The sequence below is a fragment of the Aythya ferina genome (assembly GCF_964211825.1).
Source record: "Aythya ferina genome assembly, chromosome: 1".
In the NCBI taxonomy this organism is placed as follows: Eukaryota; Metazoa; Chordata; class Aves; order Anseriformes; family Anatidae; genus Aythya; species Aythya ferina.
Window position 1 is genome coordinate 61,526,014 of NC_140296.1, and position 51,435 is coordinate 61,577,448.

General features: G+C 38.7%; 1 protein-coding gene and 1 long non-coding RNA gene across 3 annotated transcripts; both read left to right on the plus strand.

The window, feature by feature from the left end:
• Positions 1-12,486: 12,486 nt before the first annotated feature.
• On the plus strand, positions 12,487-48,995 carry ANKRD10 (ankyrin repeat domain 10). Of its 2 annotated transcripts, none has more exons than XM_084515138.1 (6): positions 12,487-12,795; positions 18,501-18,653; positions 25,844-25,935; positions 40,714-40,949; positions 44,367-44,462; positions 47,317-48,995. In XM_084515138.1, the coding sequence occupies exons 1-6, from the start codon at positions 12,595-12,597 to the stop codon at positions 47,799-47,801; spliced, it is 1,263 nt and encodes a 420-aa protein (XP_084371264.1). In that variant the 5' UTR covers positions 12,487-12,594; the 3' UTR covers positions 47,802-48,995. The 2 variants fall into 2 exon arrangements, with proteins under 2 accessions (XP_084371264.1, XP_084371265.1); XM_084515139.1 differs by having other exon boundaries at positions 12,489-12,795; positions 47,335-48,995.
• Positions 27,228-34,300, plus strand: LOC311434763. The gene is made up of 3 exons (XR_014691720.1): positions 27,228-27,242; positions 28,537-28,662; positions 34,169-34,300. It is a non-coding gene; the product is annotated as an uncharacterized lncRNA (long non-coding RNA).
• Positions 48,996-51,435: the final 2,440 nt, after the last annotated feature.

Here is a 51,435-nt window from a genome sequence, read left to right on the forward strand (position 1 = left end):
TTTCAATCCAGAATCTTTAAAAGCATTGACAGTGGTGCACATCCACTTCTTTTCTAGCATTGTTAATGAAAATGGAAGGTTGAACAGACATCAAAAATGAGCCATGAAGATTTTAATCTTTGGTCAAGGCTGAGACAGACCAGCAGGGCAGTGACTCTGAACACCGTATTCCTCCTGCTGTCTTTGCCAGGTCTGTCGTTACACAAAGGACTTCATTCTTCATTCTGGCACTATCAAAACCTTTATACACTAGTTCTACATACTGATTTAGATGTTGTGATGGGGAGCACTGCTACATCCATCCCTGGATGTTTTTAAACCCAGAAAGGTGCCTTGCCTCTGATACAGTGCAGCTGGGGTCAGGGGGAATTCCAGGTCAGCGTGAGCATTTTGAAATAGCAGATTTTCTCCTTGCCTGCCCCCGAGGGTGGATATGGAGCCACTTGATCCATGGTAGTGGCAGCCAGACAAGAGCAAGCTGAATGCAGAACAGAGGTGAGCCCTCAGAGCAAATCTGATCAGATGGGAATTCAAAACAGCCAGTATGCTCAGTCTGGGCTCCCTGGACTATCCAGTAGGGGTGCTGAGGGAAAGAGCATCATTCACATCTTACACCACATGCACCTGCAAAATTGATGGGCTTTAACCTGAGGTTCAGTGAGGTGAATGCCTGTAATTACTTACCTACATTACTCCCTTCAAAATGCAGCAGAAACGCCTTTTAGATGAGGAAGAAAGTGACAGTGCTGCTATTTGTTTCGGAGAATAGTTACAGCAGTCACCTGGTGAGACAGCAGAAATCCACAAGCTCAAGGTCACACGTACTAAGAAGTCAGAAACATTGATTTTTAAAGGTGACAAATGTTCCAGCTTGATTCTGACATACAGGTGAACATGTAAGCATTTAGCTTTCAATCTATGAAACTCTAGTACAACTCATAAATTGCATTAAGCTAAGAAAACAGGTTAATAAATATTACCTTATTCTGCCAAAACTTCATGTAATATTACACTCCTGGAAAGCAAGGAACTCTTGTTTCATATAACTCTCAGTATCACAACTGCCTGGAATTCTTTCAGTATCAATTTTCTTTTAGCACCAATATTTGGAGTTATTTGAGCCAAATGTCTCTCCTGCCTAAACAGGACTTCATTTCTATAGCATTTTGTTGTGGAGAAAAAAAAAAAAAAAAAAAAAAAAAAAAAAAGGCATTTTCCAAACATACAACAGACTTATTGCTTGTACTTGTTTTGTGTTTTATTTCTTCATTTTTACAGCGATAATATGCTTTATTATATGAATATAATCCACTTTTAATATTAAAAATTTTCCATTGTTCATCTGTTAGAGAATGCGTAAGCTTTTCATAGAATAACAAAATGGTTTGGGTTCGAAGGGACCACAAAGATCATCTAGTTCCAACCCCCCTGCCACAGGCAGGGATGCCACCCACTAGATCAGGTTGCCCAAAGCCCCATCCAACCTGGTTTTGAACACCTCCAGGGATGGAGCATCCACAACCTCTCTGGGCAACCTGTTTCAGTGCCTCACCACCTCTGAGTGAAGAATTTCCTCCTAACCTCTAATCTAAATCCCACATCTTTTAGTTTAAAACTGGTCTGGGCCTGTAAGTCTTATCCAGGACAACATACAAAACCTGTAACAGTTTGCTATAATGCTATGCTATGCAGGCTATGCTGTATGGTATAATGCAGGCTGGTATCCTAATGATTTGGATATTCATCAGCTTCTTCAAGACCTGGAAGTTAAGGTTGTTTTGCAAGTTTGGTCATCCATCTGCATACTGTGATAGGCAGACAATTATTCCCTATGCAGGGAAAAAATTGTGTGTGTTTCAAAAAAGATAAAACATTTTAGACACTGAGCAGTACCATTCATCATTTTTAAACCTGGCATGGCTTAAGATTTCAGCATTAATCTTCTTGCCAACATGTGATACCAGACAGTCTCTTATGCCCTGTCTGATTGCTTAAAATAACACATTGCCATTCCTTTGGGGTTACACAGTTACTTAATGTTGGTATAAATAATGGCTGTGGTTTAGGCTTCCACGTAAGATGCTCCATAAAGCTCCCTAGACCTAATTTCATAAACATCTTCAGAACAGCAGCACCAAAACTGAATAAGACGCATCTTCTTCTCCCCCTAAAATGTCAGTGTATTTGTCAGAGGAAGTGTGGTCAATGGAAAGCATATCTGCATGTTAGGAGGCTGAATTTCAATATAAGGATGTCACTACTACAGCTGAAGAGAGAGCATCTACTGGACTAAATAGCATTACATGGAGATACTTACGGATTAACCTCCTGTTTCACACTGCCTAAAGCTTTTGCTCTCAGGCCAGCTTTTAGTCCTGGTAGTTTCTGCTTAGAACTGCATTATTTCAGAGTGTATTCTAATTCACCTAGCAGATACAGGAAAAAATGTACTGCACATTAGGCAAGGTTTTCACCGTAACAGACCACATAGCTGAATATGGGCAGTAAATATTTCTTCAGTCCAGAAAAGCAGTTTTCACTGGTACAGATTTGTCCAGCACATTTCCCAATCTAATCAGCAAACTCAGTATTTTAGTTTGTAAGTGTTCTATTCTGTTTTGGCGAGGTCAGAAAATTCAGCCCATTCGAATTAGATCAGAGTCAGGACTCCGCTACTGCAGAAGAGATGACACTGCTGAAGGACAAGCTGGTGTCTGCAAGAGCCGAGGTTGCTCAGTAGGCTTCCAGCAGAGTTCAGCTGTTTCCAATGAAGTCTAGCATCTACAGGACACGGTAAATAATATGCTATGCTACTCAATATTAAAGTTTTATAAAAAGAAGGAACAACTGAATACCAAAATGAATGACAAAAAAAAAAAAAAAAAAAAAAAAAAAAAAGAACCAACAGGCATCTGGAGGTGAATTCACAGGAAATATCACCAATTAACATCCATCAGACTCTCACACTGTATATTCAGTTCTACACATATGATGTCTGACAGCTTTTCAGGGTACAAACAGAGCTCATATTTCTGCACAGATGTATGAAATGTCCCTCTGTACTGAAAGGATTTTATTTTTAGCAAACCAGTAGTTTACTATTGAAGCAAAAGGTTTCAATCAAGCAAATTAGACATTCATTCAAGATGCCAAATTGGAAAAAGAAGCAGAGAGACAAAAAGTTTCTTGTTTGGATGAATTTCCAGATGATGCTATTACAATGTTCTCCTCCAGATTTTGTTACTTAACTACTTCACTATTCAGTTCAAAAATTATTTCCTCACCATTTTGCACAAACAATTTCTGGTCCTAGAGTCAATGTAATCCCAACTAACAGAAACAATGACAACAACAACAACAACAACAACAACAAAACAGTAATGCAAAGGTACCTTTAAAGCTGCTATAAGCTTCCTTAAACAGTGGACAGCAGTGGAGAATTTTACCTTACATCTTGTTTATTGATATGGAAGTGCTGACCTCTGTAAAATAATGTATCTATGACTACAAATTCCCCTGGTGACAAGAAACTCCTGGAAGGTGAATCCAGGTAATTCTATTAGACTATATTCAGTTCTGTTGTTAAGTGGGGACACACTAATAATTTGTCAACAGTTCTCTATTCATAAAGAAGAAAGTAAAGATGCATGATTATGCCTCAAGCAAATGAGAGTTATTATTTCTTATAGAGGTTCAAATGTAATTGTACAGAAATTTATGTCTCATGTGGTCTTTTAGCTTTGATTTCAGTGCTTATGTTCTCTACAAGCATGTTGTTTCATTCATCCAAGCAATTTTCTCAAATAGTGAGAAGCCTCCCAACTTTAATTTTATTTAAGCAACATTGGAAATAATTTTTCCATGTCAAAAAAACTGTCATTTTTAAAGTCTTCCTATTAGTTGGGGAAAAAAAGGAAAAATCTCTTTAAAGAGACAAATACTTTTAAAAAGCTGAAAAAATGAAAATCAACTTAAGCATCTTATTTAATAACTGAAAAACATTTCATATTAAACTTGACTTTTTATTTTACTAATTTGAAGCAAAACAGTTTCAAAGAAACCAGATTTTCATCTAAGAAAGTTCTACTTCCAGTTTTAAAGCAAAGGAAGCATATTTTGAATGGAAAAAAAAAAAAAAAAAAAAAAAAAAAGTTCAAATATTTTCTGTCACGAAGCTGGATTTTTCCCCTAGTTAATGTTTATTTTCTGACTGAAAGACCTATAACATTTCATTCTAATCCTATGGCTCAAATAACTTTCCAAAATAAATGTTTATATTGTCTTCCAAAATCAGCTGTAGGAAAAATTAGTACCAATCCTGTCTCTCGTCTTCTCAAACTATACCTGCCATTCCAGCAGGAACAAGTAGTCAGTCTCATCTTAAAATCCCTTTTCCAGATTTGCATTTTCCTAGAAAAGTCTTTTCTTCTAGACCAAAGAACAGAATAAACCTCAAATGATTCCACATTTTGAAGTAAGACATTGCTTACCTGCTAGTTGAAATAAATGAATAAATTTACCTGAAAATATAGATTTCATACATCTTTGCCTTCAGTCCATAGAGAGAGGGCAGTCAAATGACATTTGTAACATTTTTCTGTACTTTCAGCACCCTTAGGTGTGAAGTTACAATTAGTTGTTAACAACTGTACTAGATAAATTGCTATCCAAGTTGGATCATACAGAACCTTACTCAGTATTATTAAAGATATAGAACTTCAGGGACTATGGCAGGGGCTTGTGTTTAGACATAACTTTTGAGTTAACTAAGTGATTTTTTAAAAATATATTTAATTAAACTAATACAAACATCAGATAGCTAATCTATGTAAAACAAACTTGCTTGTACGTGCTCAGGACTGTAAGGATTAATCAGACTCTAAAACTGATAAGTGTCGTTGTACAGAGGCAAAGAGAGCAAGAAATCACACTGATTTACTGCCAAAACCTTGTCTCTCCAAGCCAAGGCTGAAGTCCAGGAGCAAAGGATACTTTGCTTTTTCACGCCTGGAATGCATGTAGTTCCCAAGGATTACACTTTAACAGAGTTTATTAAATAAATACATACATACATACATACATACAATCACTTAGCATTTATTTAGAAAGTAGTTTTACCACAATAGTCCTATTTCAGAGGGTATGATGCTGACTGCAGTTTAAACCAGAATTTAGAGTACAGGTTAAAGGATGCGAGAGGTCTGAGGACTGCCAAATATTGGGGTGGATTGACTAGTAGGGGACGTAGATTGAATGTATCAAGTTTGATTCTGTATGAGTAGTTACGTGTGTTACTTTAATTCAGAATATTTGGTAGAATGAAATATCTGATAGAAGGAAAAAGATTCTTCTTGAAATTACTCAAAATGTAACATTTCTGAACAAGTAGAAGAAAAAGTATCACAGAAGTATGGATGCAACTTTAACTTCAGCTTTTCAGGGCAATATTGTTGCAAGATTTTATTTGCAGAAGAGACAACCACAAGATGGCTCCTTTCATATTAGGCTAGCTAGAACAGAAACCTATCCTGATAACGTAGGCTGCTTCATCTTTTCACTCTTTTTCACGAAGAATTTAAACGCCAGGCACTATCCTCTCTTACAAAAAGCCAGTGCTACTATTGCGTGATTAAATCACGGTTTAGAGAGGAGCACGCTCTTTCTTGAATGAGTAAGGACCAAAACCCTCAAATGCAGCACCTAATCTCACTGAGCAGGTTTCAAGAACACTTGCCAGGCTCAGAAACAGACATTTCACACACTTCACCTTTCTCAAGATTTTTGTTTGTTCTCTTTGTAAGAGCAAATGACATTTTTTCCCTTTGTTTATTTATTTATTTATTTATTTATTTATTTATTTATTTATTTATTTATTTCCATGGAAAGATTTCCAGATTATTGAATTGTAAAATTATAAATTGGTTTATTACCTCCACATCTGGGTAAAAGCAGTCAGTTCACGGGTTTGTTTGTTTCATTTAACATTTAAATAAAAATCAGGTAAACGCTTCAAGCTTCCATCCAAGTACAAATCAAAACAGTACGTAGAGTAATTACGAAAATGTTGTTCTTGACGTAGGAAAGTTTGTTTGGTGTGAGAGGTTTATTATGCCTAATTGCACAGACTCCATGCCAGCAACGATGAATTCCAGGAGTGTAATGTGCAATGCTCCATGGTATCCTTCCTCTGGACGCAAGAGATGAAATTTTCGTGCAGTCCTTAGCATTCTTAAATCTCAAAATGCTGCAGAGCACAACTCAGGTAACGTGTACAGGTTGCTTCCCCCATCTCTGAACCACAGGAAGCTACTCACCATTGCAAGGGAGGAAGACAGCATTTCTAATGAAATACCAGGAGGAATTCAGGGAGTCATCATGTGAATTACTTAAAGAGCAACTTGAGCAACACTCCTCCACACAGACATGCATTTTTTTTCAGATGAAAGATCATTCCTGCATGTAAGTACTCAGGAATTCACTTTTATATTCATCCTAAATGTAAAGATAAATAGAGACATCCTGATCTTTTTATTACTATTATTATTATTATTTATTTATTTTTAAGACAAGGACATTGAAGGACCTTTCTATTTCTGTCGTTTATGCTCATTATAAATGGAAATGGTTTGATACTGATTTCTTACAGAATTATGTTTTGTTTTGTTTTGTTTTACTACAGTGCTGGTATCTGGTCTCTCAGGAAACGTTAACTTTCGGTTAAATCTCATAAGGAATGTGGAAAAATGAAGGACAGTTTGTCAACAAGCCAAAAAACATAATTAAATCCTTTACTTGTTAGGCACTAGACCTCTGTTAAGCATGGCCCAGATGAGTCACACGTATCAGGAAGAGAATAGTTGCGTGGAGGCAGAATTGACAAAGCCTTATGATGAATAAGGTCACTCTTCCCAGGCTCATAAAAGATGGCAACTTTACAACTGTAGCATAACAAATCTGTTTTTATTTATTACCCACAAAATCACATCGTTTCCTAAGTAGTGAACTTTTTTTTTAAAAAAGGCTTCTTTATGCATGAGTAAATGTTTTTCTAATGAAATCTTGATATGTCTTGCAACCCAACCCTAGTTTGTTTAATAGTGAGATAGCTTTTCTCCAGGGAAAGCAGTAAGAAATGGGGGATGGGAAAGGGAGAAATTGGCTCTGGCTACAACAAGCAGCTGCTCTTGCTACTTGCCTGCAATGGAGTAATACATCAGTAATTATTTGAAAGTCAGACAGATTCCCTGCTTTCCTTGCCAGACAAAACTCTGAGAACTGAAGACTGGAAAGGAGGATAAAGGACTTTCAGTTTACTGTTTTTCCACTCATGGCTTTTTTTTCCATGTTAGCAGCTACTGCTGCTATTAATTTTCTGGTCTTTGTGCCCTGAGAGGCCTCACATACTATGCAAACTTAGTTTTAGCACTTGAGCACTAATGCTTTTATGTTTATTAAATTAACTTTTACAAAACATTCCAGCTGTTTCTACCATTAACTTCCATCTGAAAGAATAATGTTTATTTCCTATTCTATTTTAGGAATGATCCCAACAAAACAGTTGGTCTTCATGGAAGAAAGGTGAAAATAGCAAAAAAAATCCACATAAGAAAACATTTCAAGTGGTACACCACTCAGCTGTGGTTTTCCGTGCAGGCAGAAACAGGAAGTAAAGCTAATCTTTGAACTAGTCCCTGAAGATGATGAATCAGACTCTATTTACACTAGGAAAATGATGGAAAGCTTCTCACCGTTGCTAAAACAAATTCATGGCATCTAAAGAAATGTCACATTTTCATCATGGTTCACAGAGATCCAAAATAGAATGAATAATGAGTAATGTCTGAATTAGTTTGTCCTTTTGAAAAATCCCCCTCTTAGATTCCCGTTAGGTGAACAGAAGGAAACACAATTAGCTAGTGTTATGCCCCACTGACCCAAAACTGGACTTGGGCAGCAAGGAATTCATTGCCCAACAACCTCCTGCAAAGACAGGCTATTTTAAGGGGTTTGGGACCAGATAAAACGTGAGGAACTCCTTGTGCAACTAGGACGATTAAAGCAAATTACATTTATGGAGGATCTGCTTGTCAGAAAATACGTGCCTAATGTAGCCTAAGAAGCCTGTGGACTTCCAGGATAGATTAGGTCTGTACAGGCATAGCAGGGGACCTGTGTAAACTGATCACTTTTTGCTGCAGCAGCAGCTGAACACGGAAGAATACTCTTGGGCATCTCAAATGGAACTAGACTTACATGCACAAGCATGTAAATAAAGCCCTAAATGTTAACCAAGGCAAGTTTGCCATAGCAAGGAAGGAGGGGTTTGAATGGTACTATATATTCAATTAAATTCTAAAGCTGGGGGAGAGGGTTGTGTGGCTTTGTTGTGGTGGTGGCTTTTTTGTTTGTTTGTTTGTTTTTAAGAAAAATACCTGACATCATTCTGCATGAGTTGTCATAAAATGCTCCATCTTCAACCTTTCCGCAAAGAAAAATGGGCAAATATAATTTATTTGTATCAGAATGGCAAAGAGAGGACACTGAGTACATTACACAGTTGTGTAAAACAGCAAATAATTTTTCACACAACACTTTAAAATAATTTATTTAGTATCTGAATGTATACTTACTAGACTCTATTGAAAATTCAAGAAGTCCTCATTTACAGACTATTTTCTTTCTTAACCTTTAGCCAAAAGAGAACAGAAAAGCAAGCTTAGCTAAAATAAAACCAATCTCTTCCTCCACCCTGCTTTGCCTATAAGCTCTTCCGTGTCTTTTTCAGTTTCTTTCTTAAGGGAAATTTAGTTCTGTTTCATTCCTCAGCAAAACATAAGACCCACCACCTTGGACTGACAGAAACTGAAATAAAGCTTCTCACTTCTCTTAAAAGACCAGGAATAGAACTGAGGACAAAATTAATGCAAATAGGCCTGCAAATAAGGTGTGTCTTTTTTTCTTTTCTTTTCTTTTTTTTTTTTCTGAAATACACAAAAATATGGGTGACTAAACATAGTGGATGAACACTTCCAAGTCATAACAATTAGGAACATATTTTGTTGTGTATATAATACAGTAAGCATACTAGCTATTGTATTCCGTTAAAGAATTCTAGTTTATAAAACACACTAAATGCTAAAATCTGTCCTCAGACAAACCAGAAAATGCAATGAACCTGACACATTTTTATATATTAATGCTTCCTTTTTTTTTGTAAAGGAGTGTAAATTACAGTTTAACGTACGACCATCGATTTCCTGACTCACTCTACATGCACACAGATGGTAACAGCAGCTATATATGTCAGGGAGACCACACCCATCATCTGGAAAGAAGTTGGAACTACATACTCTCATATTCTCTTTACCTGAACTTTTGCACGGAAAGATTGTCAAAAATATGTTTAAGACTTGTACTGTTCAGTACAGAGGGTAACTAGGGTAATGACAGAGAAAAGAATGAATTAAAATGTAATTGTAATGAAGAGTAAAAAAAAAAAAAAAAAAAAAAGTTAAAACCAGAATTCCCATGTCCCATTTCACAACATATGACAGCAGTTAAAGAAAACATTTTTAATTACAATTTAATGAAATTTCATTTAAAATTAATTATCCTACGAAGCCCATTGCCAAAATATATTACAGAAATCAATAGGAAAGCAGAATATTAAAAATGACCTATTTTTATATTTTAATGGATAATTAATCACAATAAAAAAACAGACAGCTATGAGTCTCCAAGTTATATGCAAACTACAAACTGATTAAGGAACCAGTATCATATGGTGATTACTACAGTTGTCTATTTTGGAATATCTGGTGTAGATGACTAGCAAGGAGATAAAAAAGGTTGACCTCATAACAAGGAATCTACTCATGAAACTTGAGATCAGAGAATCCCAGAACTGTTGAGGCTGTCAGGGCCCTCTGGAGGCCCCAGCCCTGCCCCAGCAGGGCCACCCAGCGCAGGCTGCCCAGGCCCATCTCCAGGCAGCTTTGGAAGGCCTCCAAGGAGGAGACCCCACAGCCTCTCTGGGCAGCCTGTGCCAGGGTTCCTGGGTGCCTTTTTGTGTCCATTGCCCCTTGTTCTGGCACTGGGCACCTCTGACAAGAGCCTGGCTCTGTCTTCTCAGCACCCTCCCCTCAGACATGGATGAGATCCCCCTGCGCCTCCCTTCTCCAAGCTGGGCAGTCCCAGCTCTCAGCCTCTCCTGACAGGAGAGGTGCTCCAGGCCCTCCATCATCTTGGTGGCCTCCCTTGGACTCTGTTCAGCATGTCCATGTCACTCTTGTACTGGAGGACCCAGAAGTGGACACAGTGCTCCAGAAGTGGCCTCACCAATGCTAAGTGGAGGGGAAGGATCACCTCTCTTGACCTGCTGGCAACATTTTGCCTAATGTGACCAAGAATACAGTTAGCCTTCTTAGCAGCAAGGGCACATAGCTGGCTCACGTTCAACTTCTTGTCCACCAGGACCTCTAGCTTCTTTTCTGCAGAGCTGCTTTCCAGCTGGGTGGCCCTTCTCCTTGTTAACTTCATGAGATTCCTGTCAGCCTGTCGGGGTCCCTCTGGACAGCCACAAGGCCCTCTGGTGAGCAAAGATGCCAGAGCTCAGTTCCACCAGCAGGATTTCTGCATGTCGCTGTTAAAGCCACTTCCCCTTGCAGTGTTACACTTCCCCATTTGTAAGAGATATAACAGCACACGACTATCTTGCAGGCAGTGCTGGAAAGTAAATACGTTAATGACAGTGTCTATAAGGAAATTAGACAGACCGCTGTCTTTATTTGGTATGGCAGTTTCCACATGACGGTAAGAAACAAAAACCACATGCAAATCTTGAATATGAATCTTCAGTAACGCAATATTTAATTTTTGCTCATCTTCCCCATAACCCAAGTTTTAAATATTCGTCAGTTTTTATGACAGTTACAAACAATACACGAGTGACTATAAATGTCAGTGCTTGTACACAGCGCAGTGAAAAACAGCTTGCCTGTTTTCAAACTAAGAAACTGTTTTCTTTAATACCAGCCATTCTGGTAACGACCATTTTTATAACGTAAGCTGTTGGTTTTTTGCTTCCTTCTTTCAACTGTGCTATCCTATGGAACCTTTGTTATTTAGTCCCAAAACAAGTCAAATGGTTAGCATCTGCCTAGAGAAGTTTGATATGGGAAATAAAAATCCACATAACCCAGAAAGAGAAGTGTCTATAGGATGGTAAACTCTCAGAGCTTCAGCTGAACGTTTTTGAAAGGCAAAAGGTGAGGCACTGAACTGAAAATTGCTGTAGCTGGAAGTACTCCCTCCCCTGGACAAAGCACTGAGCTTTTTGTGCTTCAGTGTAACCAGCTACAAAAGGGCTCGTTTGTAATTCATCCTCCTCTACACATTATTCTGACATTTATAACTTGACAGCCTTGTAGAAATATAGTATTTTATTTTGGTGAGGTACACACAGAATAGCTAAAAGGTGTTTGATGATCAATTTCACTTGATATTAAAGAAAACCCTTTAAAATTGTATAGGCCTCCTGGTACTTTTAACAAAAATTGATTTGCAGCTCGTTTGCCCCAGGACATGATTCCTGGCTTGCATCGTTTAATAGTGTGTACTGAAAGAGAAGTATCCGTCGATTTTGGGGGGATAAATGAATCTACTTGGATTTACACAAACAAATTACCATCAATTTGAGTTTACTACTGCCTGAAAAGTGTCTTGCAAATACTTTTGACAGAAAATAATTGGGAGCAACAAACAAAAGTTTCCTAAGGTTTCTGTGGCGTCAGTTACTCAAGGACTGGTTTCAGGTTGCAAGTAAAAATTTGGCACCATCCCTCGACTCGGCCCCTAACGAAATTATCCTTTGTTTTGCAACCCATTATGTAGCACAGATCCACAGCAACCTTCGAGCGCTGGAGAGCACTGAAATCAGCCAGAACGCGCTTTCTGCTGGGGATGTGGCGTGAAAACACCACCATACCTATATATCCTGTATACAGGTTATATACACCATACCTATATACCCCGTATGTATATACCCATGGCAGGGGGGTGGGACTAGCTGGTCTTTAAGGTCCCTTCCAACTCGAGGTGTTTTGTGGTCCTATATATCTGCGACTAGGTGATCTTTAAGGCCCCTTCCAACCCAAACCATTCTGTATATATTCCTATATATTGTGCTGGCAGCCCAGCGCCCACACCAGCAGCCCCGCCAGGGGTCGATGAGGCACGGCTTTGCCGCAACCTGCTTCAGTGAGTACTCGGGGGGGGGGGGGGGGCATTTTGGGGGGCAATTCTGAAAGGGAAGGGAAATCGGGGGCACAAAGAGGGGGCTGAAGGGATGAGGGGAGAAGGAGGGGACTCCTGCCCGCCTGGCTCCTGCCCGTCCCCGCCCTCCAGGGGCGGTGCTGGCCGCGGGTGCCCGCCCCGCCGCCTTTGTGCTCGGTGCCTGCCGGCCGCCGGCGCCGCTCCCCGCCCGCTCCTTCCTCCTCTCTCTCTCCCCCTCCATCCCGCTCCCCCCCTCCCCTCGCCCCCCGGCGCCGCTTCCCCCTGCCCTGCCTCGCCCGGCTTCTCCTCGCCCTGCCCGCCATGTCGCTGGGCGCCGGCCCCGAGGCGGGTTTCTCCAGCGAGGAGCTGCTGACCCTGCGCTTCCCCCTGCACCGCGCCTGCCGCGATGGGGACCTGCCCGCCTTGTGCGCCCTGCTCCAGAGCTCGCCCCGCTCCGACCTGGCCGCCGAGGACTCCTTCTACGGATGGACGCCCATCCACTGGGCCGCGCACTTCGGCAAGGTGGGGCCCGGCGGGGGGGAAGGAAGGGACGGGAGGGATGGAGGAGGAGGAGGAGGAGGAGGAGGAGAGGGATGGCGGCAGCCCGGCTGGCGCGCAGCGCATCGCGGCGCCATCTTAGCCCCTTGCGCGCCCGGCCGGGAGGCGCCGCCGCCGCCCCGCTCCCCTCACAGGGGCGGCCGCCGCCTGCCCTGGGGCATCGCCCTCCAGCCCCCCGAGAGCCCTGCGTGAGCCCCCCAAGCCTCCGAGCAGGGGCTGCGGGCTGCTGGAGGAGGCTGCTGGTGCCTTTACGAAAATAAACGGGTTTATAAATAGCCCTCGTGGGATTGACGCGCTCAAATAGCTGCGAATCGCCGTCTGCAGGAAGGGGCACGCGCGAGGAGCCGGCTACCAGATTTTTTCCTAACCACCTTTCTTTGAATTATCTTTGCCTTCAAATCTTAATTTCTTCGCTTTACATATGCTTTGTCTATTTATAACGCTGTGAGCGTGCCAGCCCGTGCAGGATTCAGGCCTGGAGGGTGTTTTTTTTCTTCCTCGGCGATGTCTCATTTCTGATTTTTGAGGGCCTTTTGTTCTCGTTCTCCCTCCCGGTCACAATATATTTCTATTTATGTATTGATTGTCTGCCAGGGAAGGAAAATGAGGGTTACTTAGGCGGACATAATGCAAGTACATTAAGAGATGCATTTTGTACCCTGAGTGATTTGATCTGCGGTACCCAGCGAACATTTTAGAAGCACGGCCGGGCAATCCTCCGGTCTTAAACACCACCACAGCAACAAACAAAAAACACCCTGCTCTCTATCAGAAGCTAATCTTCTGCGTTCAGAAATGGGGTACCATAAATTTTGACCTGAAGTAAGCTGATACAAAACGTGCAGATATTGAATTGGCATCAAAGCTTTCTGTCTGTCGTGCATTTATGGTTCCGGTTTCCTTTAACCATTATCATAGGATTATTTTTTTTTTGCATGCACGTGGGAGTCTTGCTTTTGTCCTTCAAGCATGTGCCTTGTTTTGTTTTGTTTTCCTCGAGTATTTTTATCTTTCTGCCAGCTGTGCTAGGATACGTGTGAGCTCTCCTACACGTTCTCTTCCCGTCAAAGAGACTCTTGCAGAAAAAGCAGCTGAGGGGAGCGAGTCATTTTGCAAGCTTGTGTTTGTTCTTAGGTATCCTCATCAAATTTGATTTGTGATGTTGTTTTGTTGCTGTCGCATGTGAAATGGGCGGGAGCGTTTTTCAAGTGAAATGAAACTTGTAAAGACGACACCGGCTACAAACGTTTCGATATCACTTTGCATATACGTATTTTTAAAAAGCTTTGTGGCTGAGCAGCCTCAACCTACGAAAGTCATCTGCACGTTTTACAGTCTTGTTAGGTAATGTTTTCCTTTGAGGCAGGGACTGTGCAACAGAACCCCAGAGCGGCCGAGGTGGGCAGGCACCTCTGGAGGCCGCCTGCTCCAAGCCCTGCTCCAGCGGGGCCACCCAGCGCGGGCTGCCCAGGCCTACCTCCAGGTGGCTTTGGAAGGTCTCCGAGGAGGAGACCCCACGCTGTTCCAGTTCTCAGTCACCCTACCAGTGAAAAATGTGTTTGCCGATGTTTGGGCGGAACCGCCAGTGTTTCAACACACTTGAAAAGTTCCAGGGTTGTAATTGGATCTCAGACTTGACTTACTTTGTGTTCGTTTGGCGTAGTCATAAATCAACCTTTCACAAGCTCAGGGGCGATTGCCAAAAGTGAAACAATAGCTGCTTTTAGTGGACATCCATATGCATGTCTTTATGTTCTTATTCATTTTTTTTTTGTTTTTTTTTGTTTTTTTTTCAAATTAAGATTGATCATAATTGCAAACAGAAAGTTTTCCTGCCTCTTCAAATATCAGGGTCTTACAACTTTAACTCCTAATGAACGTTTCAAAAATTACTGAACAAGATTCTTTTGCTGCAGTAGTGGTTCTTTGTCGTGCTAGATTTATTGGGGTTTGCACTTGGTTTTCTTTGCCTGCAAGAAATTAAATGGCACCAGAACTTCATTGCTGCTGTGGTTTAGGACACTTCAGCAGCATGGTCCATCAGACATGAATGTTTCTAACTGCATCTCTGTAAGAGACTGAAATGACAAAACTGATGTAGCTATTTTTGGGAAGAAGTACTTGTGGAACAACTTGCCTCAAGCAAGTCTAAAACAATTCCTACGCATAGACGTGCATGCACACAGAGCATCAGTCTAGGGTTGGTGACCTTTAGCAATCTGTGGATGTTTCTTCAATTCTTTCACAAGCTGTATGTAGAGGAAAGCCCCCCTTACATCAAAGGACAACACAAAATCACTTATAAACAAAGCTGTAGAACTGCCTTCCTGCACACGGTTGCAGATGTGCAGATAGGGAAGTAACAACAAAAGTTCCATTGGAGATGAATATGCAAAAGATAATACAGCTTTTTATTGGGGAAATACTGATCTAATACTAGTCAACAAAAACATGGTATCTTAAGACTAAAAAAAGACAGTATTTTTCAATAATTATATAGCTTACTATGAAACAGCCCTGTAGACCTTACAAGTAATAATTAAAATACCATCAGTGTCCATTAAAAATAGTAGGTAAGAATTCCTGGTTGCAATATCTGATGTTATGGTGACAGTGTGGACCTCTGTCCATCCCCTCCTTCTGGAAGATAGTACGGATCACAGATGGTAGCACGTCCAAATGTACTTGCCAAGTTGAGTATCTGTGGTGGAGTTTCCATTTTCAGGGTTTTCCCTCACTGCAGAGAAGTGCTTATATCCTGAGAAGTAAATTAATTCCCATTAGAACTGCTGTGTTCAAATTAGAGTTAATTATATAGCGCCCTAAATTACCCTGATGTTATGCAGATTTTCAAGAAGATGGGTCAGAATGTAAAATGGTTAAAAAGCTACCAGGGAGGTAGAAAATAAAGGGCTTGTGTTTAAAGAAAAAAAAAGTCACTGCTGATTCACTTTGTTTTATGCTTATTTTCATTTCATTTTTCTCATTAACTGCTCGCACGTGTAATTTTTGCTTCCTTTGATTATATCTCCTGGCTCGTGCTCTTCTCCTACTCTTATTTTTGCCGTTTGACTGTTTACATTAAAGGAAGCAAAACAGTAGTAAGTACATTCTGTTTCTTGTGGAACAAAAGTAGCGCAGATAAAGCACACGTTTCTTCCTTGGTACTGTGCCAGCATTGTGGCCTATATGGAGGCCCGTCCGTTGTCTCCGTTCAATCAGCCTAACCTCCAATTTAGGTAAAACAATACAGTGGAAAACATCTTCTGAAACGTTATTCAATGAGAAATGACTTGCGTGTCCTAATCTGAAGCATAAGTATTCTGGCGGGGCATTGCCCTTAGGTATGCTGCCTTTTTCTGTCCACGGAGTAATTTGCCTCGTTTTTCAGTAGCGTAGAAAGAAGCAGGCGCTTCTGACAGCCACCGTGCAGAAGAACCCTGCTTCGGCTTTTAATGGGAGGAAGCCTTATCTTCATTGTTAAAACCCCGTAGGAGGTGGAGAGGGGGAGATACAAGGGGAAAAAAAAAGAAATTAAACATGAAGTTAAAAATTTAAACACAAAGTCCACGGTGACGCATAGGCGTTTCATAAAGCAGCTTCAAACAGTGCAAGATGAGACGGGGGCACCAGTTCCAATATTTTTCCCCTCGTAATTGGCAAGCCGTGATGTCCGTGTAATTAGGGAAGCTGATGCAGCCCAGTTTCTGTAGAGGATGTATTCTTCCCTCAAGCTGCAGCGCTTTTCTGAAAGCGTTTGCAAATGAATTATATTGAAAGATTAGTTTTTTAGAAAACTGTCTGAATTTTACTTTTGCTTGCAGTTATAGTAGAGAAACACTTTGGTATAGAAGGTACTTTTTTATCACATCACTTATTAATGATTACAATTATTAGTAATTATTAAGGGTTAACAGCAATATTAGGGTGCTAACTTGTAAGCATGAAGCCTTACGGGTATCAAATACAAAGTTTATTTGGGTAATTTAGCATTGGAATTACAAATTATCTTGCACCATTTTTACTGTATTCTTTTATGTGTGTATATATATATATACATTTTTTTCTCTTTTTTCAGCAAACTTACTTGTTTGCTTTTGAAAAGATACTTTTTTCTTTGGTAATGTTGAGATTTATGGAGCCAGAGCTGTTAGCATTGTGAAATCTCAGTTCCCCTCCCCCTTGGACAGTTAATTGATGGTATGTTAATGGTACTTTTACATCAGGTCCGTTACTGTCCAAAAAAAAAGTGATTTTGTATATGCTGCAGGATAGAGTTCATATCTGTGTGTTTGAACTATACAGGGAAAAAAATACAGCTGAAGTGCACAATGTAGCTGAAAAACTATCAGAAAATACTGCTGTGGTTGGTCCTGTGCATGTAACTCATCAGTGTCAGGAAGTTACAGGTTAAAAAAAAAAAAAGGACATTGTACAGAGGCAGAGAAGAATGCTGAAATGGTGATGTTCGTGCCTCTACCCATAATCAAGCTGCCAGCTTGCTTTTTGATGCTTTGTCATCACTTCTTCATGAACAGATTATTCCCTTGCAGTCCTATAGCTAGCAAACCTTCCTTTAATTAACCATATGAGGCTGACCAGGAGATTTTCATTTCACGAAAGCAGTGCCCGGAGTCAGTGTGGAGCTTCTTTGTTTTCACTGCCGCATGTGTGTGCGGGAGGGGGGCGGGGGGGTGTTTGTTTTTTGCCCACAATAAATGGAAGCCTAGACTAAACTGTTTGTTTTTTAGCATAGTGCGTTCCTTTTCCTGTCAACAAAAGGGCAATGGTGCTGTGGGACAGGAAGGGAGCTTTGTGTTTTTGGCTATTTTTGAAAGTTGAGCTCATCACGGCTGCGGTTCGCTCAGCTTCTACAAATGTTATGGTGCAAACAAATATAGTAGCTGGGTATCGGATACTTCTGGTTAGCAGGGTAGGAAAATAAATCAGAATATAGTGTGACAAAATACTCTTTTTCCTTTTAAAATGGGAAAAAGCTTTCCTGGTTTGTGTACTGCCACAGAAATGCACACTGTTTTTAACAATTCTTCAGCAATAATAGCAGGAAAACAGTCAACATAACGTACTTCATGTACAGATTTAGCATAGTAGTAATGATACTGGTTATTAATAATCAGGTTCTGTCACTTTCAGAAGATACTAAAGAAATGTTAAAATCTTTCTTGCGTATTCTGGTTTTCTTCCCTCTGAACTCTCCTGAAAATAGGTCTGCGTATCTCCTAACAACACTTTTGTTTTGGCAAACATTAGCTAATAATGTCTGTTTAGTATCATGTTTGCAGCTTTGCCAGATCAGAAACTTTCTGCCTAACAAAAGTGAGCCAAGTAGCTCTTCTGGTTGACACTGAGGTATTATTTGTACTCTCTTCCCCATCCCAAAAATAAATGTCACAATCCCAAAAATAAATGTCAGAATTCAGTGCTGGGGATGAGAATTTAATATTTTTCAGGTACGATCTGTGGCTGGGGGTAGCAGGAATAAGGAGGAAGGGGAAAATCCAGTGTTCATGTTCTCTCTTGTTTTGTGTCCACTTAAATTTTGCTAGTAAGCTTAACTTTTTGGGGTTTTATTTATTTAGCATGTGCTAACTGTGTCATAGCATACCTGTGTAACATTTTTTGGGTTTTATTCCCTCATGTCTTTAAAGCTGGAGTGCCTAATACAGTTAGTAAGAGCCGGAGCTTCTGTAAATGCCAGTACAACACGTTTTGCTCAAACACCAGCCCACATTGCTGCTTTTGGAGGACATCCACAGTGCCTGAATTGGTTGATTCAAGTGGGGGCCAACATAAACAAACAGGTATGGTTTAATGTGTATTTCATGTCTGCATATAATTTTGGAAGAAGTGTCTTGGTCCCGTTTTACAGTGTGTATGATCCTTACGTTCACATACAGGTAAAACACTTTTAACATCCCCTGAAGTCAAATAACTTAATTGTTGGGTACAGGGCTTTGTCATTATTGTAGAGGTAGGGCTAATAATTGTCTTAGGCTACTAAAGGTTTGGAGAACGTTTGGTTGAGGAGCTGACATCTTTCTCCCTGAACAAAATGGTACCACGCTGCTCTGATGCTGGCAGCATTACCAAATGCTCTGGTATTTTAATGCATCTTTAGGGGAAGGAAAAAGAGAGTAGTGAGAAACATCTTACTTAATATGTAAGAATTGGAAAATGAGCCAGTGAATTTGCCACTGCCTACAGAACCACGAGACCTTTGTGGTCCTTGATTTAGTCATACGTCTAACTAGTAAAATCTAGTAAGACGTGATTTATTTTAAGATGCATTTGGTTGCATCCTTTTTTCTTTCTTAGATTATTTCCAAAGCTTTTCTAGTAATTTCCTACAAGTAGATCAGAAACATGTACTTGACTAACAAAGAGAGAATGGGGGGTATTTGTTTTTTTGAATTGATAATTTCCCCTTACTGTTACCATGGGTATAGATACCAATTTATTTTGTAATATAGAGTATATTAATACAGTAAAAAAGCACGTAAAGGACTGTTACACTCTGGTATGGTAACAGAATCAAGTGCTTAAAAACATGCATTTGGAGAAAATGTTTCCAGTACTGAACGGATCTATTATGTGTGCTGTGCATACATGATTTATTCCCTTACAACAGTACTTCAAAATATGATTTATGATGTCCTCTAAGAGTAATTATTACTAGAGCATATGCATTTACTAGAGCTGTAGTACAGCACAGCATCTGTAAAATCTGTTTTGCTAAACTTACATCATACTTTTCCTAAAATATTTAATGGCCAGAGTGTTTTAAATGCAGTAGAGTTAAGCTAAGACTGCTGAAGAACTTGAACTTTTGCCTTTCTAGAGTTGTTTTTATATATTTTTTTTAAGTTATGCAAAAAATAAGAAATGGGGAAGTTTGTGTTGAGTTTTCAGACAAGAAGGCTGGTGCATTGAGAACAGCTGTGAGACACCAGGAGAATTATAGAAACAATGAAGGTGGCTGGATGCAGAGGCTATAGATCGCATCTTCTCCTTGATACCTGACAAAAGTAACTTACACACTAAGTTATTGCTGCCTAGTGGTAGAATCATCAGAAGAGAAAATACAAGAACTAGAAATGCATCTGGAGCCCAGGTAAGAACGTAAAGAAACTGTGATTAGAGAGGAAACATGGCATGCACAGAATAAAGATGTACAGATATCTGCTAAATGAGAAGAGAAGAATGAATGAAAATGAATGAATGAGAAGAATGAAAGTTTCCTGCTAAGAGGATAAAGAGAAGAACTGACCAGTGAGGTTGAAATGGAGTTGAAGAACAAGCTTACTCTCCTGGAACATCTAGTGGGTGAGGTTGTAACGCAGAAGAAAGTGGTAGCTAGCCCCCAGCAGAAGAGGAGAGGAGTACAGAGAGAACTCTCCATGGGCTGAGGGCAACGTGCAGATGACTGTAAGGGAAAGCAGAAGGCAGCATGACACACAGTTAAAAGTAGACTGGTAACCCATCCCGTCCTAGAGAGGGCTAGTCATAGTGACTAGCCAGTGACTCAGGAGTCTTTATAAATCTATGGCCTGTCGTGAGAGCAAATCTAAATAATAGGAAGACCTAGGAAGACTTCAGAAGGCAGATTTAGATAGTGACAGGCAAAGGGTGCCAGCATAGACAGTACTGAGAGCTGATGCTGTGGAACCCTTGTATGGTGTTAATAACAGTAGTATCAAACTACACTTGTGGGGTCAAAAAAGTTTTTTACACAAAATAGGAATTGAGCATACAAGAAGAGGTATTTTAGATCTGGTTTGATAAAAAGAAGAAATCTCTGGTTAATTCAGAGTGACAGTGGAAGCAAGAATAGCTCTTTGTTAAGGTGCAGCTGGTCAGTCACACTGGTTTCACGTGCACGAGCACTCAAAGCTAGGCAGCGTACCTTTGTGACACCTACAGCAAAGCAACCCACAGATAGCTTGGAATGTTTCACACACGAGTATGTAAAGCATAGTGCATGCTTTGCTCTCCCCAGTTCCTTCCAGTTGTTTATTGAATTGCAGTCAAAATCTACTATTCTCGTTTGATTTGCACTGCTTTATAAGTGATTCTAGTTTCTTATTTAATTTCCAAGCTCTTCCAGGTGATTATCTAGGGCTTCCACCCACACTTTGGAGCTTTTGGAGCACTATTTCCTGATGTGTATTTTGTTTATTCCTTCCAGCTCGCTGACTGATGCTGTACTTCAGACAGACATAGTCACTGGCTAATGCTTGTGTGAGGACAAGTGTTCCATGGACACTGGATACAAAACACATGCTGAGAAAGATCTGGGAATACTTGATATTTAAACTAGTAAAGCTTTCCTTCCAAACTGACTCCTGGTCACTGGCTACAGACTAACCAATCACCTCTGGAAAAAGAAAAGGATAGCTTCTGAAAAGGAATCTCCTCGAGTCTCTCAATCCTAATGTAAACCTCTGGTACTCAGTAGAACTTGCATACATGCTTTCTCATATCTGCCCTGAGGTATTGTAGCCCCTGCTGCCTGCCCTGAAGTTTAGGAAAACATTAAAATGATTATCTCAGTGCTGGTGACAGTTGCCTGGGACCTTTCTCAGGCAGCAGCAATGAACGACAAACGCTGAAAGCTGCTTGTCCCACCTGTACCTTGCTCTCCAAAATAAATTCTGTGAGTATATCCCGTGATGTCCAGCCTTCTTGTATAACTGTATGTGCTGGCTAGAATCATGTCTTTTTTTTTTTTCTCCTGATTGGCAGGCAGTACTTACCCCTAGTCCCTCCCCTCACAAGGGTCACCGTAAACATTCAGAGAAAGCCAAAGTGCCAAGCAATATTCCTGCCTGTTTCTACCTGCCACTGGGTGCAAGAGAAAGTCTTATTTCTTTTTATATTCAGTGAGCAGCGCCTGCTAATAGTTTTTAATATTGTGAGACAAGACCTGCATTTAGCTTCATGCCTGCTTTAGTTCACTCTGACAGTGCAAAGCAATTACACTGCTACTTCCATGAAGTTTTATCCTTGTCACAATGCAGACTGATTCTGTGCTGCTTTGCGTATTAGCTTCAGATGATCATGAATTCTTCCTGATAAAAAGCCTGTTGCTTCATTTAAATATATTTTCCATCTGACCTCAGCATATCAAATATTTCTACTGTATGTTGCCTTCATTGATTGGCCAAGAAACAAACAAACAAAAAAAATCATGTTGCCTGCCTTGAAGGGGAATGATAAGAAATATTGCATCCTTACAGGTGATGTTAACTTACTTTTCATCCCACCAGTTACCATAATTTGGTAGTGATGGCAGCCAGATTTAGGAGGGGTTAGACTACCCAAACTCTCAAGAACTGTAAACACACTAATACCCTTGGTGGTGAGGAAAAAAGACTCATTCCTTTTGTGTCCAGAAGGAGAAACCATCATGAATTCAAATCAAATTTTTAGTGAAGAAAGAGGAAAAATGTTCCATCTCCTCCAGCTTCTACTTTCTAGCTTCAGAAAGGACAGAGCCCTAGGTCTAAGAAGTCTGAACACTTTCTGGAAGTGTGATCAGTTGATAGACTTTGACATTCGATCAGCTGAGTAAGGAATGGAGTTGGCTTTTATTTCTTGTCAGGTAAAATAATGCTGTGTTTTGACATTAATACTAGAAGTATCGTACAAGTGTATACACGGGTGTAAATGGTCGTGGGAACATTTTAAGAATAAAAACTTACAGGTAAGTAACTTTTAGATGAAAGAGGAATAAAAGTACCAGTGAGTGAGATTAATTGAATCGTATCCAGGCACTGGGAGAAGAAAATAGGAAGTTTGCTCAAAGTTGAACTGGAAGATCTTAAAGCCAACAGAAATGTAGATCTCAAAATTGAGGAAAAAATCTTTAGACTGAACTGGATAAATACAAATACCTAAAAGGGGAATTGGAATAAGCAAAGAGTTTGAGAGAGATTTAATTCGTAGAGGAAATGTCTGAGGCTAAGCAGCATAGTGATGAAATACAAGCTGAGATTTACTGAAGAGAATTTAAGCCAAAGATATGAAAGACCCAGGCATGTAAATAAAAAGAGTAAGGAAGGAACAGCAAGATACCTATTCAGTAAAATGAAATAGTCAAATGTAATCTAGCCATGACCCCAAGCTAAAGAAAATTAATCAACAACAACAAAAAACCTGCTTTTGTCTTCAGAAAAGGAAAAAAGGCATATGGAAGAGATGAGAATGAAAAGAAGCATGAAAATGTGGTAATGTGCAAATTGAGCCAAGCAACCTAGGCACTGTTCTTAGAAAAAACTTATATTGTTTTTTCTTTTTAGTACCATCCATCCCAATTGTTAAATCTAAACAGAACTGTGCTCAGTCTCAGAGCACTTTATTTACCTCTACAGGTAACTTTGGATGTGTTGAAAAACGCATAAATTTCCAAGCCATTTTCAGTGGAACTAATATATATTTCCATTCAATCTAGATCATAACCTGAAGAGAATTTCTTTGTTTGCAGAACTAGGAACCTATTTCAGATAAAAGGGAGAGCAAATAGTTTTGGTTCTGTAGTAGAACTTCAAAAGATGGCAATGAATGTTAGTGAAGATGGAAGATGAGGTGCCGTAATTAAAAGGAGTGCTCTAAGAATCTAAATTCATGTATTCTGATCTGAAAGTATTTTCTAAAATCTTTAGCTTTAGAAAAGAGGTGCATGCTTTTCTGGGCCAGTGACTGAGAGAAGCCCTTCTCAAGACATACATTCTCTTTCTGAGATACTAACCCTTTTCTGGTTATTGGTGACACATCTATTAACTGCTACAAGCTCAGCTTATTTTTATAACGCCGTGGTGAGGAGCTCTTTTGCAAAGGTCCTTTCTTATCTTTCTAACATTTCCCTCAGCAGTACTTCGTAATTCAGCTATCTAGATCTTAACTGGGCAGCACGCTAGATTTGTGGGTCTAGTAAAGATTTTTGTCATCTGTGTCACGTGCATTGGCAAGATGAGCTAACTTGTCCTAGACTGAGCTGTGTTTTGATGATTATCTTTCCAGTTAGGGGTAGGGTTGTAAATACTAATGCTGAACGAAATTGAGAGGCCAATCACTTCTTTTCTACATGTTCATCTCTCTAACAGAAGAGGGGGAATGGAAATAATAACAAAATGATGAATCGAAGACAGCTGCTATGATGAGAAATGTATTACACTATTAGGAAAATCCTGGATTAATTAGTGCCGGATGAGTTTCCATGTAGACAGTTAATAAAATTGTGTCCTCCATTCAACGTGTCTGTCTTCCTGTAATTTCTAGAAAAGTTATAAATAGGAGGAATTATATAAAGTTCATTGAAAAGCAGTCTTCTATCCATCAGCTCCAGACAGCCATTTTGGAAGGAGTGTATGGCTCTTTCATAATCGCTAAGGACCCCAAGGAGTTTTCTGCTTTTTTCTGTCTCCAAACTCTGTCAGCCTCAGCAATTTGCCTTAGTTTTATAAGGTAAAATTTGTCTGGTACCATTGCTGTTCCCTGCTGGGGATGCTAGGTGTATCACTCTTTGGCTACGTATGTCTTAAGCAATGGGAAACTTGCTTACCCTTAGTGAATTTGTAGCATTATAAAAATACTTTACTGTAAAATAAAATTGGCAAATAGCAGATTGAGAGTGTATGAAACATAATCCAAAATTAATCTTCGAGTTACATTTACATGGTCTAGAAAATGGGATTGAATTTTTCAGAAGCTTGGCAGACAATTTAAAGCACATTACCTTCAATCAGGATGGTGGTAGGATCATATTGTGAAAGTGTTCGTGTTTCAGATAGAGCTGAAGCATAGCCAGAGCTGCAGAGCTAAGCGTTGAACAACACCATTGTGTGTAAAGGCTGTCAAGTCAGTAAAGGTGTTACGTTACTTTAATAGCTAGTGTGATGTTTTAATAAAAGAAACAACAGGGAAGCAGAATGAGGTACACACACACAGACAATATTTAATGTCAGTGGAACAGGCGGTGAAGTCTGTTCAAAATTTGGGAAGGAAAGGAGGAGGATGGGGAGGAAGGAAAAGCTTGCTGTGCACTGGAAGTGTTGAGGATGGAAAAAAACATAACCAAACTAACTGAACATCTACTTGCTACCCCAAGGCCATGTTTCATTATGAATTCTTCTCTGTGATTCCTAATACCTTACTATTAATAATATCAATTAATAATGATTAAAATTAAGTATTAATTTAATTAATTATAGTTGTTTAATCGCAAGTCCTGAATTTCATCTGCATCCTGTGGTCGTGATGCATGGAATTCACCTGCTGCTTACCTATTGCATTCATAAAATTGTGTAGATTTTTCCCTGTTACCTAACTAGCTTGTAGAGAGGGGTTGCCTGAAAAACAAAATGCTTTTAATGGTTAACACTAATGGAATTTAAACGAATAAAAGTAGACAGGAAAGTATTTAGGACACAGAAGTCAAACGTGCATGTCTCAGGAGAGATCTGGCCTGGCCTGTGAGCACTGGGCATGCTTATGTTACAGTAGAGTTATTCACAGATACATCTCACCTGGAGGGTGTTTATTGTGCAGTGCAGTACTGGGTAAGTGTGACAGCGGGGTTTGAAAGCAATATAGTCCCACAATCTTGGCCATAGTGCTTCTGAATTTGAGATGGCTTGCTTAGGGCAAGGTGCTGGGGAATGAAGATGCTAGGAAATAAATATTAGAGTAACTTGTTCCACTAGTACGTACAGATCTCTTTTTTAACAAGTCTTCCTTTGTGTGATTTTGCTGATTACCTAGTTATTAGCTAAAGGTATATGCAAGTCAGATGCCCTTATCGTTGTTCCTAAAAGTATGTGAAAGCCTACTGCAAAATTTAAAATACCGATAAAGTACCTGATGTATTTGCTAGCTAATAAATGCTGCTTTATTTATATATATATATATATCTGCTTTCTTAATTAAAATGAGTAGTGTAAAAATAAGATCTTTTGAAAGATTATGCTTGACAAAATGTAGTTTGTCTTTACAGGATTATGTTGGTGAAACTCCTATTCATAAAGCAGCACGGTCTGGTAGTGTGGATTCCATAAGTGCCCTTGTGGCTCACGGTGCGCAAATAGAGTAAGTGAGGTGTTTTTTTTTTGTCGTTGTTGATTGTTGTGTGTTTAGCTGACTAACTTAGACCGGTAAACATAGATACTAATACTAGAAAGAAAAATCAAAACAGCAGACACATGATTAAAAGACAGCTAGACATGTTCAACTGTAATAAGGCCCAAGATGTTTTGCATGTCTAGTAAAGTTTATTTAACTGAAGTTGTACCAGTGTGCTACATTAGTATTGCATTTATATGTGATATATTAAAAAAGGGATCTCGCTTCTGTGAGATGGCCCCAAATTATACACTTTATCTAGTATGTAGTTACTTTTGCAATTAATTTACACCTTACACTGGTGAATAAATACAGAAAACAATGCAAAAGCAACATTATGTGCAAAATAGCATCTCTCTCACACACTCTTTGCAGTTAGTTTAATGCTGTTTGTTAGTGTATTGTGTATATTTGCCCTCTTAACTTTTTTCTTTAAAGGTTTATGTACTGCAAACACATTCAGAAAATCTCACAAACTTTTGCAACTTACAGCATGGACAAAATGGATGCAGTTTTCACCTAGAAATGTTGAGTATAAGCTCTATGGCTTATAATAATGTAAATACTTTAGAACTTTGTTTTAATTAGAACTAGCCTTTTTTTATCTTAAATGGTAACTAGTTACTGTATTTTAACCTGCAATGTGATGAAACTATTGAGTTGTAAGTCAAATAAGAATCGTGTAGTTAATTTCCTGTTTTACCCTTTGGTTTCCATCTTACTGTTTTTGTAATGCTGCCCTGATTAATCTACCATAAAATTTAACTTTTTCAATGGTATCATAGAGTAGTCAGGAAATAGAGAACCTTTAAAGTTAATAGTAATGAACAAATTGCTTTAGATGAGAGATTACTTCATAGAAAACTTACAGTGAGGTAACTCATGCAGCTGGCAAGGTCAGTTATTGACAAGTTCATGAAATCAGTTGTAAATTCATAAATTCCCATTTTGCACTCACTTCCAGATGTGTTAAGATAAACTTGGATTTAAATTTACTGTGGAATTGAGCAAACCTTAATTATCATCATCAATTAGTATGTAATCTTGTGATTTTTCAGAAAGCTTCCAATCAAAAGAGAAGTTGCAGAAGTGCATAAACAGCATGAAATGAGTGACTTGAGTCTGATGTAAATGAAGAGAAAGTGTTACATCCATAGAGATTCAAAATTAGGAGCGGAATGGCTGAGGTTGGAGATGTGGCTGCAACTTTAATTTACATACTGGAAATTTGGCTTTTTTAATGTTGTATTTGCAAGCTCTAGTCAAAAAACTTGGTATGTGTTTCCAGCCTTTTGACTTTTTTTTATCAGTTTTAGGAACAGGAAATCACTTGAATTTGCAATTTTCTAACTTTGAATTGCATCTGTGTTAGAGTAGGATAGACTGGTCTCAGTTTCTATAGGTCCTAACCCATAAATGGAGCAGCGTAAATGTTCCTCATTTGGAGGAATTGGATAAAAGTCTGCCCCTGCCATCTGAGAGAGAGTTAATTGACTGATTAGGGTGAAGGTTTTATTCTGTAGAACGTAGTGCGCAGGCTCAGGATGTTAAATTAGGCTAAATCCATAGGTACAGTTCTGACATTGATTAACTTTGGCTCATCTGGGCTTGAAAACTGGACCCATATCTCTAATGGTTATGCTGATTTCCTGATTTTTGTAGCATCTTGAAAATGTAGGTGCTCTGAAAGTTTAGTTTTGTGGCTTCAATTAGAAGAAAAGAAGAAAAGGAGAGGGCCATTTCCATATATTATAGTTCTAATTAAGATATTTTAACTGAAATGATCATTGACTGTATAGGACAAAGGCAAGAGTTACTAAATAGAGAACTAAGCACTAACTTAAGGCTAAAGTGCTGATCTCTATTGATGGTGAGCATGCCCTTTTTTTGGAGGTTAGATTTTCTAATGCAATTTTGTCTTTATTTCTTCATACAGTTATGATATCAAAATCTATTGATATAATCAATATCAAATTACATGAAGATTCAATGTCCCTTTTGACTGCAAATAGTCAAATATGCCACTTATCCCTGATATTTATAGTACACATCAAGTATTGCACCATCCCTTATATAGTTCTATGCAGAAAGTAGAATAGGGATGCTAAGATTTTATTATTACACTAATAATAATCAATAGTGTAATATTGCAAGAAAACTATTTTCTATTTATGAGTGATTATTCAAATACTGCTGTTAAAATAAAGTAAGTTGGACTAGTGTAATATTCAATATCAATGTCTGCCCTGTTCCTGCCTACTTCACTTGTTCAGTTATGTTGGAAGCCAAAGAATATTGACAGCGGTCCAGTAAGGATAAAATTAATCGCCTAACTTGAATTGTTCTAGTTCACTTTATTTCAGGTTTGTTAGTGTATTGCTTTTGCAGAGAAATACGATATGTTGCAGTCTCTAAATTTCATGAAGTTGTTGCATTGTTTTTCTAATTGATGAGAGAGAATTTGGGACTCTATTCCTGTGTAAATTTTTTAGTAATATTAAAAAATAATAACTGTACCCTAGTGAAAATATTTTGATTTTTTTTGTGGTATTTACCTTCTCATTTTAGCTGAAGCATATTCTGTGCACAGTATGTCCTACAGCCATAAAAATGGTTGCTCCACTAACTATGGTATTCATGGACCCTTGAAGAGGGGGAAGCAGGTGGTCACAATGTCCTCATATGAGTGAAAAGGTTTGCTGTGTAACTGACTTTTTAATGTGGATAGTACCTTTTAAAGTATCCATAATAACTGCTGGATTTTCACTGAAACGGCATAATTAATGCAATTTATGTATGGTTAATTGTGTATTATTTATAATGGTGACGAACAAGTGTCCACAGCTCTTTACAGGGAAAAGCCTTCTTGGTGCCATGTTTTGTTTTGCTCTTTTACACTATTTTTGAAATGCTGGATATCGTACAGTTTCAAAGATCATATCACAGCATGTATATAAATGTAAAAATGACCTCTAAACACAGGATACTATTGAATCAAAAAAACAGGAAGCAGATGCAGCTGTTAATTATACTAATTTGAACTTAATTCTCTCATTCCTTGGCTGTTTCAATGCATTTCACTTGTGCATCATCATGTTCACCTCTTTTTGTCTAAAAAATCTTCTGCAACTGTCACTCGAACAGTTGCTTATTTCTTAGCGACTTGATTTAGAGCTAGGAGAGAAGTTTCAAATGCAATATTCTCTTGGGATTGAGATGCACCCTAAGGGTCAGGATGTGGCTCGCTATGCATCCATCCAATTGAGCACGAGTAGTGGCTCATCACTTCAGAGGTTTTTTTGGTCAAAATACTTGAATATTGGGATAGGAAATCTTCTTATCTCCTTACCACAAATCTTACAGTTTTTGGAGAAATCACTTTGTATACCGTGATGGGATGCTGCAAGACCCTGAAGAGTTACTTTTCCATTCTGGTTTCTCATGCTCTGCTTGTCAGGTCTGGGGAGAGTAACTGACGTGCTGGAACAAATAATACCCATGCATCTGTTTCTACCAGATGACAGACTTACCATGATGTTATAATTCTAGCTGAGGCAGATACTTCAGCCACTTTCTTATTAAAGCTGTCTTGCATTTGTTTAAATATGTAAATTCCTGCCTCCTATAGTGCCAGAAGCATCCTATCTCCCGTATGTAGATCTGCAGCAAGAACTTTACTACCATTCTTTGACAGTGGCTTAATTTTAATTCTTCTTTGCAAAAGTTCATGTGTCATGAGCTGCATTGTGATGCTTGTAAAAAAGCATCCTTAACTTCATTTTACTTTTTCACAACGGCTCTTCATCCTTCACAGCAGAAATCTAACAGATTCTTCTTAGTTCCTTTCGATTAGCCAATTGTGAAGTTCTTGTCGTACTTTTCTCTTTGAAGTGACATCTTTCACATTTTAATTATGACCACTCCTGTAACATCTCAGCTTTCATTCTTCTTGTTTGCACTTTTGCAACTTTACATTCTGAAACTCAGTCCACTTTAGTGAACAGACAGAAGAATTTTGTGTAGATTTCATGAGCATTAACAGCAGAAATCAGCTATTCCTTTGCTACTTCTATCAGTTCCCCTTTTAGGGAAACTTGTGTGACTTGTTCCCTGAAACTGTCTCAGGGTTTTGACATCTCCTCTGTTAGCTGAGTTGTACTTACTACGTGGAAGTAGGTTATGTTTCATCTTTCTGGTTTTCTTCCCGCTTTCTTAAAAACTTAGTGCAGACTTGCAATTTTTTTTAGTATGTGCTTGTTTTTGTTAGCTAGCTAACTTTGCTACCCAACTTTGAATACAGAACTGCAGCCTGTTTGTGTGGTGTTCGAATACTTCTGACGTGCAATGCCATTACAGTGACATCTCTTAACTTCCAAAGCTGTGCTGCTATACTGATTCAGCGTAGAAAAAGCAATATCCTACTGTCTTATGGCCAGTAACCCCATCTTGGGAATAATGCTTCTGATTCTCACTATTTTTTTTGTTCAGTAATAACAGTTAGGTACTGTTTCAACAGAATTATTCTTATCTGTTAATTAGTATATTAATACTTACATGATCTGTTTGGTACTTTTCAAACTGCTTCACTGCTTCATACAGTACTCTTTTTGCCAACCTGATTGCCAGCTCCCCATTCAGCTGTCAAACTTTTGGATCAACTACTGCTGCAGTACTAGGCAGTATGGTATAGGTAAGAAAAATGTGGCTGTTCTGATTTCATTATATATCAGAAACATTTTTAGGGCCTTCACCACAGTATTCATGTAGTTACTGTTCTGCAGTATGGAGGCTTGGGGTCTCTTTCTTCCTTTCCCTTCTTATATAAATTCATACAGGGAGGCAGAGTCAAAGTGTTTTGTACGTTGCAGTGGTGAAACTAATTCTGCACAATAATTACAAATAAAGCTTGTTAATTTCTTCCACGTTTGGTTTCATACTTGATTGTTGTTGTAGAATAACTTAATATGATTTGTGACCATGAAATAAGGTAGTGGTTTGAGTTAGTTTCAAGAAAGGATTTGGGAATACTGAAGCAGCTCATATGTGTACGGATAGCTAATAAATCAGAAAGTGGGAGAGGCTCAGTTTTAGAGTAAATCAGGATGGAAAAGTGTAGTTTTCACAGTTAAAGCTGTTTTGAGTAATTACAGGAAGCTGTGGCAAACTCAGTAGTTGCTATTCAGTTTCAGAGTGGATTATTCTTGGTGGAGGTGGAATAACAATAGTAGTTGTTGACGTAAGTTCAGAAATAGGAAAAAAAAAAAAAAAGTGAGAGGTGGTACTTCTTATGAGTAAAGTTAAATTCTTCATTAAAGCCATGATATTTTGTGACCTTTCTGGAACATAAAAAGGACACAGGATATGGTCCAGACTGATAGAGGAGCTTAGTCATTAGTGACAAGCCTTTGTGATTTGTAACACTGGTTTCTTGGCTTTTCTTCGGTCCAAAAAGAGATGGATAAGGAAAAATGAGGTGTTACCAAGACTTTGAAGTCTTGATAACTCAGATTTCTGACAGGAATGTTAGGGTTTTTTCAGGGGCGAGTGATCTAACATTGTACATGTTAGGTACAATGGAAGAAGCGAGGGTGCAGTGTATTCCCAAATACAACAGTCTGCATAGTTCTGATGGTTAGTCCTGACATAGATAGGGGTGGCGATCTGCATGGATGCCTTGCTTGATCTGCTGGTACATGTTGCCTGCAGAATTGTTAAAGCAAAGAAGTTGCAATTAACTTCTGGTGGTAGATAGGTTGATTGGGGGTTCATTTGCTATTCTAGTTTGGGTGTTTTCAGTTGACTTGATCATAGTTTAACAAGTGTCTTTGAATCTGGACAAAAAAAAAAAGTCAATTGTAGCATGGCCCACAACATGTTCAGGTTGGTCAGAAACAGTTTTCTTAAATTGTGTGACTTGTGCTACAGGTTATATGAGTTGTATTTCATTGCATGGAGCTTAGCAAGTCGTGGAAAAGCCTTGGAAGCTAGCACTTAGGGAGAACGCTACTATTCTGTTTGAGATTGATTCCTTCTTCCTGTTTCATGAGATGTTTTCAATACCTGGTAGATAGTTTTGTTTTGTTTTTGAAGAAAGTCTAAGTTGAAAATGCTCTGTGAAGCTCCTTTAAAGTGGTTTTGTACATGTTAGTAGTTTCTTAATCCAAAATATCTTCTGTCTGCTTGAGTAAGAGGACAAAAAAAAAATATGTAGCTTGAAAGACATCCTATTCTCCCTTGTCACACATATTACTGGAAAATAACAATTCCATCTGATATCTTTAGTCCTTCCATTCTTGATTTTTTTTTTTCCCCTTTTGGCACAAAAATACTTATTTAAAATTAATTTACCTTTTTTCTTCAGTTTTCCCAAGCTCTTACTGTCCATGATTTTTATACTAAATCTCCTGAACTTTTTTTCTGAATTTGGCACGTTTGGAAAAAAAGCTTGCTTCCTTAATTTTTCAAGTTCTAGGTCAAGTTCTCTTGTCATTGCTTTTCAATTTATACATTCAAGAGAAATAAGGTGATTGTATTCGCTGCTAGAGGCATCTTTGAGGATTACAACACTGTTCATCTTTTCAGTTCAGAGCTTACTCTGAACTTTTCCTTAATAGTCTTCCATAACGCTTTCCTCGTTGTAAGCAACTTTTTGTGGAGTTCCTGGTCTGTGCCTAGAAACATACTAGTAGCAGCAGTGATGGTTCCGATTTTCATAGTTGGCTGGGTAAATAACTCCTCTATTGTCTTTGGACTTAAAGTGGCTGCAATACTAAAAAGAAGAAGTTGCTTTGGAATTCATTGTTGCTAGTGATCTAGGAAATTTCTACTCTCATTTGCATAGTGCAGGTCTTTTCTGTTATGCAGTGTTGCAAGCATGCTGTCATTTTAAGAGTTAACATGGCCCTTAATACCTTTGTGAGTTGTTTAGGAATAATTTCTTATGTAATCGAGTATAAACTGAAAAATGTCGATTGCTGCTAGCAGGCAAAGTCACACATTTCTTCAGATAAAAGTTTACTTGGAAACGTGGATCATTTCTACAAGATGCTCTGAAAATCTGAGTCCACTGTTCGAGGTCTTTCTTAAAGAATTTAAATTGGAAACCAAATCAATAAACCAACATCTGATGGTGATGAATGTAGGATTTCTAATTTGCATACCGTGGTTAATGAATTCTTCCTTGTGCCAGCATTTGCTCAGTTGTGAGCAAATGTGTCTTATATACACATGAGAGCTCATTACAGCTGCGTAGTTCTTCATGGACCTTAATACTGATGATGAAACATCACCTTCTGATGATGAAAAATCATCGTCTTCACAAAGAAGAGCTTCCTTCTTTCCAATATGCTCACCTTGTTACAATTTTAGAGGATGTTCTGAAAATCTCTACCTTTGTTTTAAAAGGTCTAAAATAATTTCAGCTGCCACATGTTTTGTTGTGAAATAAAAACTTGGCACCAACTTGCGCCTTTGTAGATGCCCAGTTTGTAATTATAGCGTGATTTTTTTTGTAGCTGTCCCCAGCAGTGGCACGCATCTGTTTAGTTAAGAAAATTTTTTCTCTTGGTATCTAAAAAAAATCAAAACTATTTTGTGACTTTTGTATTTGGACACCAAAGGGTTAAAACACTTAAAGTTTAGTATTTTAAAATCACTTTGCTGTAGAAATTTTAGATTAGTATACTGATGTTTATAGGAATTCTTTTCTCACTGTGGGCGTTTTCGTGTTCTGATCTCTTTTTTTCTTTCTCCTTTTGTTTTAATCCTTGTATCTGCTAATTTTTGTATAGGAATAGTTACTAATTCTCTTGAGATACAGCCTACTAAATTTAAAGTAATTGAAGCCATGAGTTGACTGGTAATTTTAATCCATTCTATATAAATTTCGGTGAAGAACTGACAAATTGGTTTCAGGATGAACGTAATGATGCTTTAAAGGCATAAAAGGCTTAGTATCTTGTTGTTAAGGTGGTCACATGAGAATGGCTTACATAATGAATAATGTGCTACAGCACTTTATGTTTGTTAATGTAACTTTTAAGCTTAATGTTGCCTGCAAATATGTGATCCCTTATGATTATAAGTTTCCTGTTTATGCACCATTGCCCGTTTAAATCAAACAGAAGATTCTGAAACTGTGAAAACTACACATGTCAATGTTTTACAGCTACGTAATTCGAATTGACTTGATTTTTTCAAGTAATCCTAGAAAGGGGGAGCATTCCATATAGAAACTGCTGAAACTGCCACAGGTGCTTCTCCGAAAACCTTACAGTTGTGGCATTGAATGTTCAGTATCGCTTCCTTTCTGCACACAAGGCATACTGTTGAGGTATTTGTTGCGGTGATTGGTTTTAATGCTAATCTAGGAATTCAGATATAGAATCTATAGATTTGCATGCTTTGCTTACCCTAATTTACAATTATCTACTTTTTTTTTATTTGTAAACTAACAATAGATAAGTTGAGATCAGTATTTTTTAACAGATATTACATTGATATACAAAAACTGTGGTTTATTTTCTTAGATTGTCGCATGGCATTAACAAAAGCACAGTGAGCTGTAGGTGATGTAATCACTATTTAAAATTAGAGGAATTTTTTGCATATGACTGTTTTTTCAAAAAGATTGAATGTTGAATTTTTGTAGCAAATATTTGTTTTGTTTTTCAAGGTATGTGACATTATAAGTGGAAGATAGAGTATTTCAAGTAGTACATATCAAAGACACAGAAATGTACTTGATTTTTTTCTTTCTGTGAGTATAAAAATATGAACAACTAAAGCAACTTAGAATCAAGTTTGTCTAAGTAAATTCAGTATAATTTATAAGTCGATGCAAGAAACACAAGTCTTTCTTTCTACAGATCCTTCTAAGAGTAATTTTTTTGAGTTATCTTGAAGTAAATCTTCCTTACAAGAAGGTACATTTAAACAATTTTAAGTTATTTTTTTTTGTACTCTCTGTACCTTAATCACAGTAGAATTATCTTCCATATTTTCTGAGAGCTTGTCTCAGATTTTTCCTTCCTTTAGGGAACTTCTCAAAACAACAAATTGTGGTTAGATTGAGATAATAAAAATCTCCCTAAAATAAGGCTAAATTGAAAGTTACCTTTGTGTTTCTATATGCAAATCCTGTTTGGTCAGGATATTTATTTATTTATGAACAATGATTGAGTTATGCACACAGCCTTTCTAAAAGCATTTCAGAAGTAGGGAATAACTAAGCATAAGCTTCAAGAGTATCCTCTTTATAGTTGCTTTAATTTGATACCAAGACTCTCAGATGAACTGGGCCTTTAAAATGGGAGTTGTAATGTCAACTGGAGGGAGAAAAACAAAATTAAAAAAAAAAAAGTTCTCTTCATGCCAAGATTAGTCAGTTTTGAAGACTGCCTGTGGACATCTCTTGATGGATGAAGAAATACTGGGTTGTAAGAGTGTTGTTTAAGCACTATAGAAGGTATGTGAATAAATGTATATACGAAAGTCAGAGTTCTAACTCTTAATAAACAGTGCGTGTTTTCAGTTCATTTATAAAACACTTGTCACTACAGAATTCAAGTGTTAAATGTAATCTGTCAAGAAACCTCAAGATCACCTACTTCTACTTCTCCATATCCAGATTTCCATCAACTATTCTCATGGACCTTTTCTATTTATAATAACTTCATAGTATGAAAATGTATCTTTCCAATTGTATTTTTTTTCTTTTGCTTTGGAGTTAGCATCCCACACTTCTATACTTCAAGGAAAATAATACATCTTTATCATTCCCAGCTCCTGGATTTTTGTCTACAAAGAAGGCTGAGGGTAAATAACATCATGCTTTTTGTGATTCTGATTTATCTGCAGTAATAAGAGTTACATAAATACAATGAATAAACTATAAAGCAAAATGAAATACTGCCAAGTTATCTTAAGAGGACTCATTTGTTTTTCAAATATGAATGGAAAATCAAATGGAAATGATGCAAGGTTCGTGCTTTCTAAGCGTAGAGCAAATCAATTTCCTGACAACGAAAACTGCACTTAGTTCTGGGTAAGGTTAAGTCAGAGATGTTTCTCACTTTTTTCAATTCAACCCTTTATACATATTCCTGTCTGGAGTAGGTGCCAAAAAAAGAACAGCACACCAGAATCGTCTTTTGAGAGGTATAGTTTTCAGTCTGCTTTCCTGAGCTTCTCCACCTGTTTCTGTAGCTGGACTGACCTCCTTCAGAGACATCTACTTTTTTGGACTTGATTTGGAGAAGAGAGGAGGTTTGATGGTAAATAGAAAATACTGTACTGAGTCAATGAATGTGCTATTTAATAAAAGACTGTCTAATTGTAACTTGCATGTAACTTTTCAAGGCTTAGCCTGATTTTCTTTTCTTTAGTATGACTTTCTTCCATCCTTTCACATCTGATAGCTACTTCATAAAAGCATCTTTGGAAAATACCTGTCTGTCTAGCTTGTTACATGCGTGGTCTTCTTTCAGCTAGGTAGCCTAGTTTTGAGAAAACGCCTGAGAGGAAATACGAGCTTGTTTTCAAGTGTAGTATCTTAAGGGAAAAGAAAAGAGAAAGAGAGAAGGGGGGAGAGAGAGAACCTGGAGAAAAGTTCCTTGCTAAGTTGTACATTCTGAGTAATAGTTGGAGAAATAGTGCTGTCATATTTGCAGTATTATGAGAAGGAATAAAAGGGCCACTTACCTGAAGATTTAATATCTGATAGTATGTTCTCAGTTTCTTTGGCTATTTCAAGGTTAGGGTTAAAGTCAGCTCATAATTAGTACTAAAAGGATTTTTAACTTAAAAAAAAAAAAAAAAAAAATCAAGGATGGGTGGAAAAGAAAGTTTTTCAAGAAATATGAAACTTTGAGGGATTTCCATCCGTCTTGTCCAAAGAATTGCATTTTTTTCCACTGCTTTTCTTTCACAGCCAAAGTCTTAAAGTTGGTTTTAGCTAAAGTACCCTTTATGTAGTCAAACTGTTCTTGTAAGCAGCTGTGAGAAATTAAGGAATGTGCCTTTCATGGGACATCTCTAATAACTGAGGCAGTTGACAATTTACTTAAATACAGTGATTAGCTCTCTGAGTTTCCTTTTTTTTTTTTTTTTTTAACAATGCAGTCTATGTCATACATAGTCGGCTTAATATCCAAAAGAATCTTCAATTGTTTCTTCTCCCTTTTCACCTGATAGTTTGCATCACTGCAGTTCATAAGCAAGGACTGACATAGAGATAGATTGCACGTAAGAGATTGAACTCCTTATGCATCTTATACGTGGTCAGTGCAGTGAGCCATTTCTATTTTCCTTTCCAGAATAAAGTCTGTTTACATTAACAGCTTTTATATTAGCTTATGGACATAGCAGAGCTAGCTGCTTCATTTCCAAACGCTGGCATCATTTGAGGTAATTTGAGATTCAGGAGAAGTGTTCCCAGTTCCTTGTAACTGCTGCTGCGACAGAGGAGTACTACTCGGATCAGTGCTTTTAAAGAGTGGTGGAGTAGATGGCTGAGCTTTTTAATTCTTTCTAGTATTTCACTTCAGGGTTTCTGGAAAGGCTGTATTGGACTGGATTTTGCTGTTATGCACTCAAAATCCTCACAGTTACGGCATTACTTCTTACTCAATTACATATTTTGGAAACACTTCTTGATGAATTCATGTCATAAAGCTATTCCAATCTGGTAAAACCATGATACATGTTAAGGGCTTTATCTTTCTGATTTATGCGTGGGCTAATTGAGTTTGCCATTTTTTCTTGCAGTTACGATGAGCTAGTGTAGCATGGCTAGTTCTTTTAGCCATTTGTGTTTCCAGTGACAGGTTGTTTTTTTTTTTTTTCCTAGAGAAGGCTAAAAAAAGCTGCTAAAGAAGTAGAACTTTATTTTTCTAGATTAGGTTTCATTTTCTCAAAAAAAAAAAAAGTTTGTGCCGTTTCTGTTGACTTCTGCTTTTCTCCTTCCTGAAAATATTGGAATACAAGCACGTTTACGTGAAATGTGAAAGGATTTGAAAGTCCTAGAATAATCAAGTTTCTATTAAATTCACGGAACTTGACAACCGAATGTAGAAGAATTCCTCATGTTATTATTCCCACTGAGAGAGCAGAGAGAACTTCTGTTGTTTTCTCTTGAGTAGCAGTTGGCCAGCGAGTTTCTAGAGTCACCTACATCCCCTTTTATTTGACTTTATATATTTTTTAATTTTTTTTGCTAACTTCCTGACAAAGTGAGTTCTTGTGAAATTGTTAAATTCAGACTCAGATTTTTAAGAGAGAAATTTCTAAACTCTTAGAATCAAGAATATTACATCCAGTCTGCTTGAGCCCCTAGAAAATCTATGCAGTATTGCTAAAATACTTCCTTAGGACAAGTACTTTTTTTTGTTTGCCTGTTAGGAATAAGGCGTTTAAGAAGTGGGGAGGGGAGAGATCTATAAAATCTCACAAAATTGATTACATATTGAAATCTGTCAGACATTAATTTAGATCTCATTTCTTTTGTTTCTGGGAAACAAACTTTCTCAAAATTTAGTACATGCAGCCTTACACTCTTGGGTCTTAGTTCGTACATCTCCAAATGCCTCTCGCAGCTTATATCACCATTACTTTGGGAAATGGTGACTTAGTCTGTCTGACAGTTACATCTTACGGTCTATTTTTTTGTCTTACAGTCCATTTTTTCAAAGCAGAGCTATACTGTTCAACAACACCTGCTAAATGGGAGAATTATTATTCATTGGTGTTTCATGAAATCAGGTGTTAACACCGTATTGTTTTGGTCATGCTTTTACCTTTGCATGTCTTTAATGTGCTCATTTATATTTCTTTTATTTTTCTTTTTGGGCCAGCAAATTTAAAACAATTTAGACAGAATGGAGTTAGTCGCTTTGTTCAAAATCAATATTGAAATATTACATCTGTATTACAACACAAGTAAATGAGAACTGCCAGAAGAGCACTGAATACTGGTTAGCAGGATCCGCAGCAGGCCATCTGGTGTAGCCCTGGAAAGGATCGACTACGTTTCACAGAATTTCTGGCCTCATAGTCTGTTCTTAAAAAGAAGCAGGTGAAAAAACACTTTGGAGATTCAACAGCCCTAACCAACTTTATACTCTGAAACTTTCTCCTAGTGCCTTATTTAAAATATACTTAGCTCTTGTTAATCCCATTCATACACTGCCAGCACTGGATGCACAGAACATATTAGTCTCTTTGCAGCTGTCTGTTAGGTGTTTGAAGCTGGTATCTCCACCTTGAGACTTCATTTCTTTTGACCGAATAGCTTTTTCAGTCTCCTAAAGTCTTGCTTTTTGGGATGCTCTTTACTGCGCTTCTCTGGATTTTCACTAATAGTCCAAGTAAGTGACCGCTTAAAATAGTCTAGAATGGAATGAGATTACCCTGATCTTCCTAGTTAATAACCTTTCTGGTTCTGTAGTATTTCAAAGTACCCTTCCAAACCTTACATAATGTAGCTGTATCTATTTATGGAATTAGCCTTGCTGCAATAGTTTCTGAAGATCTGTCTGGTCTTTCATTGTTACAGCAAATAAATTGCAGTGTTCTAGGAAGTAAAGCTGAGCTTTGTGCCCTGTGTTCTTTGCGTGAGCTGGATTGAGTTGTCTTCTCCTTGATACGAGTTACAACAGAGGAGTCAGGTCTGTTCATCCTCTGAATTCTCATTCTGTGGCTAAACTCTTTCTGGACTTTTAAGTCTTAGACTTCAACTACTACAGTATAAATACTGTGTATAAACTACTGAAGCCAAGAAACAAAACTCCATTTTTCTGACTAGTTAGCTGTGGTTTGAAAGGAGGGGAAAAAGTAGGGAAGATTCATTGGCATATCTTTTGCTTCACAGTCTAGTTGTGTCACTTCTAGCCTTCTTGTTGCCAGTTCTCTGTGCTTCCTTCTGACAGGATCCGGTATGTCTAAGCACAGACATACTGTATGTTTGTGTAAATACATGGCCTCCAGCATTCTTGCAAATTAAAACCTCCACGAGTCTACATGTCTTAATCTGGTTTCATTTATAAGCTCCTTGGTATATTAGGATGTTCAAAATCCAGTGCCATTTCTCTTGTATGTGGAAAAAGTCTTGGTTCAAATAACAAAGCAAGTCCCAACACTTATGATGTCACACACTTTGAAATGAGAAACAAACCAGAAAAAAAAAAAAAAAAAACTATAAGCAAAGCATAACTAAGTATAGAATCTTATCTTTTTTTTTTTTCTATGTATGTGTATATTTTATTGTTAGGAGGAACAGTGATGTTGTTGTTACCTTAGAAACCAGAATGCCATGGACAATTGCCAAGTCATGTTAAGTTTGTTTTGAGTATTTGATCTTTTACTCAAGATAGAGATTGCAAAATAAACTGCAGAAGATGGTAACGTTCAAGGCTTAAATTAGTCTGAAGTTTACGTAAAGATCAGGTCTTCAGACTATTTTAGAATAAAGCGTTTTGGGAAGTTTAAATAGGAAGATGCTTTTTTAAGGCATATAGTATATTGATTTTATTTTAAAGTGTTTTGTCTCCCAAATTTTGCTTAGAAGCCAGATATATGTGAGAAAAGTTAAGTTAGTTATAATACTAAGATTGATAACTAATTTCTTAATGGAAATTTGCTAAGTGTATGCTTTCTCTCATCGCCAACAGATAGATAGTCAGTAAGGGCAGCAGCAGCAGCCAGCTAGGTTGATGAATGAGTGTAATTCAGTTTCTTTGTATTGTACAGCTTGAGAAATGCCAGTGGCCTGACAGCAGCAGACCTTGCACATACCCAGGGCTTCCAAGAATGTGCCCAGTTTCTCTTGAACCTCCAGAACTGTCACCTGAATCGTTACTATAGCAATGGCACCTTAAATGGGGTTCATCAGAACGCAGGTCCCAACCCATTCAGTGGTGGGACAAGTCGAAAGAGATCCTTTGAAGACACGGAGTCTGCTGGAGTAAAGAAAGCTAGAACGGAAGGTGAGACACTAGAGGTAAAAGGGATGGGGTTATATTGTTGCCAAGAAAGGAAAATAAACATTTTAAAGCCTTTCAGACTGGATGTTGAGTATTATTCACAAACTCACTGACATACTTAAAATACATGTGAATACAAGAGGTAGGTAAATAAAGCTTTCCATCCTTTGAAGAATATACATATGCCATAAGATCCCTGTTAGCATCTTGGCATGTTCAGAAATTTCTATTTCCGGAGAGTTCTGCAGTTACACGATGCCAAGAATAACATGCAGAAGAGCAGCAGCTGAAATTAGCTTCTGCTCCTTCCTCAATTTCTTCTTGTTTTGGAGAGCAACATAATATTGCCTTAATTCACAAAGAAGCCCGGGTGTTCTGATGGTAATTTTCCATTTCGGGATTCATTCACACTTCAGAAACTGTTTACTAGGCAAGATGGATGAAATAAATGTGATGCAAAAAAAAGTTTCTCAGTTGATACAGATTATATCGGTGACATTAAGTGAGCGTACATTAAATCCCCAGGATTTTGTTCCAAGGGAAGGGGAACGGATAAGTTACAGGAGGGTGTCAGACTAGAATGAATCTTGAGGATTCATTTTCGGCCTTGTACGATGAGGATATCGCTGCTTCCCCTGCCAGCCGTGATGGGATAGTACCTTGATAGTTCTGGTCTTTAACTCCATTAAACTCTTATTAAAGGGAATCCAGCATTCGGTATTCAAACCTCCTTTGTTACTCCTGCATCCAGCACTGGGAGAGGGACTTTGCAGGTCGTCACTGAAGCCACTTTCATCAGTTAAAGTTTATGTCGCTCTAACAGATGCGGCCTCCAGCAAGCCAAATAAAATGGGCTCAGCTGGTGCTTAATTCCAGTGAACAAGAGTGGAAATGAGGCCAAAACAATGCTTTAAAATTGATACGGACAATGTAAATGACATCAGTATTGTCTCTCCGTAGTATTTAAGAGTTGTTCCTTCTGACTGTTCATAACCAGCAATCTCTTAGTTCCAGAAAATTCCTCCAATCTAGTCACGAGGTTGTGTTTCCCCCAAAATGTGCAGGAGTGGCACTGGGCTAGCTATTTTTATGATGTATGTTGCCAAGAAATAGCAGTATCTGCATTTCCTTTCAGCATAAACAGCTGCAGCTGTGGATGGGGCAAACAAAATGATGTTTAAGTGAATGAGGTCTCCTAACCAAAAATGGAGACATTAGAGTAGGGAAGCAGTGTGAGTAATTCTTGAATTTTTTTACAAGTATAAGTCTTTAAGACCTTTGCGAGCAAAGGGAGATGCTTTTCTGCATGTGCTTGAGGGTTTTCAGAGTAATTAAGAGGTGCATCCAGACTGTTGAAGCTGAAGTTTCTGATCGGATGTGTCTGCCTTCAAAGGCATCAGCATCAGTAATGTCTGTCATATTAATGCAGGAAGCCTGTTGGGGTGGGAATGAGTCACTGGTCTTGAGGCACTTTGTAAACAGTGAAGGTGAGTAATAAGAAGTCATCAATGTATCTTCGTGCTTAGCTAGCCTTTTTCCAAAGCACTACCAATTTTGGGGCAATTTTGCCCTTATCACAGGCACACTGTCCTCTTGTCCTTTCCTTTAAAGCTGTTTGCGTGGCAGATTCTAGATTTCAGAGCGTGTAGACACCCTGTGTTTGCTGGAAGGGGTAGGGTTTTGATGGCCATACCCCGAGTTAGAACAATCCCTCCTTTGGAAAACCTCTACATCGTGCCTTAACGTGGGACTGTAAGCAGCAGGGTTGGGAGAAATACTTGAGCTGTCCTGAAATAGCTAAACTGGGCAGGGGGCATGAGTTACGTACACATAATTTTGTTCATATGCACACATGTATACCTGCTGCCAGGCACACAGTATTAAAACCCTTTGGCCTCAAAATTACGCAACGCTGATACATGATACACTGCGATGGAAATGAATTACTCTCTGCTATTGGAATATAAAAATGAGCACCATAAGCTGAATGTAACAAATATACATCTGTAACTACTCCTGTTTCAAGACAGCATTCAGAACGTACACCAGATAGTTTGGGCTTAGAAACATTAGCAGGGTTTTATGTTTTATGTCCATTTTTGTGAAATCGGATCCAGCACCTTCTTCTCCCTGCTTCCCAGGCTGCTTGGTGCACGGGGTCAAATGCACAGGTGATGAACGCCGGGCCAACCCATCTTACGGGTGCATTTGTCACAGTCCCATCCCCGTCCACCTAGCTCTTGGCCCTTGGCAGGCTGCCCTGCGTGCTCCACACAACGCTGGCTCGCTGCGAGCAAGAGGTGACCGGCTGTATCAGCACCGTGGCTGCTGCCTGCCCTTTGTGGGATGGGGACAGGGAACAGTGCCGGGTGTACCCTTGGATGTGCCAGTGTGGAACTGCACGCCATATTCCTCTGGGTGGCTGCAGAATATGCCTTTCCCTTCCTAGTTTAGGATGATGTGAGGTTCACTGATCCAAGGCCCTGGTCTCCTTTAAGCCCCATGCGAGCTCTTTGGCCCTGAAACACATTAGTAATTGCTGGAGGATCCTTACAAACAAATTACCAAAATTTCTGTTGTGCCCAAGATAATGCAAGCTGACTTGTAGTCTACTAATGTAACCATTTAAAACAGTGCTGAGTGTATGCAGGGTACAAAAAGGTGTGTTAGTGTCGGTGTGAGAGCAGTGCGGGGTCTGCTGGGCTAATACCGGAGGAGTACCTCAGCTGGTAGCTGGAAGAGACACTGCAGTCAAGCCTGTCTGGCTTGTTAAAGCATTTCCCGCAGCAGAGTAGCCACTTTTTGGCTTTATCAGAAAAGAGATTGGTTTGTTCAGCTCTTGAAGGGAGCCCTGGAGCAGTCTCGTAGGGCTGGGACGGGGTTTTTGGGAACTGGGAGCCAAGGAGGGAGCAGTCCCGGCTGGCCAGGCGGACATCCTCTGGGATAGAGACTGCTTCATATCCATCGGGCACGCTGTAAAGCTTAAATGTGGGTAACCTAAATTCCTCTTCAGTCAACCTGTTAGTACATCAGGCTAGCAACTGATACACAGGTGCAAAGTGTGATAGGTACTCTGGTAATTCTCCATTTTGAAGGATGGAAATGAAAGTGTAACTACTGAGCATTTGCTCATTTCCCATTTGGAATCTCAAAACAAATCAGAAGCTTTCAAAAGCAAACAACAAAGATGCAAGGCCAGGCTGGATGGGGCTGTGGGCAACCTGGGCTGGTGGGAGGTGTCCCTGCCCATGACAGGGGGTTGGAACCGGGTGGGCTGTAAGGTCCCTTCCAACCCAGACCTTTCTCTGATTCCAAGATTTCTATGTAGAAAGTTCTTGTTTTAATAACCAAAATACTTACCTGTTGGCTGAATGTTGAAGTGTGCACCAGTGACTAAGCTTGCCTCTTTTTTTCCATCAGCTTACAGCTTTGATGGCTTAATACCAATGATGAACGGAGGAGTTGAGGACGATGCTGACAATATGCACGTTGACAGAGAGTTTGCTGTTGTATCAGGTGGGAGTGGACAGTTTCCTGTTAACTACAACAACATTCAAATGGTTGAAGACACCAAACAACAGGAGAGTAGTTCTGTTGGACCAAAAGAAATTGAAATATACACTGTTTCTGCAATGCAAACGCCTTGTCGTTGCAAGAACCAATACGCATTTTATTTTTAAGTATCAGTCTTAATCCTTTACTTTTGCACATTGTCATCTAGAGTCTCGAAAACCATTGTATTGCTGTAACGCCCACTATTCTGGGGTTTTAGTGGGTATCTAAAATTAGCTGTTTCATGACAAATATTGTAATGGTGAAAGAGAAGGTTTGTTAGTAGTTCTCAGATAAACCGAACTCGACAGTGGCTGTTTCACTTTTAACTTAAGGCTTGTATTATGTTGTGCATTGCTTTTAGTTGCCATGATTTCAGGTTATAGAAGATTCAGAAACAATTTAAGTGATTCATTTCATTTCCATTAAATAGATTTCATTGCTAATAAGACTTGATAGGGAAACATTGTAGCACTTATATATAGCTTTGAAAATAATACAACAACTAAGCTATATTCAAAATAGTTCAAAAAATGCTATATAGGGTAGTCTAGACATGCGTAGTGTGTTTAAAATTTATTCAGACAGCAATATAAGTGCAGGATCCTGCTATGAGCAAATCTGTGGTTTTTAATGCAAATAAAAAGCTTCATATTGCTGGGCTTAAACTGGTATTTGGAACTAAAGTACCTTGGAAAATTGTTTGGACTTTGTACGTTGATCTTCATGAAACAGTCATCATGTCAGTAGTGCTAGTGAATATTAATGGTCTAAGATTTTTTTCAGGGCTGCTGAATGAAGATGCTTTTGGTAACCCCGGGGTGTTCATAGAGTTACTATTATAGTGCTTTATCATTATTATTGAGAAATGAATTTCTTAGCGTGTTCTGTGATAAAAATGCTTATGCTTTGTACCACAGATCAGATTCGCCAAAGGGAATGATGACGGATAGATATTTTAATATATTAGAAGTAATATATATACATATATATATACAGTCAGTACTTAAAAAGTAGATTATGATATTTTCCAGTGATAATTACCAAGTGTTCTTATTTATGGAAAAATGATTGTCTTTCATAAATATTCTCTCTTGCTATAGGTGCTAATTTTTAACAAGTAGTAACATTCTATAATTATCACTAGAATTATTCATTACCTACTTTTGCATCTTAACTAACAGTAGTGCCATTTTTATTAAATTTGATTTGGCAAAGCCAGCCTATAAGGGTTTATTTTTAACCAGTTAACATTTTGCACTTTTCAGTTAATAAACACTATCTGAAATTCCTTCTGTGCGTTTTCATCACTGAAGTATTAGCCTTGATGTCTTGATGGGTTTGGGTGCTTTTTTTTTTTTTTCACTTTCAGTGAGAATTTGTGGTTAGCCAGTTCAGTTGATGTGGTTATTTTAACTCATGTAGGGATGATACAGGAAATTCCGGTTAGTATATCCACCGAGTTACAAAGCTAATACATTTCTTGGCATTGTGCAGTGCTGTATGTGAAGTATCAGTATCGTAATCCATATTTCAAATCATGTCCATGCGAAGGTCTAATAGGGAACCAAAGCTTCTGGTTCTTCCTTGTCAAACAGTGGTACTCATAATACATCACTTTAACAAAAACCCAATGTTTTATAAGTGTGGATAGTTACCCACAGTCTAATTATGGGCTTGATTTGCAAATATAGAGTAAATACAACCCTGTTTTGCACATAGGTTTATGCATTCATGTATACACAAACACATGTGCATGTATTCGAGCACAAGAACAATGTAAAATCTTTAAATGTCACCTTATGGGTCTGCATTTCTACATTTGCCTTGCTAATCTTTACCAATATAGATGTAACTTTTAAACATCCTTTGCTAGTAGGCATTTTTAAGGCAGAATATATCATGCAGCTTTTGAGCTAGTACTTTTGAGTACCACTGCAAAAAAATACATTTCAGCCATGCTGCTGAAATCTGTTAATGGAAATAATAATTATTGTACTAATTACTAAATTCAAAAGAGAAATTGCTCTAAAACAGTTGTCTCTTTTTTTTTGCATGCACGTTTTTAGAATTTTGTTTCCTGCCATTAACCTTTTTTAGTCTTCTGTGCACTCTGCTGTTGCTATTGTATGGCCTTTTGCATGTGGATTGTACAGATGTTATTATAAACTCATTAAATATAAACCTGCTCACGATCTTATCTAGCAGGCTGCTAGATAAACTGAAGTACTTTCTGAATAAAGGAACTTTGAAACATTTTATATTAGCCTCCCAACATAGTATTTCTTTTTTTTGGCCTACTTCAGAGTATACCATGCTGTGAGAGTGACCACTGAAAAGAAAAATAAATAAATAAATAAACACAGATTATTACTGAAAATAAAAAATAATAAAAAACAACTCATCACCCTCTCAGAGATACTCAGTTCTTGTACATATATGATCTTTTATCCCAAGAGGGCATTACATTTAGGATGGAAACAAGCCTTTTATTCCACCTTTCAAAATGCTGTCCGGAATGCTGCCTGCTACACTTGTTTCACAGAGTTAAATGAAATCATTTCTGAGCAATTCACCTTGTCTTTGAAAGATTAATACCAGTATATTTGCACATTGAACGTAGATAGATATTTCGACATCACAATCCATGACTCAAGCTTAGTGCTCAGCTCTCCTTGCTTTGAACTACCGATGTTGGTACAAATAAAGAAAGGGCAGATTTATTTTCGAAGCTGTGTATGGAAACGTTTTTAAGATCAGTGGAGTATAGTGGAGACATTTTGATGTATTTCGATTTATTCTTAATTTTTGGTGACAGGTGTATTTCTTAATGCAGATATGAATAACAGTAGCTCCATATTGAATGCACTGACAAATGGATGTGCCATCAATGGACATTTGGATTTCACCGCCGCGCAGCAGCTCAGTGGGATGGATACCAGGCGTGAGGAGTGTGTAACAATAACACCTAACGGCATCATTCCTGGGATAACTTCTCCCGGCAGGCATCGAATTCATACCAGTAATGGCACCGAGGAGCCGGAAAAGGCCATGAATAACCCCACTGATATGTGTGGGTCCCTTCACCTGAATGGAAGCCCGAGCAGCTGCGTTTCCAACCGGCCCTCGTGGGTGGAAGACCCTGGAGATACTTTGCACTATGGACACTACCATGGTTTTGGGGATACTGCTGAAAGCATCCCCGAGCTTAGTAGTGTTGTTGAGCATTCCAATTCTGTTAAAGTCGAACAGAGGTATGACAACACTGTCTTAGGCACAATGTATTTGTACCACGGTTCCTAGATCGATGACCTTTGTATCAAACGCATATTGAAATTGCTACCAAATGAATCTGGGGGGACGAAATCCTCACATAGCATTAAATTTGAAGATTGCAACTTATTGCTATTTTTACACTTTGTTTATATGAGAAGTAAACCTTTAATTTGACAGCCTTATACAATAGTTGTAGTTTGTTGCATGTATGGGGCTTATTTAGTGATAAAATAGGTGCTGTTACGATGGAATGGTTATTATTTTCATTTTTTATGGAATGTTCTGGTTTTGTATTTTTTTATTTCTCAGCTTGTGAACACTATCTTTCCCTTTTTAGAGCTGTTTCCCCTTTTATTAAAACAACGTTTAAATGAATTTTGTGAAGAAAATGTTACATATGTGCATACTTAGAAGTAAAGATTTTCCTTTTCCCTATCTTCTGCTGAAGCTATGGTAGCAATATCAATGCCAGCTATCACTATGCAAGGTTGAAAAGTGGCAATCTTACGGAGCTTCTCTGACTTTACGGTTTTGTACATTTGTTCAGTATAATTAGATGTTCATCTTTACATTTTTTGAGCAAGTTGTTTAAAAACGCGGAGACAAAATTTGGAAAAAGTTAAACATTAACTTTTTCCGTAGCATAGGAGTGCTTTTTGTTGTTGTTGGGCTCTTTGCATTATAGAGTGGGAAGGTGGGTTGCCTTTGTTCAGTCGCAGTTGGGTGTGCCTCAGGTTAGTTCTGAATTTGTGGCATCTTCCTTTTGCTTCTCCTCTTTACGTGTATGCTTGATATTTTACCATAGCTCACAGACTGGAGGCATGTTGGCACTGTTCTGCTTTGTATGCAGTTTAAAATTACTGTTACTTGTTAGAGAATTTGCCAGGTCAAAATATTTGAGTTTGACTGTCTTGGATATACATTTATTGTCCTTTTTTTAACATGCTTTGAAAATGTAATGTTGTGTACTCTGGGCTATGCTCATGGATATACATTGTATTTAAAGCTTAATACACAAATCAGAATTCATATAAGTGCACTATACGAGCACTAATAATATAAGTTGCTGCTTTGTGATATGATAAATGGAGAGTGGGTGGGAAGAATATGGTAAATGAGATAAGCCCTCTGAATTGTGTTGATTTTTTTGTTTTGTTTAAAAAGGGACCTTTACAATTTGGATTTTAAAAAAAAAAATAAACATATTACATTGTATCTGAAGACCGTGTTTAGATATTATATTTTGTTGGCAGTTTGAGCAAGTCCTTAATAGGTTTTAAATCATGTTTCTCTGTGATCTTTCTCAGTATAACTGTAGAACTGCTTAGTTTTGTCAGTGTGTGGAAGCAAATGTGAACAACTAAGTTGTGATTGACTGAATCACAGAAACACACAGTAGATATTCTGACTGTAAAGGTTGTATCAGCCCTGAACTGCAAAAATAGCTTAAAAACATTGGCTGTCTGATTTTCCTGGAAACTGTACTCTCCCTTGAACATTTTCACATAAAATGGTACCGACTGCAGCGGAGTCAATGTTCTAAATACACTTTACACTCTGTGCGGTTCACTACCCGATACCTGCGGTGTATTCAGATGGAGAGCTGCATTCTGGCTGAGCTGCACTGGTAGGAAAATTGACCAGGCGTTTTGCAGATTGTTGGCCAGACCAGCAAAACTCCACGGTGCCTCCTGGAGACAAACAAGATGATTAAAGAAAGGTGAATCCCACCTGAGACAAGCTATTTCTGGCACGCATGTGCTTGAAGAACTGCATCTGGGCTGTGTTCTTAGATTGAATTTGCTGATGTGGTGCCTGGAAGCACGTGCCGTTGCCATCATGCTCACACAAGACATTAGCTTAAATTTGTTGTTGTGCTTGGCTTGGGGATTTTTTTAGTATTTCCAGAGCTTGCTGCATGTGCTTCATTGTTTTCAAATAAATCAAAGCATCTTGTACTAATAATAATCACTGTCATCTTGAGTACTTAGCTATAAACTGAATCTTCAAGAACTTTCTTCGGGTATCAACTAAGTTTGCATGTGTCTGTTCACGTTAAAATTTTAGATACGTGACTCTAACATGACAAGATTTGTACTCTGTAAGACACGATCTTTAAAACAGTGTACACTCGGGTTTATTTTACTTGCTTTTCACATCTTCACCTTAAAATACTTTGGAAGATGGCTGTGTTTCAAATTCGAAGAGAGGGCTTGCAGCTTTACTTTAAAAAGCACTTCTTGTGAGGTCATCTGTGTGTGTGTGTGTTCAGCCACACGCTAGTAGACACATGATTTCAAGGTGTGGATCTGTTGCCAGGCACAATGGAAGCTAAGTATTAAGTTCTAATTAAATGCAGAAGACCAGTGAAGACTGTATGACGTACGGCCATATGACACTGGCAGGAGAGGAGTTACTAGATTAAGAATTTACACTGTCAAATGTGGACCTAGTTGTAGCAGGTATAGTCATGCCTTTCTACACGGAATCACTGATGACACAGATGCATTATTTTAAAATATCTTACTATTAAAATCACAGAATCACAGAAGTGCAGGGGTTGGAGGGGACCTCGAGAGATCATCAGGTCCAACCCCCCTGCCAAAGCAGGTTCCCTAGAGCAGGCTGCCCATGTAGGCATCCAGACGGGCCTTGAATATCTCCAGAGAAGGAGACTCCACAACCTCCCTGGGCAGCCTGTCCCAGTGCTCTGTCACCCTCACTGTGAAGAAGTTCTTTCGCATGTTGGTGCAGAACCTCCTGTGCTCCATCTTGTGGCCATTGTCCCTTGTCCTGTCCCCACACACCACTGAAAAGAGGTTGGCCAAATCCTTCTTGTCTCCCAGACCTCAGGTATTTATAAACATCAATAAGATCCCCTCTCAGTCTTCTCTTCTCCAGGCTGAACAGACCCAGGTCTCTCAGCCTTTCCTCATAGGGAAGATGCTCTAGGCCCCGTATCATTTTTGTGGCCCTCCGCTGGACTCTTTCCAGGAGATCCCTGTCTTTTTTGTACCAGGGAGCCCAGAACTGGACACAGTACTCCAGGTGAGGCCTGACCAGGGCAGAGTAGAGGGGGAGGATCACCTCCCTTGACCTGCTGGCCACGCTCCTTTTAATGCACGCCAGGAGCCCATTGGCCCTCTTGGCCACAAGGGCACAGTGCTGGCTCATGGTCAACCTGTCGTCCACCAGGACACCCAGGTCCTTCTCCTCAGAGCTCCTCTCCAGCAGGTCGTCCCCCAGCCTGTACTGATATGTGTGGTTGCTCCTTCCCAGGTGCAGGACTTTGCACTTGCCCTTGTTGAACTTCGTGAGGTTGCTCTTGGCCCATCCCTCCAGCCTGTTGAGGTCACTCTGAATGGCAGCACAGCCCTCTGGCATGTCGGCTTTGTATCACTGGCACACTTGCTGAGGGTGGACCCTGTTCCCTCATCAAGGTCGTCGATGAAGATGTTGAACAAAGTAAAGCAAAATACTGAGGACTTTTCTGGTTTTGCATCATTAAACCAGTAGAAAAGTTCTAAAAGCCTGGTAGGGCTCACAAGCCGTCTTCAGGCCTGCATAATGAAGTTTCAGATGCTGTTAACAGAATCATGGGGTATCCTGCGTTGGAAGGGACCTACAAGGGCCATTGAGTCCTACTCCTGGCTCCACACAG

Excerpts from the sequence above, each read along its gene's own strand:
- ANKRD10 (XM_084515138.1), top strand. The coding sequence starts at position 12,595 with ATGTCGCTGGGCGCCGGCCCCGAGGCGGGTTTCTCCAGCGAGGAGCTG. Across the intron at positions 12,796-18,500 it reads GGGCCGCGCACTTCGGCAAG|CTGGAGTGCCTAATACAGTT; the intron begins GTGGGGCCCGGC and ends ATGTCTTTAAAG. Across the intron at positions 18,654-25,843 it reads GGGCCAACATAAACAAACAG|GATTATGTTGGTGAAACTCC; the intron begins GTATGGTTTAAT and ends TTGTCTTTACAG.